This window comes from Microtus oregoni, unplaced genomic scaffold, assembly GCF_018167655.1.
Source record: "Microtus oregoni isolate MIOR12 unplaced genomic scaffold, Mior012 000032F_ref0000030, whole genome shotgun sequence".
Taxonomy (NCBI): Eukaryota; Metazoa; Chordata; class Mammalia; order Rodentia; family Cricetidae; genus Microtus; species Microtus oregoni.
Genome location: NW_024543091.1, coordinates 4,326,640 through 4,398,728, shown reverse-complemented (window position 1 = coordinate 4,398,728; position 72,089 = coordinate 4,326,640). Strand labels below are relative to the sequence as shown.

At 40.7% G+C, this 72,089-nt stretch overlaps 1 protein-coding gene across 2 annotated transcripts; it reads right to left on the bottom strand.

The window, feature by feature from the left end:
- Nucleotides 1–23,619: 23,619 nt before the first annotated feature.
- Lca5 (lebercilin LCA5) lies at nucleotides 23,620–71,361 on the bottom strand. 2 transcript variants are annotated; one of them, XM_041679639.1, is made up of 9 exons: nucleotides 71,163–71,361; nucleotides 55,590–55,673; nucleotides 50,864–51,219; nucleotides 47,211–47,740; nucleotides 31,380–31,517; nucleotides 30,316–30,412; nucleotides 29,255–29,397; nucleotides 28,015–28,138; nucleotides 23,620–26,210 (listed from the first exon to the last, which is right to left on the bottom strand). In XM_041679639.1, the coding sequence occupies exons 3-9, from the start codon at nucleotides 51,060–51,062 to the stop codon at nucleotides 25,330–25,332; spliced, it is 2,112 nt and encodes a 703-aa protein (XP_041535573.1). In that variant the 5' UTR covers nucleotides 51,063–51,219; nucleotides 55,590–55,673; nucleotides 71,163–71,361; the 3' UTR covers nucleotides 23,620–25,329. The 2 variants fall into 2 exon arrangements, with proteins under 2 accessions (XP_041535573.1, XP_041535574.1); XM_041679640.1 differs by lacking the exon at nucleotides 71,163–71,361 and adding an exon at nucleotides 67,274–67,336.
- Nucleotides 71,362–72,089: the final 728 nt, after the last annotated feature.

Sequence of the window (72,089 nt, the reverse complement as noted above, 5' to 3'; positions counted from 1 at the left end):
TTAAAAGTAATTTTGTTGGACATAGTATGCTTGTTTTTTATTTGTGGGGAAAAACTTATGCTAGGATGCACATACATGGAAGACAAAATGGGGTATCAGATCTCTTGGAGCTGAAATTACAAGCATTTTAGGGACATCCAGATTATTACATGGTACTGGGATCTAAATTGTGGTCCTTAAGGTGTATGTGTGAGCACCCTTAACCAATGAGCAATGTCTCCAACCTCCATATAGTAAGTTATTTTTTCCAGCAAGATATACTGTATTCCTAACTAGCCTTCTCTTAAGAGTGACTTGATACTTCTTGCTGTTTTTAGGGACTTCTGCTAAATCTTTAGACATTTTTGACTATAATATGCTTCACTGAAGATTTGTTTGGGTCTAACTGAAGACTTTTTAGATGCTTTCTCTGAAGATTTCTGAAGTTTATAAAACTTTTCAGATTTTTTTTCAGATTTTCATTACCTGTTATAATTTTCATAGTATAAACAATTTTTTTGCTGAATTATATTCTAAAGTTTTTATAAACTTTATTCTTGTTTTATTTTCTAGTCATTTTGTCTTAATAAGTCTGTTGAACTACTTGTATTTTTAAGTAGAAAAGTATAATAGAGAACTTCCATAACAACCAAGATTAAGAAATTCTTTCTTCTGCTTTTCCTAGTTTTTTTATGGAAATGCTCTATTTTTTCGTTTTAAAGGTTCTATTATTATTAGTTTATGTGTACTTGAGTTTTGCCTGCCTGTGCATGTGTGCTATGTGCATGCAGTGCCTACAGAGACCAAAAGAGGGCATCAGATTCCTCTTGACCTAGAGTTACAGATGGTTATGAGCCCCCATGTGGATGCTGGAAATTGAACTTGGACCATCTAGAAGAATACTCTTAAATATCTCTCCAGTTCACTATTATTCTTTTAATTTAATTGATTGAAGTATTTTAGTTCCAAGACATCACATTGGATCTTGTCTGTGTGTGTGTGTGTGTGTGTGTGTGTGTGTGTGTGTGTGTGGTTTCTATTTATTTGGTGAGTTTTTCCAATATTTTTATTCCATATTTTAATTTTTCTAAGTTCTCTTACACCTCATCGAATTCCCTTAGACCCACTAATTTTGAATTATTTTTCAGGTATTTCATAGGCTGCTTTCAACTTCATATCTATTTTTTGAAGAGTTACTGTACTCTTAAGGCATGCCTTTAAGCTTCACGGGGTTGATCCCTAATGCCACTGGTTCTTTTGGCAATATCTGATACATCTTGATGGTGTAGGGTGTGTAAAGGGTTGTCCTCAGGGCCCTTAGGGTATGCACAGTTGGTGCCCAGGGTTTTGGCATCAGCAACCACAGTTCTAGTAGCACAGGATAGGAAGAAGATCTTGTCCAGGACTCTCAGGATAAATGTGGAAGATTTTTGGATTTAGCATCATCAGACAGTTCTTATATCACATAAGGGCCTTTTCCAGATCCTGCCAGACAGGCACTTTTGCTTCTGCAGTCTATGGCACTAGAAATATTGGATTTAAGGTTTTTGGATACAAAGGATACCTCCTTCAGTTCCATGGGAAGACTGACATTAGTTCCAAGAATTGTAGAGCTCTTAGCATCTTCCATGGAGCTAGGGAATTCAGATGATTCCTTCTCCTGGTTTCAGGGAACAAATGAAAGAGGTTCTAGGGTATTGGGCACCAACAGTTGTGGTCTGATATCCATGAGTTTCTGAGATGTTCCCTAGATTATTCATAGCATATACAAGTAGGTAGCATTTTGAATAATAGAAGTAGCATCTATACTTCTTGTGACATAGGATGTGGTGAAGACCTCCACTAGATATATGGACTGAGTACCAAGAGTTCTGAAGCTTTTGGTTTTAGCATATGAGGTCTTGCACCTGCGGAGCATGGGTAGGAGTGTCCCATAAGTCAGCGTTGGGGAAGATCTGGCAATGATGAATCTTATGGCATTGGTAGTCACAATCCAGGGCATGAGTGATAATAATGGGCTCTTGCCCTGGGCTCCATGGAGAAGACTGAGTTCTGTCAGGACTTTTGTACCAGCAGACACAGTCCCAAGTCCATCAGTTAGGAAATAGACCTTCCCTGTGCCTCACCAGTTAAATGTAGGTGTTGATCGAAATGGAAGCCACTGAGAAATCTTGCAAAGGTGAATACAAGGTTCGATGACTTGGACTGAAAAGGAAAGATTTCCTAGATACTTCCAGGTGAATGCAGAAATTGGTGAGGCTTAAAGCCAAACTAAAGCTTTGATGTCTTAACAGTTAGCATTCTGAATTAGCTTCTGAACTAATTCGTGTTCCTGGAGCTGTGAAGCTAGCCAGAAGCAGAAAAGCTAAATGCACAGCTCAGTGTGATTAACATCTCACCACAAGTGGCTCCAGTTCCAAAGCAGTGAGCATTGTCTTAGAGGTCCAGAGAGGACTTCCTTGAGTTAGTAACATTCAAAATGCTGAAAAGATGTATTGAATGTCTATATTTATATTTCTGGGGATATGAGCCTAACAATACTTGGGGTATTACTTTCTGGAAGCTTAGATTACTAGTAGAGGAATCTGAGGCTAAGAAGGCAGGCATTGAGCATTCTATGAAAAGTTACAAGAGCTGATGTGGGGAATTCATATTGAACTCATTAGATAATGGAAATTTGTTGTTTTGTTAGACCTTTGGACATAATGGCATTTTCATATGTTTGTTTATAAAACATCTGTGAGATTATTGTCTTTTCTTGATATAGACCATTGCTAATTCAGTAAGAAGTTACTGTACAAGATGCATGTTGCATCAATCGTTTGTGATATAAAATTGAGGCAGATTTTTATGGATGATAATATGAAAGCATTTGTAGGCACAATATTGTGCTTTGAGCACTGGAATGTTGGGGATTTTCCTTTATTTTAGTTAGACTAAAAGCTGCAGCAAACAAACCTTTCAATATGTTTCTTTTTACTTAGAAGGAAAAAAGGAAAATACTCTTTTGTAATTTATCAAGGTTCAATGAATTAGCAGATTCTATAAGGCACAAAATATTAAAAACAAAATTTTATACAATGTCTGCATTGTCTTAATGAATTTCTGAATGATAATACTACAAACATGGTGTCTCCCAAAAACATGTTACCTATTTCTACAATGAAATGATGGATCCTAAGGGTGTGGCTGTTTATTTTTACTAAGTGAAAAGACTGGATTATTGAAGTTAATTTTATATCAAGTTACAACAGTAAATTCTCATTTGAAGGTTTTTTAAAGGCAAACCCATTGGTGTTACCAACTACAGAATTGTGTGTATTGCTTTGATGTCTTAACAGTTAGCATTCTGAATTAGCTTCTGAACTGCTGTTAATGGACAACATATTCCAAGTGCTGGACTGGAGATCTATGTTAACTTCCTTCTGAGTAGACGTGAAACCCAGCAAGATTGCAAGTTTGGCCAACCATACCAGTGGAAGTGAAGAAAGGTTCCCATGGTTTCAAAGAATCAATAGTGCCCTCTAAAGGAAATTCACGTGATGTGCACTAAATATCCAGGTTTAAGTCAGACCCAATGTTGTGTAGCTGCAATATATGACATGTATTTAAAATTACAGAAGGAAGTCAAGATAATTCTTATCGTGGATCTCAAGGAGCTGTCAATACCAACCTTGGGTCGCATGGTAGAGCCATTTTAGCTATACTCACTTCTGTTCAGTGTGAACTCCATCTTTGTGGAAAGTTCCCGGAGATGGGAGAAAATGGTTTCTGAGTAATTGATGGATCATGAGAAACAGCAAATCCTTATAGATAGCTTGGGAAAATATGCTTCTTTGAAGGGCAAATGTGTAGGAACAAGTGCTGAGAAGGCCTTGTCAGCTTTTGTCCCGGGCAAACTAAACAACCGTGCCCTGGGCAAACCGTCAAAAATGCTGAATTAGGAGGGGCCGGCACAGAACTGTGAACAAACATGAAAATTCAAAGATAAAAGTATTGTGAAGTATTTATGGACTTGTTCATTTGTCCAATGCTGTGGTTTATTCTTGTATTTTCTCCATTTATGATATACTGAGGACTATTTAAAACTTGCTTGATATTGTTGTAAGAAATATTTGGTAAAAGTTCCCAGGGTACCTTCCTGAGAGTAGTAATGGCTTAGAAACATACATTGATGAATGCAGATGTTAGTGCTAGAAATAAATGGTTGTAGCAGTTAGCGTCACAGTGAAACACTAACTTTCTTTTGTATCAAAGCCATATCTATAGAACACTATGAATATTTTTACTACTTTTCCTAGGAGTTCAGGTCCAGGGTCCTGTAAGATGGCTCAGAGGGTAAAGAATTTTCTGATTAAGCCTGCGAGCCTGAGTTAAGATCCCCAGAGTTCATGTAAAGCTGGGTGCCCTAACACACATCTCTAATCCAGACTCTCTTGCATGAGATGGGAGGTGGAGACACAGAAGAGTCTTTGGGAGCTCACAGCCCAGATAGCCTAGCATATGCAGCAATAAATAAGACACTCTGTCTCAAATAAGAGAGATGAGCATCAATATACAATGTACCTGCATTCACTCACACAAACATGCACACACATGCACACACACATACATGCACATAGACAAGATTTTTAAATTGAAATCCAGATTTATTGGCAATAGAATGAAGATTTTAGATTGATACTTAGTGCACACACTTCTATTGTGCTCAGCATCTTTCCCTGCACAGTCCCCTGTGAGGTCAACAGAGCAACTTCTAACTGCAGAGCAAGAAAATCTTCACCTGGAACCCAGGTAAGATTGTGTGGGAAGATGAGCTTTCCGGTCATCATCTTCTTACCAATTGTAGAAATGTTAAATCACCCAGCGCTACAACAGGTTAAATATTAATGGAAACAAAAATATTGTTCCCCAGATTGAGGACAATCAAGGGCCCACGTCAGCAGAAGCAGCTGCTGTTGGTAAAACAAGCTGGTCACTGCGTCACCTTAATTAGATGTGACATGTTGTTCTGAAGAAATCCAAAAGTTAACGTAATGGGAGTCATTTTTCAACTGCCTCCTCAAAATAGGACCAAAGCTAAAAGGCATGTGAACACAGCAGCAGGGAAGGGGAGCTGCTGAGTGGAGGGCTCTGATACCCCATGACCTCACACCAATTACAAGCCTACGAGGCTGCATTTTGAGACTCGCAAGCTAGGACTTTAAATGTTCATTTTGGTTTTCCTTCCATCTGTTCATACAAAAGGCAGATCCCCGACAGTATACAGTCCTAAATCTCCTGGGTGGCATGTGGCACTAACCCCTCCTCCTATTATCCATACTTTTTAAGTAAGAGGCTACTTGAAGTGGATGACAAAGATATGCTTCTGAGCCTGTCACCATTGTGAGCAATCACGTAGCTATTTGGACATGGGTTTTAATGAACCTTAGTTCCCCCCATGGGTGGTGGGACATATGTGGCCTCCCATTAGTAATAGAGTTATTAAGACTATATTAAATGAACACAAATTTCTTCCTGAACCAAGGTCCTGTTCAGAAAAAAAGATAATGGGTCTTGGGATCTTGCAGTATATAGGGAACTCTAGAATTCACAAGCAAATAGCCTGGCCAATATAGGACCTCAGTGTAACCATCAGAGAAGCCATCTGCCTGCCTTCAGTGTTTGTCACTTTACAATGTGTGCACCTTCACAGTGCACCAGAATCACTGGGCTCCAGTGGATTCTCAGAAGGGGCACTACTGTCACAATTTAGTTCTGTCTGTCCTATGAGGTATTCTTACATGGCACTGTCTGTCATCCGTGTGAGCGCACACACGCGGCCGTGCATCTCTATGGCACTGACTGGGAGGGCTTCCTCACCTCACTTGGCTGGTAGGGAAGTGGAGGGAAAGGTAAATGCTGGGCCAGAGGACACTCCACTAGCTGAAGTTCCTAGTCTTTCTTTGTGTCATTTATCCTTGTGGTCTTTTGGTCCTTATGGACCTTCACTATGTTTCAATAATAAAATAAATAAAATAATAAAATAACAATGTGCCAGGCTGTCAATTGAAAGGACTTCCCCTTGGCATCATTTTCAAAGTCTTCCTGGAGATAATAGCTTAAGATGGTCACTGTCTTGGTAAGAGTTTTAGGCTAGTAAGGAAAGAAACTTCTTGTGGCTTCTAGGGGTGTTGCAAAGTAGTAGACAAACATGCACCTTTGGAAGTGCCCCCAGTCTGTGACTCTGTCACCCTGAAAGTGCAGAGACTCATGTCATCATGTGAGAAAACTTTCCAACGTAACAGATCTCTGCTCCCTGGTGAGGACAGAGGTAGAGGAATTGGATCGTGGATGCTGTATCAACCAGCTAAAGAAAAGAACTTAATGGAAAACACCCCGGCAGATCTCCCAGTTACTCAGCTATGGAGCCATCGAGGCATCTCTTGTGAACCAAGGTGCAAGGAGTCTCACAGATTTTACTAGATTTTAGGGACATTTGGGGGATCAGAACAGGAGGAACCATGGAGAAGACTGGAAGTATTGTTGCGACAACACAAATAGAGAAAAGTCAACAGTCTGAGAGATGGCTTCACTAGCAAAGGGATTGCCACACAAGCCTAAGGAGCCGAGTTTGCGTCTCTGGTACCTGGATAAAACAGGATATGACAATGCTGAGAGATGGCTTCACTAGCAAAGGGATTGCCACACAAGCCTAAGGAGCTGAGTTTGGGTCTCTGGTACCCGGATAAAACAGGATATGACAATGATGGCCTAGAATTCCAGCAGTGCAGGGATAGGAGGATCTTCAGAGCTCCATGCTACCAATCTAGCTCTATAGTGAGCTTCGGATTCAGTGAGACATCCTGTGTCAAAAAATAAAGGGAGAAACAAACAGAAGCTGGATGGGTGGGGAGGTGGGAAGGGAGGGAGGATCTGGGAGGAGATGGAGGAACAGAAATTATGATCAGACTATATTGTATAAATTTTCAATTAAAAATAATAAACATAAAGGTGGAGTGTATTAAATAAGGAGAAGGGGAGTGGTGGTCGGTCTGGAAAGGAAGCAGACACGGATTCCTTTCATGTGTGGGGTGTATTATGATGTAGGAGTCTCAAGGCCTAATCATAGCCCTGATGTTAGGCATTAGACAGAAACAGCACAATATATGGAGATGTAAACATGATGGAATCTTAAAAGAAAGGAGAGGCTTCCTTTTAAAACCCAGAGAGAAGCTTAAGAGTAAGAAAGAGCGGCTGAGAGAGAGAAACTCAACGTGAGAGTGGAAGAGGAGCCTCTGCAGAGAGCAGGCTTCAGAGCAAATTCCCTGAGCAAAGAACTGGCTTCATACAACCTTTTAAGGGTGGCAGGAAGCTGCACCTCTGCTGATTTAGTTCAGAAAAGTGTACTTGATAAAGAGCATGGAGGAGCCAGGCATCGTAAGTTGAGAGCTGTCACCACAAAGACTGCTTCTTAGCTCTCTGCCTGGGGGAGAGGAGAAGGGGTGGGGCATGGCCTGAATCAGGCTGTGAGATCTGGCCTAAGGGTGCAGGTCAATGTTCTAACAGAGGATGATAAAGGATGACATCCAATATCTATCTCCGGTCTCCACATACACATGGTGACCAGTATGATGCTTACACACAGACACGCATGTACATTACACACAGAATCAATAGAGTCAATAAGAATCTACTGCACGGAGCATCCGTGGTTAAGAACAGTTTACCAGATCTTCTGATAACCAGAGAGAAACCGAATCTTGAAGATTATGACTAGTATCACCCATTTCAGGATCAATCTCAGGGGCAGAAGAGGGCAGAGAAACAACCCAAAAGCGGTGAACAAGAGTTCACTCTTTGTGGATGCAAAGCTCATGGGCACAACTAGAAAATACCAGGGCAAGGAAAGCTCATTGCTTTTAGCAAAGAAAGGGAGCACTGGATATAATCCCAAAGCAGGGTGCACCCCTGAATAGGGAAGACAAGGGGCTGTAACCAGGTACAGTCATAGACATTCATGCAGGAAGTCCCATCAGCACACACAAATGTGGGCTCACCATGCTGTGGGAGGTCACACATTACATGTTCAAAAAATTGGCAGATTCGAATGTCCACAGGGTACAGAATTTAATGTTTTAATGAACAAGGTGTATTCTGGTCACCCAATAGGAGGGATTTGCTCTGGCACGTTGTGTAACTCTCTGGAGATCCTTATTGAGAGAAAAAGAAAACTTGGAAACCTGCTGGTGGTCATTAGTGAAGGACAGCAGCAGTTGATCCTGAGGACTTGAGTGACAGGTGACGCAACCTTGTCTCTGATTGCTTCTGTGGCATATGAACTGTCACTACTGCCCGTGTGGAAGAAAAAGTTGGTGACCCCTGAGAGGAGGTTTGAACATCCAAGATTCTGATGGATGACAAACCCTAGACCTTGAAGTGATGCTCAACTTTGACTAGAGAAGTCATCCACACACCAAGTGTCCATCTAGGAGTTCATTTGCTATTATGGGCACAAAAGACTAGAAACCTGAGACTGATATTTGGACAGAGAATTTGTTTTGACCTAGGGATCTGGAAGACATCCTCCCTCCATTTAGGATATTTTTGTACTGAGGATCAAAACTGTAGAGAACCCCAAATACAATTTCTGGCTGCTAGGTGGACAACCTCTGTGTTCCATATTTGGAGTGGCAGTGACTTTCTAATTGTACCTCATGACCCCTGCTCTGTAGCTGTGGTGATGTGTTTCTGGAGTCAGGTGACCTCCTGAGTTGGCAGGGGGCATGCTTCAGCCCCCCAGTGTTCTGCTTGTTCGCCCCAGCCACCCCAGAACAGAAATAATCACACAGAAACTATTAATTAAATCACTACTTGGCCCATTAGCACTAGCTTCTTATTGACTAACTCTTCCATTAATCTGTGTATCGCCACATCGCAGTGGCTTACTGGGTAAAGTTCCCTCTGGCTCTGGTGGGGCTCCATGGCTTCTCTCTAACTCCTCCTTCTTTCTCCCAGCATTCAGTTTAGTTTTCCCCACCTGCCTTTATTCTACCTTATCAACAGGCCAAGAAAGTTACTTTATTAACCAATGAAATTCACAGCATACAGAGGAGAATCCCATATCATGGAACCATTTCCATAAGCTCACTCTACCAAGTCCTCCAGTTCTGTCTTCACAAGCTCTAGGGTTCCTTTGTCAAATTCTTTCTGTGGAATGTATGAAGAGTGGCTTTTGTTTCACATACCAAACTCCATCTGAAACAGTGTACCAAGTCAAACAAGAGGCTTGTTGTAAATGAATCCCAGAGATGCTTTTACTTCCCTTGCAAATGAGATCTAGATAAACAAACAAGTTACTAAAATAGGGAGCGTGATTACAACTGTTCTCCATAACACTCAATGACAAGAGAATTGGATCGGTTCAAGTTTGGGAAGCGATGCATCTCTCTAAGATTCATAATCTGTAATTACATAATACGGACTCACAGAAGCTTGCAATGGAGAAGTGTGTTGAGAGTTGTTTACCCTACTGTTTGCCAGATTGTTTCAGAATAGCAGTCAGTATTTGACAAATGTTAGTCTCTTTAGTTTTGAGGAGGAAAGTATACTATCTATATAACTTGCTAAGAAAATACATGAGGCATCGAAAACAAACTATCAAAATTTTAAAGGAGAAGACAATATAGAATAAAATTCTATAAGCAATAAAACCAATACAATTCAGCTTAAATCTAGTTGCTAATCTAGTTATTAGATTTATGGACATTAAGCAAAAGTCTTGAAAGGTAAAATCCTGACTGCAAAAATGTAAAATCTGTAATATTTTAGGTTGGGGAGATGGCTCAGTTGGTAAAGTGCTTCGATTACAAGCATGAGAGCCTGGCTCCTAGAACCTACATTGAAAACTTCAGGTAAGGTGGTGCCTACTTGACGTCCCAGTCCTGGGGAAGCAGTGACAGGAGGAACCCTGGAGTTTGCTGTCCAGCCTTGCTTCAATAGCGAACTCCATGCCAATGAGAGACAAAGGAGATGGACAGTACTTCTGACGATGGTAGCGTTGTTTGCCTTCCAGCTTCAAATGCTTGTACATACACATGGACATGCACCCTGCACACACATGTGCATGCACACACACACACAAAACGGAAAAAAGTATCAAATTAGTAGTTTCCACTCATGAACAAAAAGAAAACCCAAACAGCAGTAATAAATTGGTAATAAATTGGGAGGCAAAAGACTATTGTTCAGCAAAAGCCAGGAGTGAAAACTGTGTAAAGACAAGGACACAAGAACACATATATTGGATATTTATTTATTTATTTAGATACAAGATTTCTCTGTGGAGCCCTGGCTGTCCTGGAACACACTCTATAAAAGAGGCTGGCCTCAAACTCAGAGATCTGTCTCCCAAGTGCTAGGATTAAAGGCATGCACCACCATCACGTGGTCACTGGATTTTGAAAAAAATACAAGTGTATTTCTTTATAGGAGTCTATCCAAAATTTAAAAAAAAAGTTACATAAAGTATAAATTGAGGGATGCACAAAAATAGAAAAGAAATGCAAGCTGGCCAAGCAGGGGACCAGGCTGCCAGGACTAAAGCAAATGGGAAGTTTTTACGTTGGTAAAAAATCACGTAGTAATGGTAAGGAGAGAGACGCAGACCCCTCCACCCAGAAGCTCCCAGCACAGCTCCTAGAACTGCTGTGTTTGCTCTCATGGCCATACTTTTACTCCAGGTCATGATGAGCCAAGCATTGCTGCATCATCCTGAACTGCACCCTTTGCCACACTCTTAGAACAACCTACGGGAAAAGAACGTGGAGGCTCCTGCATGTCACCAAATGGTAGTATTAGTGTCTGGGTTTGGAGGAAGCCCTTGCTACCACACTACTTGAAAGGCCAGCAAAGTCATATGCTTCTGGCTCTGGCTTCAGTATATCTTCCTAGCACGCACTTCCCAGCTTGTTGCTCTACTCTCACTCCTTAGAAATCCTGGGCCAGGGCAACTGCCCAGTCAAATATTCCACCCCTGACTAGTTAACGTGGGTTAACAGGAGAAAGTCTGACTTATCTAGAAATCCAGATGGCGTCTCCTAATCCAGTTTTGCATGCAGTGAAGGTGATATTTCATGCCAGTCTGATGTCTGAGTATCTTTCTCAAATGGTTTATGAGCTGAAAAGGAAAGAACTATAAGTATCATTCTCCAGACTCTAAAACAGGAGCCACTAACTTCAGTGAAAATACATTAAAGCAATGTATATGAAGAAATTGATGAAAATCACATTCTGAAAGACGGACTTGCCAGATGTGATGGTGTGTGTCTTTGATCCCAGCACTCCAGAGGCAGAGGCAGGTGGATCCCTATGAGTTTGGGGCAGCCTGGCTTACATCAGCAGTTCTCAACCTGTGGGTCAGAACCCCTTTGAAGGTTGAATGACTCTTTCACAGGGAACACCTAAGTCCATCGGAAAACACAAATACTTATATTATGATTCATAACAGTAACAAAATTACAGCTATGTAAGTAGCAATGAAAGTGATTTTATGATTGGTGTCACCATGACATGAGGACCAGTAGAAAAGGGTCTCAGCATTAGGAAGGTTGAGAACCACTGGTTTATGTACTAAGTTTTGACCAGAGCTATGTACAAAGAGAACTGAATATGGAGCATTTGAACAAACAATAATTTAAATGACAATAACATTGAAATTTGTGCTCTACAAATAAAGCACATTGTATTTACGGAAAACCTACAGCTTTTGAGGCTATGTTAAGTCTTAAAATAGAATCCCTATAAATTCCTCAAAATGACAATTCTGTCATATATATGACAGTTAAGTAAAATAGAAAATTAGCAACGAACAATAGCAGTGAGCTAAAAGTTAAAATTAATCAGAATATCAAATAACTCTAACCCTCTAGACAAAGACAGACAAAGGTGGTTACACTGTATCCAATGCTTCTTGTATAAAATCTCACATCCCCTTTTCACCTGGTCCCAGCCACCTTCCCTGTGGCATGTCCTTCCATGTAGACTACAGTCTGTTTCTGCAGGCAGCAGCCCACCTGAGTGGTGAGTTGGGCTTGGTGCTCATACATCCTCCATCTAGAAGAGTAAGAAAGCTAACACCTTCAACCAATTAGCATGGTGACCAGTGGACAGAATTCTTCCCTCTGTCAATTCCAAGAAACATTTAATACAGTCTTTAGAATATCCCCATGACACCAAGAGCCATTTAATCCCATGAATATCAATTCACTAATGCACGGATGTTTTGGAGCTCTCTTTTCCCACTTCTCCTCCACGGTGTCTCATCTCCACTTTCTGGAAGCCCTTCCATGAGGTCTTGTGTGGAGCTCACTTTTTCTATATCCCAGAAACATAAATTGTCAAGATAGTCCTAGAAAGCTGACCCTCTGCATTCTATCTAGAGCCTAACTCTGGAGTCAAAAGGCGATGAGGGTTCTAGTGTGGGCAAGTGAACCTCCTCCAGCAACCGCAAGAGAACAGGGGACGCTGGCGCAGAAGGATGTCTTCTGAACGCCAAAGTATTTCACAGAAGAGCAGTGCCATTGCAGAGCACATGCCAAGACAGAACACAACTGTTTCTACACCCTGACAGCACAGACATCACAAAATGAAAAAGTTGGAAGGAGGAGAAATTCACAGCCTCATTAACAAAGTTTAAAGTTGAAAGACATCACTTAAAATTGATGAACTAAGTAGCAGAAATATAATAATATTCAATAAAACAAAGAATCAGAAAGATAATGCCAATCAAAACCTTTTGTTGGTGAAGAGCAAACAGGGAAAAGAATCATGCCAATTGTTACGCACCCTGGTTATGGAACTATATATGACTACCCAAAAGAAAGGGAATTAGATATTGAAAAAAAAAAACCTTTCTTAATACCAAAAGGTACATATACAGGCAAAGAAAATTCCACATAATGGAAAAATATTTTTTCAAACTGCTGACACAAGAGTACATAAAATAGCAGTATAGAACAAAGATCAAACTTATCTGAATAGCAATAAATGTCAAGTAATTTATACATTGAAAGTGATTTTGAGGCTGGATCACAAAACAAGGCTAAAAATAAATGGATGCAAATATACTTCATAATAAAAACAGGAGCAAGATCTTAATAGGAAAGGTGAAATTCAACCCTCAAAGCATAAATGATCCATAAAAATAAAGATGTTCTTAAAGCTAATGGCCCAATTCACAGTGAGGATGTAATTATAAATCTTTTCTGCATCAAATAACACTTCAGCATATTGAGTAAAGTAAATCTACAGTGGCTACAATAGAAATAGAAACATCTCTTATTAAAACAATCCACCACATTAGTCCTGAATGAACAAGTGCATAATTGCCTTGCTAACCACAAAAAAGCACTTGAAAAACAATTGGACAAGTGCTCTTGGTTAAAATTCTTAAGTAAAATGAGAAAATATATGTATTGTTTAATGTGAAGAAAACTGAATCTACCTCAGACCCAAAGTCAGAGCCACATTTAAAGAGAAAACAATGAATGCATCCCTAAACTATGCATGATTCAGTTCTATGTAGCATTGTGTTCAGTTGCTGGAGGAAGATGCTGATGCCATCACCAAGAGAAGCAAAGGTGATAATATACAGGAGTGAGGAGTCAGAAACCTCATTATCAAAATGTTTATATACTCCCAAACCTCAAAAAATAATTTTTACATATACAAACTGTAGTCATATAAAAGATCCTATGGAAGAAAATGATTTATTTCAATTTATTTCAAACGAAAACAAAAATGGGCCTGGAAATACAGCTTAGTGGTAGTGCACTCAGTATTCAAAAGACCCTGGGACTCAACCTCAGAAGCCCTTAGCACAAGCTTATCAAGAAATATGTAAGGACTACGCAAAAATAATCCAACAAAACCTTAAAACACTATTGAAGTTTATAGAACTAAACAGAACACAGACCACAGTCTCAGACACACAGGGTAACACTACAGAAGTATCATCATTGTTTTAATAAACATATCCCAGGAGCTGGAAAGATGGCTGAGCAGGTAAGAGCACCGGGTGCATCTTCCAGAAGGGTTCCATTTGCAGCACCCACATGGTGGCTCACAACCCGTTGTAACTCAAGTTCCACGGGATCTGATACCCTCTTCTGGCCTCTATGGGCATTGCACACACGTGGTGCACAGACATAATCTGAAGATAAAACACCCACACACGTGCACAAAAAATTTAATTATAATTTAAAAATATCTCTAAAGTCTTTTTTTTAAAGCTAAACATTTTTTTCTAAGCCTGGGATGTAACTGAGCTTGATGGTCTGACTAGCATGTACAAGGGCCTGGCTTTTGATTACCAGCTGCGGAAGGCAATGCATAAATGTTCACCTAGGTATACCACAATGTGCAAAACATGCTGTCTTTTATTTACTAAAGACAAAAATCCATATTGCCTCCATTTGCTTATGTTATGGAAGGATTCTTAGGAAATCAACAGGAAGACTTTGATTGTGGATAGGGGCGTTTCTGACTCAGAATGGGGACTGTGGAGAAGAGCAAGAACTGACTGTGTCTTTCCATGTCCTCTTGACTTACACACCATAGACTACACTACCTTGGCAAATAGGGTTTTTTAAGAAGGTGAAATAGTGATGTCTGTGATGTTGACATGGGGAAGGGGATCATCAGATAAGTTACAAAGCCAGGAAATAAACAGCCGTGGACCCTCAGAACGGTTCTTCAGATGGGCTGGCAGAACTAACGGTTGATATCATCTTATTTGTCTATTTGCCAATGGCGGGCTTTTGCAGTAGCTACAGGGAAACTATTTCAATTGTCTTCAATCCCACTTGTAAAATTTAACACAGGCAAGCAATTAGAAATCAAAGCCCTTTCAGAATAAAAAAAAAATGCCTTTTCTTCCTCGAAAATCTTCAAAAAAATCAAGCTCCTCTCCTATTAATAGATGGGAAATGGGAGGGGGATGACTTCATTAACTATAATTCAGATACCTTTGAAACTTCAAGTAAAAATGAGAAATTCTTTGTAAGGAAACCCTTTCAAAGGTAGAAACTAATGGGCAGAATGATCTCCGTGTTATTACAGCCCTGTTTCATTCAGCTCACATGTTTTACACACTAGGCAACCTTGTGCCGATCCCCGAGTATAAACGTCATCCGTGTGTAACAAAGCCCTAAATCAACATCTCTGCTGTAGACTTGCCTTCTGTTTGTTGCTCTCATATGTCTGTATGCATGTTCAGCAACTCAACACACTTAAGAAAGAGCTAGAAGAAGCCAGGCATAGTGGCACATGATGTCAGCACAGAGAGTCAGGGGAAGAGGGTCAAGAGTTCAAGACCAGCTTCAGCCACTTGAAAGATCTTGACTTAAACAAAACAAAATGGACAAAAAAAAAAAAACCCACCAAAAAACAGACAAACAAACAAACAAAAAAAAACCCGGTGAATTAAAATGAAGCTTCCTGTCTTTTCCTCTCAAATCTATTCTTATAGGCCTCATGGCAGCTCCTGCCACTGCCACCTCCTCAGTTCCTGCAGGCTTCTCTCTCCCTCTCCCTTACTCAATTGATTACCGAAAGCTGTCAATGCTGTCTCATAAATAACTCCACGATTCATTTGTGGAGTGGATTCCCACTGACTCTTTCATTACATCTTATCTGCAATTCCTGAGTTGTGCAATCCATCTTCTGCATTAGTATGGAACTGATGGCTCCAAAATGAAAATCGATGTCATAGTCACATTTAAAATTCCTCCTACGGCTTCCAGCAATCGCATTATATACAATAGAATCCCTGAAAGCACTTGTTAAACGAATAAACACATTAACAGATGCATCATAGGCAGGGACTAGACACAGGCACTGACATTTTCACATTAATTAGCCATAAAATAATTGTTAGAACACCACCCAAATTAAATTATTTGCCAGCCCTTAACCTCAAAATAAAATAAAATAAAAAATAAAAACTGGTCATATGAAATCAATTACAATAGAAGAATTTCTACTTTTCAAGCTTCTTGATTTTATTTTACTAAATCAGCCAGGGACCGTGACTGCAATTTGTTTGAAATTTTGGAATCAAATACAACAGTAAATAATAACAATCATAATAACCGCAGTGGGATTTCTGCAGCGCTACACACACAATGGAGATAGAGTCTCCCGGTGGTTATTTAAATTCAGAATTCTTTCAGCTTCAAATCCGCGGACACTGAGCTCTCCCTAAAATAGACGACTAATTCTCAGCCGCTAAATTATTATTCCAAACACAATCTTTGTGCGCATACCTAAATACATCTCCGTGATGCTGAAAGCACCCGGAGTTGGATGGCACTCATCTTGCTGGAAATTCAAATGCAACCTGACCTGTATTTCTATGAATGATAAAAATGCTGCTTGGGCAATCTAGCTTGTGCAGTTAATCAAGAGAATTGTGTCTTTAAGAGTATCCTAGCAACATGCCTGCAGCTAAGAAACACCCAACTGACTCTGCTCATGGATTTAATTATGCCACTGGACTCTATCAAACTTTCTAGTCAATCAAAAGGATACTTAAAAACAGAAACAGAAATTAAGCTACATCCGAAATGAGAATGGCTGGGGAAGAGGAGAAGGAGGAGAACAGCAAGTCAACAAGGTCACCAGAATGTGTTTCTGAGCAGACAGAACAGCGAGAGAGGGGAACAAAGTTCCGAGTCCGGTGACGGGACTAGAACTAATGTATTATTACTAAAGGGACTGCTAGTCCCCAGGCAAAAATTGTACTGGGGTAATCACAGTTTAGAAATACGTTCCAAACTTGGAACTGTATTACAGTTTCACTGGCCTGCCCAATATACATTTTCTGGAGCCTGTGACAGGAGAAAAACCTTGGGACACATCAGAAACCTCCAGGAGGAATCATTGCCACACCTCATCTTTTTTGTCAGTGGTTTGTTTAACACAGCTCCATATTTGGTACAGTAACAAATCCCATGTAAACATATTTTACAAAAACAGTTCTGCTGAAAATGAAATGGTTTGTTTGGTTGGTTTTGTAGTAAGCTAGGATGCCAATGAAAGACATGGATATTTGCATTGCAAACAAAATCTTAACTCATAAAAACCTAATGGACAGTGACCATAAATAACAAACGTATTATTCCCAGGTACTGAAGAATGCATAAGAATTCAAGTACTTAGCTGTGTTTAATTTTTACTTAAATCAACTCCTTTGATAACTTTAGTATGTAAGACTCATTCACAAGTTTTTAGTTGGATCATTAAACACACGTACATACACACCAGCTTTCTAAGCTTTCAAAAAACTTAAAATTTTAAGAGACCAGAAGTAACTGTATGTTCACACAGAATGTCAAACTTAAGTCACTGATTAGTCCTTTTTGAGAGAATACTATACATTTTCAAGTTTTTTTTTTCTGGAAATCTGGGGATCATAGGATATAAAAGAAATGTCATAAGAACTGCCCAGTTGTTCTGATATTGGATGTTTTAATAAAATCTTCTTTCCTTCCTTCCTTCCTTCTCTTCTCTTCTCTCTCTCTCTCTCTCTCTCTCTCTCTCTCTCTCTCTTTCTCTCCTTTCTTTAACTAGTTCAAATTTTCTGACCCATTAGCCAGAAGACTGACAGTAACAAACCACAACTAGCTGAAGCCATTACAAAGATAATAACTTCTGGGCTGGGGAGATAGCTCAGCAGGTAAAAACCTTGCTATACACACCTGGTGATCTGAGTTTGGATCCCTAGAACCCACATAAAGTCTGGATGCAGCAATGTGAGTGTCTGTGATCTTGGGGTACGGAGACAGAGAAAAGGGAATCTCCAGAAGCTACCAGGTCAGATAGCATGGCTAACCTCAGCAAAGAGACTATGTCTCAAAAGTCAGGACCATTACCCTAAGTATATTAGCATGGGTGTGTCCTTATCTACAACCATGAACGTCACCTTCACACACACACACACACACACACACACACACACACACACACACACACACACAATTTAAGATAGTTTATTTCTAGGGAACATGTAAGCAGAGATTGCTCTTTTGTTCCTGGCTACCCAGATCCGAATAATCACACAGAAACTATATTAATTTCAACACTACTTGGCCTACTAGCTCAGGCTTATTAAGTAACTCTTACATCTTAAGTTAACCCATTTCTACTAATCTATGTATCACTATGAGACTGTGGCCTAGTGGTAAGGTTCTGGTGGTATTCTTCTCCTTTGGCAGCTACATGTTGTCTCCCTGACTCTGCCTTCTCTCTATATATCTCTTCTATCTGGCTATATTCTGTCCTGTCATAGGCCAAGGCTTCTTTTTTTCATTAACCAATAAAAGCAACACATAAAGAGAAGGATATCCCACATCAGGAACATGTAGTATGAGGTACAGACTCCACATCTCCCTTTGTACACCGAGATTACCAGCTCCAAGCACTAGATTGGAGTCTGCAACACACTATGGTCATTCCTGTACACAAAACACCCCCTTTCCCTTTGTTTCCCCTAAAAAGGGGTTCTCAAACTCCAGCAGTATCAGGATGCCCTGGAGTACTCATATAATCCAGATGAACTCCGAGGCTATCTCTACACAGTGGGTTTGTAACTCATATAATCCAGATGAACTCCAAGGCTATCTCTACACAGTGGGTTTGTAACTCATATAATCCAGATGAACTCTGAGGCTATCTCTACACAGTGGGTTTGTAACTCATATAATCCAGATGAACTCCGAGGCCATCTCTACACAAGTGGGTTTGTAACAGATCTATCAACAAGTATCTTCACTAGTTTCCAAGCGCTGCAGCAGTTCTGGGGGAGTGGGACATACTTTGAAAATTACTGCCTTCAAGTACTTCAAGCATAAAGCAGATGAATTTAAATGTTGCTCAGTTTGTCCAAGAGGTAAACAATGGTCCTGTCGTGAGAAATAATGTCCTACCTAGGATGAGGGATGCACTGTGCCTACAGTAAACTAGACTTGAGGCTCATGGACCTCACTGTTCTACACAAATGCCCTGGTCACTGTTTTCCTGGCCAGTGCTTTTTGGATCTATTAATTCTACATATGAGGGTTTGAACTCATTATTTGAAGGATTCATGTGCCACTACCACCATCATGACCAGCAACAACTGCTTAGGAGAGTAAATATTACCCATATCATATAGATTAGAGGCTCATAATGTAGCTAAGATTTTTTAGAAGAAATTATAAAGAAGGAAAAAATGTTTCTAGACAAAGCCGCATCCATGCTTGTATATGAACTCTGATTCCCTATATCAGGGTAAAAATTGGACATTAACAACATCCTGTTACACGGATTATATGAAAAACGTGCCTAGCCAGAATCAACTGGTGAAGACACACAGTTCTCTTCAGCCCTGGAATTCAGGGTATCCCAAACACTGCTGGCTGGCTCGATTTCTCTAGAACCTTTGTCCTCTGAGAGCATACAGAGTCTTGGTTCCAGGTTTCTCCATGAGTTCAGCAGTAAAGCAAAGCTCTGTGCAAACTTGCTTTTGACTGGCTGCTGCTTCACAGAAACAGCAAATGTGCTCTGTGGAGAACTGCAGCCTCTGCATGCATCACGGAAGAGGAGAGTCATTGCAGCTGAAGATGGCCACGAACACATCTAGCTTCTTAAACGTCCATAATGACACATCTCTACTGTTTAAAAATATTTGGAGGGGGATAATTTTGTGTGTGTCTGAGTGTAGTGTGTGCATTCACTCATGTTACTGTGTACTTACATGTGCATGTGTGTATGTGTGTGCATATGTGTGTGTGTAAGCCAGAGGTTGACATAAAGTGGCTTCCTTTACCATTCTCAGACTTAACTCCTGAAGCAAGGTTTTTGTCTGAACCTGAGCTCATCCATTTGATTTGGCTCACCTAGCAAGCTTGCCCCAGTGGTCCCTTCTCCCCACCTCCTGAGCACAGAGGTGACAGACAGACAACCACTTTATCTGTTTAGACATCTCTCCAGCCCAAAGCAGACAACACTACCCTTCTTAGGATAATGCTTTATCCTATTATTTTCTTCTCTTAAAAATGTACTACTTCAGATTCCTGTAACATGTAAACCCATGATCAGTCCCATTTCACATATGAGGGGCTTAAAAGACAGATTATTTAATGAAAATTATAATTTGTAAGCACTCAAGTCTAACTTATTTCCTGACCTCAAAGGAAAATGTTTTTCTCTCCTGTTTTGACTTCTAATTTTTATTTTGTGTTAGAAACAGACTGAATATATTCGTGTATATAGAGGTACACATCAGAAATAAACCATTAAAAATTTTCAAATAAAAAGGTTTTTTATTCTTGAAGAATGTAATACAAGGTATTTTGATCACATTCGTCCTTCCACTCCCTCCCAACTCTTCTCAGATCCACCCCTCCCAACTTCATTTCTAGAAAATGTTAACTCCAGTCCATATACTCATGGGTGTTGGGTTAGGCCAACCACTGGATCAGACCCAACCTATCAGAGGCCACACTGTTAAAAACAAACAAGCAAGCAAGCAAACAAGTAACTCTCTCCCCAGCTGTCACCCACTGTCTAAACTTCCTTCATCAGTGGAAGCATGCCTTCCCATTCATGCAAACCTGACATTTTCTGACCAGAGAAAGTACAGGGAGTCCACCCCTCCCTGCACAGGGCAACCAGCACAGAGGGTGGGCATATTGTAGCATAACATGGGCCAGTGACACTTCTGCCTGTTCGTAGGAGATTTAGGGAGATAGTGCCAGCTTGGAGTGATCATGAAAGCTTGAAGCTCCCAACTCAATATTCTTACAGAAAGATTACCTGAGAACAAGAGACAGCAAAAGCAATCGGTTTTGTGTAAGCTATTTGTGTAGAGCACAGACACACTGGTGCACAACTGGATTTTTTTGTTTGGTTGGTTTGGTTTGGTTTCTTATGTTGTGAGTATTGAGTGCAATATTCCACCTTTGAAATTTGGGTATATGTTATAACATGTGTTATATTTTCCTTGATTCTAGAAAAGGGAGCAATGATCAATAAAGTACCAGCTTCTCAGGAAAAAGTTCTCGGGGGAAATAACAAGGCAAAGGCAACAAAAGCAGTAACCACCATCTCTGGCATTTAAAAAACATGCTCATCTTACCAAAAGCAATCTACAGATTCAATAAAATGCCCAGAAAAATTCTTCATAGACCTCAAAAGAATAATACTGAATTTCATATTGAAAAGCAAAAAACCCAGGATAGCCCAAACAATCCTGTACAATAAAAGAACTTCTGGACATCACAGTACCTGACTTCAAACTCTACTACAGAGCTACAGTACTGAAAACAGCCTGATATTGGCATAAAAACAAACAGAAGGACCAATTGAAATGAATCAAAGACCCAGATATCAATTCACACACCTACAAACATCTGATTTTCAACAAAGAAGTAAAAAATAGAAAATAGAAAAAAGAAAGCATATTCAGCAAATGGTGCTGGCATAACTGGATATCAACATCTAGAAGAATGAAAATAGATCCATTTCTATCATCATGCACAAAACTTAAGTCCAAACGGATCAAAGACCTCAACATGAAGTCAACCACACTGAGCCTCATAGAAGATAAAGTAGGAAGTACACTTGAACGCATTGGCACAGGATACCAATTCCTAAATATAACCCCAATAGCATAGACACTGAGAGAAATAACTAATAAACGGGACCACCTGAAACTGAGACGCTTCTGTAAAGCAAAGGACATGGTCAACAAGACAAAATGGCAGCCTACAGAATGGGAAAAGATCTTCTTCACCAACCCCACATAGGACAGAGGTCTGATCTCCAAAATATATGAAGAACTCAAGAAACTAGTCATCAAAAGAACAAATAATCCAATAAAAAAATGGAGCATAGACCTAAACAAAGAACTCTCAACAGAGGAATCGAAAATGGCTGAAAGACACTTAAGGAAATGTTCAACATCCTTAGTCATCAGAGAAATGCAAATCAAAACAACTCTAAGATTCCATCTTATACCTGTAAGAATGGCCAAGATCAAAAACACTGATGACAACTTATGCTGGAGAGGTTGTGAGGTAAAGAGAACACTTCTGCATTGCTGGTGGGAATGCAAGCTGGTACAGCCCCTTTGGATGTCAGTGTGGCGATTTCTCAGAAAATCAGGAAACAACCTTCCTCAGGACCCAGTTATACCACTTTTGGGTATACACCCAAAGGATGCTCAATCATGCCACAAAGACATGTGCTCGACTATGTTTATAGCAGCATTGTTTGTCATAGCCAGAAACTAGAAACAACCTAAATGCCCATCGACCAAAAAACAGATAAGGAAAATGTGGTACATTTACACAATGGAGTACTACACAGCAAAAAAAAAAAAAAAAAAAAAAAATGACATCTTGAAATTGACAGGCAAATGAATGGATCTAGAAAACATCATTTTGAGTGAGGTAACCCAGACCCAGAAAGACAATTATTGCATGTACTCACTCAGAAGTAGTTTATAAACATAAAGTAAAGAAAACCAGCCCACAAATTACAATCCCAAAGAACCTAGACAACAATGAGGGCCCTAAGAGACACATACATAGATCTAATCTACATGGGAAGTAGAAAAAGACAAGAACTCCAGAGTAAATTGGGAGCATGGGGACCATGGGAGAGGGTTGAAGGGGAGGGGAGAGGTAGGGAGGGGAGCAGAGAAAAATGTAGAGCTCAATAAAAATTAAAAAAAAAAAGAATGGCTAAGATCAAAAACACTGATGACAACTTAGGCTGGAGAGGATGTGGGGTAAAGGGAACATTCCTGCATTGCTGGTGGGAATGCAAACTTCAATTATTCCATGAAACTCATAATTAGCTATGATAACAACAGCTGTCTATCAAGCGCTGATAATGTGCTGGGCACTTGGCAGAGCATCAGCTCCAGGATTTTACTCACCTGTACCCACAAGGACCACAGCAGACTACTAGGAGCTGAGAAAGTCACAGTACACCACACAAGGAGCCAGATAAGGGCAGTGTCTATGGGTGAGTCTCTACTCACCTAATACAGGCAGGACACCCTCAGTGAGCACTATTGATTCTTTTTTAGACGGACTTTAATGCGAGAAGGTATGCACTGTGAAGCTGAGACAAAGGTTCCACAGGTATTCTCTGTTGCCAAGTTAGGGTGATTCCTTTACTTCTAAAGCATTTGCATCATCACTAGAAGGCACATTTCCCTTCCCTGTGTACTGGCCAGCCAGGGACACCAGTTTAAACTACTAAATGAAGATGATCAGGAAGCACCGGGTCAGCCAGGAAAGAGGCCTGTGTTTACGATTCAGTTTAACCCTCCCTGCCTGCATGCCTCTGTATTACCATGTGAAATGTGTGTCATTGCAACAGCTATTAAGGTGGAAAAAATTAATTGGAACTACAATTATCTGATGAGACTGGAACACTGTCTATCCTGAATTAGTTCAAATTCTGGGCTTCAACCAAAACCGCTAAACAACGTAACAGGCGGATGAGGGGTCCCAATCCTGCTTCCACTGAATACCTCCTAACTATAAAATGTCGTTCAAATAAAGAGTCATGGTGTGTTTTAAATGTTTATTAGTAAGAGTTCTGAGTACAAAGAAATTTAACCTGACATTTAGAAAAAACTGATTGGCTGTCCATGTTTCGCACATTTTAATATCCAGTTCTAAAACTAAACATCAGCATGCTTTTAAACTTTTAACTTAATTTGTCTTAATTTTAATAATCCTTTGCTCATTGGGTTAAATAGACTTTCAGGACATAAATCTAATTAAAGTAATGAATGAAATTTTTCTGAAAAAGTTTTTTTAAAAACTATAAAATTAGAATTCTTCAGTAGAAAACTTACAGCCACAAACAAAATTAACATTACATAATGTTTGATCAAGAACTGTATCACAAATAACACGTTTACATATATTACAGTGATTTGCAATATAGTAAATGCTTACTCACAGAAGATCTAAAATCCTCCTTGAGAGAAGCTTTAACATATTATGTAGTACTTTAAGGAGAGTCTGTTCCCAATAAATGACGAGAAGCTGGTCCAGGAGGTGACAGGCAGTGCAGCCAGGAATGAGAGGCCTAACCAGGCAAAGACTTACCAAGTATCAAGCAGCATTCCCAAGTCAGCATTCAGAAGAACCCCAGATACCATGGGAACTCCCGCCCCTAGTCAGCATGAATGCCTGGACAACCATACGACCCACGCCATGAACAAATGGTCACACTGCTCCGTCACTCCATTTACACACAGTGTTTCTCCTTGGCTGATCTAGCGCTGCTGCAGCAGAGCAGGCCTGTTCAGCATCCGCCTCTGCATATGTCTTGAACTGAGGGTAAGGAAACAGCGCCTTTCTACAAAAGACTATCGCGTCCACTCTGCGTGGCAGGTGCCCCGATGCTAAACACTTCTACCCATGGTGGCATCAACATCAGTCCTGTAAACCCAAGACTATCACACTTCTGTCTGCTGAGTTTGAGGACAAGTTCAAATCTTATAATTATTTATTAAAATTTCCCAAACCAGGACTCTGGAAACATAATTAAACTGAAAATCATTCTGTGTTGTACTGACATTTCTTCTCCTTCCTGTGTTTGCTAGGGAATCTGCCAGCAGCCACCAGAGTTCAGAGTGTACAAAAGGAGAGGAGTGACACTGTGCCTAAGCCTCCTGGAGCCACACAGGGCACACGTAGGGGAAAAATGCCTTCCGTGACCCACCTAAGTGGCCAGCCGAGCAGCACTGAGTGTTTTAGGCTCCCCACTGCATACCTCGGTAAATACCCCAAATTCCAGAGGAAGTCCCACTCAGGAGTAGCTTGGCTTTGTCACCTCAAACTAGGATATAGCTCCCAAGTCCCATTGCTCTTTGCTAACTGGGGTCTTCAGTGGAGACCCTTAATTTCCATTTAACCATCGGTGGGAAGACAATACTTAGGCTCAGCGAGATTCGGTCAAAAATCAACAGAGGTAAAAGTAGGAAATAAGAAAGATTCTAGTGAAGTAAAACTTCCCACAGGGCCAGCTCAGTAAGTGAGACCAGTTGTAAAAACAGAAAAAAAGGAAGCAGCAACTCTCCTTTCAGTTCATTTCAAAACAAAAACAGCATTCTTAGCAACATGGTCACGTGGTATGGCGCTATTTGTTCAAGTGTGCCGTATTTAGTTGCTAAGACCTACTCCCTAATAAGTCTATTTTACCATTAGAAATTTAAGCTTTTATAATAAATACTGTATTAAAATACTTTAATATTTACAATTTAAAAAATATATACACATATACTGTGTGGACTCCAGTCAGTCATCTGAGTGTGACCTCTTCAATGTCCTCGTCAACAGAGTCAACAGCTGTGACCGTTGGCTTATTGCTTGTGTGCTTCAGCCGCTGTCTGTTGGGATTAAAACTTCTTCCTTCACTGAGGAAAAAGTCTTCATCTTCATCATCAGGCTCCTGAACTCTGCTGCTTTTGTCCCCAGAGGGGAAATTAAGAGGGTCCAAGTCTCCTCTGCTGGCAGCCAGAAAATGTGTCTCACTGCTCTTGGAAGAAACGGTGGTGCTGCTGGTGCTGGGGCCAAACAGCTCCTCCATTAGGTTCGCTTTTTTCTCCCTTCTCAAAATTAAATCTACACTGTTTTTACCTAGGCTTTCTAAACTGTTATTTTGAAAATCTAAAAGGTTACTTTTTTGGCTAGGTGGATTTGACTTCCCTGACATTTTTGCAAATGAAGGCACATAGCCACCAAATGCAAACTCATCTGGAGAGGCTGGACTTCGAATTAGTCCTGGACTCCGAATCGGTCCTGGACTCCGGCCTTCTCCTCTGGGAGTTAAAAAACTCATGTCTGACAAGTGATGTCCATTGAATGATCTGTCTGAAGACTCGGAGAATGTGTATGATTTGGGGCTTCTGTCTGGAGAATGCAATTTTGATTCAAAGTTAGGTAGCAATGGCAAAGGGGGCCGGTTCAGGTTCTGAGGTTCTTGGAGTTCTCTGTTGATCTCGTTCAGTTTGGCAAGAAGCATTTCTGTCTTTAGTCTTTCTGCCTCGTCTTCGAGTTTATCAGCATTCTGAATTTGATACATTTCTCCTTGAAACTTTCCAGTCTCCAGTGCTGGCTTCTCTGTTTTTCCTAGTAAAGATGTCTTACCTTTCATTTTATCAAATTCTTCTCTTTCCCATTCTGTATAAAATGAAATTTAAAGACAAGAATTTTATAGCAGTTAGTATTTCTAAATAGGAGAACTTGGCTACAATCTTTTGCAAACGTCTTTTAATCTACATTTGGCATGCTAAGATAGGAGAATGGAGATCATAATATTTTGTTTCTACACTTGGCATTCTGGATTCGGAAGTAGTGCACATGGATTGGACCCTGACCTTCAGTGTGGCAGTAGGAAGGTTCTCCATGCAGGACTGTACAATTCATGGTGTGCGGGAGACAGGAAGAACAAGGAGCTCAAACATAAATTCTTGGCTGTCCTGAGAAAGCAGCCCTTACACAGAACTCAGACAGCAACTGCACTAGCTCAAATCAAGAGAAAATTTCAGTTACATCTCAAAAGAACATTCTATTTTTTAAAAAAGGTGTGTAACTATCAAAAGTATTAGTTGCGTAGACTAAAAAATCATAAGCAAAAATACTTCACAGTAAACATGACCCTAGGGGTGAGAATTAAGCACAATTTATGATCAAGTTCTGAGGGAAGAAAATGCCTCAAGGAACAATCTCATGTATACCAATGAAATTGCAATATGACCACAGACTAGCTAAAGGTGTCAGAGTTAAAGCTCCCGAAGCGTGGGGAGGATGCCAGAGAGCTTTAAGGTGAGATCTGTGCCTGCAGGACATACATGCCATGTTCTTAAGGTACAGACATGAGGTGCGGAATTCATTTGAAAAACTTTGTTTTCTTCGGGCCATTCTTGGCAGTTTCCTATAATTTTGAAATCATTTTCAAGTGAAAGAATTAAAAGTATAAAAATATCACAATTTCAGTAAAGGGCGTACATTCTGATATCAGATCACCCATATGGAACAGGAGGTGAGGAGATAGTCAAAGCAACCAAGCCACGGTCTTCTGTTCCTTTTCCTGTTCCCTAAAATGAACTGACCATAACAACTTTCCTTTCTGTGGCTTAACACATGAAAGCATCTTGCTTGGCCACTGGTCAAAAGTGATAAAACTACCATTTCCCATCCAGTACACATGCGAACATTCCCATCCAGTACACATAACATTCCCATCCAGTACACATGCGAACATTCCCATCCAGTACACATAACATTCCCATCCAGTACACATGCTGTTCCATGAATTTAAGCTTAAAACAAATAAGATTTCTCTGTAAACAACTACCATGGAACTAAGGGGGCATGGAAGTCAATCTGGACTCTTGGTACCCAAACCTCTAACACATTCTATACAGAAGGAAATGAACTTGATTTAAATAAATAAAACTAACAACCTATATAAAATTGTGATGAGGTAAACTGTAAAAGTAGCTTTGGTCTGTGTATTTTTATAACAATGAACTTCATTTCCATCATCTAAACTATGCGAACTGTTTCTCTGAACTTATAGGAAATGTTATAAATATTTACAAAGTAAAGTAAAAAAATTATAGGAATGCTCAGGGCCTTGTAGATCACTGATTTTTGTGTTGTACTTACTCCATGACCTAGAGATCAAGGCCAGCACAGCAGAGGGCTCGCTCAGTTAACTCCTCATGGGGTTACAGGAATAGTTCCCCTCTTTGATTAAACATTGTTTCATCTAAATTCTCTGAAGTTAATTTATTCATAATTCCCAAGCCCCTTCCAGCCTTCCTTTTCTTCCTTTTGTGATTCCATCCCATTGTTCTGACTCCTGTGTGCTGCCGCTGCTGCTGCCTCCACCTCTTCTCTGTCCCTGCAGCCATGCAAAGCTGGGTATTCGCTTCCTGCAGCCATGCAAAGCTGGGTATTCGCTTACCCAATCTCTTACCTCTCTCAGGCTTCCCCGCCTCCTGTTTGCCAGAGGATCCTTCCTGATCTTCACCGCATCTTTCTTCTTTTTCCGAGTTTAGAATCTCTGCCCCACGCTCATTTCGCTCTTGGTATTCCAGGTACTATCATGCATTTCAAAAATACAAATTCATATAAAAAAGGGGAAATAGTCTTTAAACATGACAAATCATCCATTAAGCATGATTACCAAGTTAGAAATTAAAATCAAATCTTCACTTAATAAGTCAAGTTACTATGTTTTGAAAGATGCTTCAAAAACAATTCTTAATTGAGCTAAATTTTTAAAGAAAAAAATTACAAGATATATCAGAACCAATCCAAATAATGAAAACAAAATCAACAACCATGTGATGAGGTAAGCTGTAAGAGTAGCTTTGGTCTGTGTATTTTACAGTAAAATCTGATTAATCTACCTAACCAGAAATGGCCATTAACCAGCTGAGGTGGCCAACTAAGATGGTGTTTAATTGCAGAACACAGGCATTGACAGCCACACTGAATCTTGCAAATCTACGTTATGTCTAAATTTCTAATTAAAAATTATGAAGCATTGAAATTGAATAATGTCATGAACTTTTTTGCTGGTCCCCAAGATGGTCCACTTTCATTGTCAGCTTAGAATCAGTTGTCTAGGAGATAAAGATCTCAGTGTTACCCTAAGAACTGAGTTCAGGGCTGTAGAGATAACTCAGTGGAAAGGCAGTAGCTGCTCTTCCAGAGGTCCTGAGTTCAATTCCAAGCAACCACATGGTGGCTCACAACCATCTGTAATGGGATCTGATGGCCTCTTCTAGCATAAAGGTGTACATGCAGGTAGAGTACTTTAAATAAATAAATCTTAAAAGCAAAAGAACCTGAGGAGTAAGGCCCTCGGTAAATGTGTGTGGTCCTGCCTTCATGGCTGGCGACTGAAGAGGAAAGCAGAGAGCCACCTGAGCAGCCACACTCACCTCTGCTTCCTGACTAGCTGTGATATGATTGGCTGTCTCACATTCCTTACCATGAGAGCCGGCATCCCCTAAGTCAAGAGTCAGAATGAGCCCTTCCTTTCTTGGGATGCATCTTATGAGGTATTTGGTCAAGAAACAAGAAAGGTAACTAGCACTCTTCCCCAGGGGATACAGAACGGGGGTTGGGGGGCAGCTTGTGAGAACTTCGGCCACAGTTGTGAAAACAGATTTCCTGTGGTTGGGCTCTAGCCATCGTGCTAAACTCACCGAAGAAAGAGATTCTGGTCCGTCCCATTTGTTCTCATAACACAGGACAGTCTGTGGTATGACAGGGAATTCCTCCAGCTCAGAGTTTTCAGAGGTCTGCACCCCCTTTGTGCACAGGTCGGTAAAGTCACTCTGGCATGATACTACCAAGAAAACCATAAACAAGTTTTCTAACCCCACTGAATAACGTTAACATATATTCAACCGGCAATATTCATCTGAGAGGACACACTCCGTTCACGAAGGGCTAACTAACAATTTTGTGATCTGAGGACAATTATACTACAAATGATAATCATCTTTTGCAAACTGAATGCTTTAAAATTTCTCTAATTCATAGGAGAATTATGCTTTTGTTTAGGAAAAGGAAAATTGCACAATAATACAAAGTATAAGTGAAGTGACATAGTATCTGGATTTGCTTTAAAATACACTAGAAAGTGGAAGGAATGGATGAAATAGCAGCAAGAAAGATACAACTGTTAAAGCTAGGTACTTAATACTTGGAAATAATTATATATTTTATGCTATCAAAATTATAATAAGGTTTTTAACATTTTATTAAAATTAAGTTTAATGAGAACATAAAAGCTGTACATTAACATATTTTGGGATGCTTCAACACAGGAACACTTAGACATTTTTTAAAAGGCTGCATGAAACGTATTTTTTTTTAATTTTGTAAATTTTTTTTTTTTTTTAATGTATGTGCATGGGCTGTCTCTGTGTCTGTGTGCCATGAATGTGTGTGTGCTCAAGAAGCCCAGAAGAGGGCATCATATGTCCTGGAGCTGGAGTTGCAGGTCAATGTGAGCCACCTTTACATAAGTGTTCTGGAAGATCAGCAAACGCTCTTAACCCCCACCCCAGTCATCTCTCCATCCCCCTAAGACAGGATTTTAATAACTTCTTAGAAAGACAAAAGTTGAAAAACTATGATTACTAGCAACGTTGATCTGTAAAAATCAGATCAAATATACCCCAAGGCTCTGTCCCTTCACTCTCATGACTCAAGAGCCCACACATCACAGGGCTCCAGTTTTAGCAGTAATCTACCATACCACTTTTCCTTGCAACAACTTCTTTTTCTTTCTTTGGAGACGACTTCGGCAGACGATTAGAGTATATATTTTTTATATCCAATTCCCTCTCCTTTTCCTGAAAATAAACCCAATACAAGAAAGGAAGATAATCAGTTTGAAACTAAACAAACACCTGCAGTGTGATAACTAACACCTTCTCTATAAAACTGAAACATCTCTAGGTCAGCTCTCCAGTGTAACTGTCAAACTAGAGAAAGAAGTATCTCTGAGGAGGGGAAAGAAAAGGACGGGGGCGGGGGAGAAATGAAGGGGAAGAAGGGGAAGGGAAGGGGAGAAGGGGGAGGAAATAGGGAGAAGGGGAGGGAAAGGGAAAAGGGGGATGGGAAGAGGGGGGAATGGGGAGAAGGGAGAGGGAAGCAAGCTCCACTTCCTCCCCCATAGAGAGAGTAATGCCCATCTGTGATCCAGGCTTAGCCACGAGACAAAAGTGGAATCTTTCTTAAGAATGTGTTTTGGGTTATTACTGACTTAAAAATTAAATCATGTTTTCAACCCAAGGGATCTTGACAATATGAGAGTAATGCCTTTTTTCTGAGAAGTTGCGCATCAAAGAGAAAACTCTATAAGGTTAGGCATAATTTTGTAGAATTCTGAACAAACTTTCAACCCATCAATGACCTCCATAAAATAAAAATATGCTTAATACAATTAACTAATGTAAATTGGTTTCCTCTAAACAAAATGAAGGCGGCATCAACTTGAAAAGCAAGCAGTCCTGGGTCATGTGAAGAATACTGGGTCTTTTAAGAATGTGACGCACATGCTCTTTCCCATGGTTCTCTTCCAGAATTTTGTAAAATTTATTTCATTTACATTGTTGCTACTGGCATATACAGTACTTAACTTTGTTATAGCAATTATATTAACAATGCTTTTATTTCTAAGTGACAGACATAATACTAGAATTTTGTAAATTATATAGTAACAAATATGAATAGTGACCATTTTTTTAAAAAAAATACTAGGTTTTCATGTAATTTATAGGACAGGAGAAATAATGGGATCTAAAAAGACATGCCTACCTTCAGCTTGTGATAGAGCCGCTGCAGCTCCTTTTGAAGAAGTTTATTTTCATCATAAGCCTCAAACGCCCTTTTCCTTTCTGCAAGCAACTGCCGCTGGAAACTGTTGGTGCTTAGTTCGAGGTTTTTTGATAATTCCTTTGTGTAACAAAAACACAACCAATAGTCAAACGCAGGACTCAGGAGTGCCAGGCGACATCTCGGAAGCACTGATGAGACTTAAAAACCAGGCATACCACAAGCCAGGAACAGGCTCCCTACCCATTAGTGCGATGCCTCACTTGGCGATCCCTCCTTGCTTTTCCTGAGATGGGTAATTCATCCTTACACATTTGCCTACAGCACAAGTCACTTGTGGAACCAAAAGACAGAAGTGATAACAGAGGAGCTTCCAGAAGTCAGTGCTGGGAAGTAAATACCAAGGTAGCTAAAGGCAAACAGCACAGGAGCTAGTGTGCGCACCCAACACCCTCTCAGGAAACTGCGGGCTGTTCCAATGGTCTCTGAACATGCAACACCGAGGTTATGAAGAACTTAAAAGTATTAAAATAGTTCTTTTCCAAATAATTAGTTATTTGCCTACCTTCTAGACAGAAAGAAGTTTTCTAAACATAACATAAAACCACATAGAAGAAAGGAAAATATAAGGTAGTTATGATTTCACTATTCAGTAATCACCATTGTCAACATCTCAGTGCACAACCTGGAACTCTGATGTGCTCCTCCTCACTAGCATAAAAACCTAAAGCAATGGACTTTAGTCCCTCTGTCCTTTAAGATGGGGCCATTCCATTTCTAGACCAGCATAATTTATTTAAGTAGATTCTGCTGTCCCAGTTTTTCTGTGCTTCCAGTTTTTCCCTAGTGGATATCCTAAAATAAATAACTTCAAACATAAATTGATTATCCCCAGGGCTATGTTAAGAAATGAAGTTTCTTGGATTTTACTGAAATTAATAACTCCTGTCTTTGATATAAGAAGCCATTATATCACTATAACAGTGTGTGTATAGACATATATATGTGTATATACAACATATATGTATATAGACATATATGTAGTCACATATATATAATATATATATATAATCACAAAATTAAAAGAAACTAAACAGCTCAATAAAAGTAGAGGGCATATTTGAACAGGTGATTTACCAAAGAAGACAGAGACAAATAAGCACCAAGCATGAGGCTCCTGTATCGCTAGCTGTGGAGAAAATGCAAACAAGCCACAATGAAGTAATGTCACCTATTATTTGAATGTCTAAAACCAGTAAATCTAACCACTGTTCACGGGGATGAACAGCTGTCAATATTCATGCACTCTGAGAGGGAAGATAAAAACCACGGTTTTTAGGGCTTAGCTTGGTGACTTTCCTCAATATGTCATTTAAGGAGTTAATAGTAAGAATCCATAAGGGGGATGAAACACAAACTGCAGGCACAGAAAACATAATCACTGAAATTACAGCAAAAAAAAAAAAGGTCTCTAAATCAAGGGAGAATAACAGACATCTTAGGTCAAGAGGCATTTAGAACTCTAAACAGATGTGACCAGAAAAGCATGTCTCCAGGGCACATTACAGATAAAATGTCAGCAAAGAAGACTCAGAAAGCCACAAAAAATAAGTAACTTGGGAGACAGACTCATCCACGTCACATTAGACGTTTCTGCAGAAAGCCCAATGCTAGGAAAACATGGAGAAACGCAAACAACCGCATGATAACGTTACCATACAGACCAAAGAATTCTTGAGTATAACGGAGATGCTTTCCAAGATAAGCACAAACTAAAGCAATTCTCGACTACCAAACTAGCATCACAGAAGGTATCTTACAACAAAAATAGAAGAAGGAATGAAACAAGCATATTTAACTCAGCATTTGGCAAATTCCTAAAATAAATAAGGAAGACAGAAAAGAACAAATGGTGCACAGATAGATAAACCAAGAAAAATCACAGAAGATATTTTACAACAGGAATAGAAGAATAAGGAATTAAACAAGAACATTTAACTCAGCATTTGGCAAATTCCTAAAGTAAATAAGGAAGACAGAAAAGAACAAACCGTATACAAATAAACCAAGAAAAAAATCCAATAAAATTACAGAAACAAGTAACTCTCAATATTGACCCAGAACCTAAGTAAGTGGTTATTAGCTCTCCAACTAAAAACTGCAGCCTAGCGTATGAGAGGACAAAATCCAGTCTCACTGGCAGAGATACACACACTGAGATGGAAAGGCTGGAAAGGGATTTACCCAGCATGCAGAAGCTGCAAACAAGCAGGAACAGGTGGACTGATGGGTAATAGACATCAAGCTAGAATTAGAGGGGACGAAGAAGAGCATCATCCATTAACAAAAGAAACAATCCATCAGGAGGATTCGATGGGTGAAAATATATACTGCACATTGTTACACACTCAGTTTCACAAAACAAGTGCTACAGGTCCAGATAAAACAACGGTGAACCCAACACACCAACTCTCACCAATGAACATGCTATCAAGACAGAAAAGCTTCAAAGTCAAGCTGGACCACACGGAACAGACTTAACAGATGTCTGTAGAATGTGCATGACAGCTGTGAAGACACTGTCCTCCAAATCAGATCATTGAAGCCATAAAAGAAACCTTATCAAACATTTAAAAACTGAAATATTTTCTTATTTCTTCCATCATAATGGACTAAAACTAAAACTCAATCGAAAAGCAAAGAAAGAATATATTGAAATATAAGCTGAAGGAATTTGGAGGGAGGGGATGGGGGTCAATATGGTCAAGATGTATTTCACACGTGCATGAAATTTTCAAATAAACATGGTAAAAGGAAAACATGAAAACACCTGGAGATTGAGCAATACACTGTTGAGTGATCATTGAATCATTGAAGAAAACAGGGAAAATGCTTAGAATCAAATGAAAGTAAAAACACTACTTACTGGGTAGTTCTAAGGGAGGCATTTACTGCAATATGTGTCTACATTAAGAAGTCATAAATAAGTAGCCTGCTGATACAAGGTCTCAGAAAAACAAAGCAATCCAAACCTCAAATGAGCAGATGGAGAGAAATAATGAAGACCAGAGGAAAAAAATGAACAATACTAAAGAAATCAGTGAGATGAAGTTAGCTATCTGGAAAGATAAACATTATCAAGAATACAGAGAAATTCTTAGCCATGGTGCATAGGAGAGAGCAGAGAGAAGGAGAAAGGGGTGGAGGAGGAAGAGAAGAGTGAGAGAAAACATGATAACCCAAATTAATAAAATTAGACATGAAGAAAGAATATGACAACAGATAGCAATGAAATCCAATGATGTTTTAAAAACTTTTGTTCTTGGAGGTTGGAAGCTAAAAGAAACAGTTTATACTTGTAAGATCTACAGTAATTAATACAGGTGATACTCACAACTTAAACAGATCCAGAATAAACACAGAGCAGTAATAAGGAAGGCCAGTGGTGATGCCATCACTGAAGTCCCAGTGACTTCCCTTGTTCCTGTGACAGCACACCTGACAGAAGCAACTTCACAAAGGGAGGAGGGTGTAGTCCATCCTGACGGGGAAGGCAGGGCAGAGACACTGCGACCCAGCTGGTCACGTGCACCCACAAGAGAGACAAATGCTGGCGTGCCCTTATTTCTCCTTTCTAGTCAGTCTGAGCCTCCAGACCAGAGAGTTAACCTCAGTTAACTCAATCTAGAAACTAGACATTCCCAGAGGTTCATCTCATAAGTGACAGAAGATCCTGTCAAGTTGAAAATCAATATTGATATGGCAAAATGTAAATTAGTCCAGCCACTGTGGAAATGGAGGCTCCTAAAGAAACTAAAAATAGAACTACCATATGATCCAACTGTTGTGACTTTTGAGTGAATAGCCTAAAGAAATTAAGTCAGCACACCAAAGAGATACCATGGCACTATTCTGAACAGTAAGAATTTGCCTATTGCTCAAGTGATAAAAATATAAAGGAAACAACATACATACACACATATGCATATACCATATACACACATCATATATACACATACATGCATTCCATATACACACATACCATAGACACACATACACATATACCATATACACACACACCCACATACCATATAAACACATACCATATACACACATACCATAAAATATTACTTAGCTGAACAGAATAAGGTCCTATCATTTTCAGAAAATTCAATAGAATTGAAAGTCATCATGTTCAACAAAATAAGCCAGACAGGGAATGATACAGGTGCAGGAGAGAGTGGAAGAAGCATAGATAGCCATAGCGATACATGTTGTATGCCTATATGGAAATACCACAGTGAATCCTATTGATGTGTACACTTATATGTACTATAAAAATAGATATTTACTTAATGATGAAAATATAAAACCTAAGATGAAATGAACAAATAAAAATTACTCTAAGGAACTAAAACTGGAATAGAGGTCTATATATCTATAGGTAGTAAGAAAAATATATAATCAGGAAAAACAGAAAGACAAATACAGACTGAGAACTAAGTATGCAATCCAAAGGCTGAGAGGTGAAATATAGAGAGTATAGGGAGGAAATCCCTTACACATCACTCTAGAAGAGAAGTTTATAGACTTGAGTTTTATGAACTGCACAAGGGCAGCCTAGAATCAAATAAAATTGTATGTGAACACTAATGTAAATTCCTTGGTATTAGCATAAAGAATCAAGCAATACATAAAACTCATCAAGCAAAATAGCATTAACCCCTAATATATCTTAATGCATCGCACTAATGAGGCAAGACTGCATTAATCATCCTGTTGATACAGCAAAAGCATCTGATGAGATCCAGCTCATTATTTACAACAGAAGCCCAGGACCATGTTTCCTATTATATATTATTTTTCCCTCCCAGAAAAAGATCCAGAAGGGTGCTAAAAGCTGTGATCTCTGGTTGGTAAGAATATTTAGTTTTCATAGATTTTTATTCCTCTTTTTGAAAGTGAATAAGAAAAAATGCATTAAAAATTAAAAGACCAACTCTAAAGATATGTTTGAAAATGAAATGTCTAAGTAGGAGACACTCCTAATAGCTTCAGCACGGTAAGTCCTGAGGAAGGTGGCCACAGGGAACTTGAATAACATTGTCTCCTTTTTCAAAGTCAGACCAAAGGCGAAAGTAGGACTCCAGTAAGGACATGAATGTTTTAGATATTCTCTTATGTTATACATTATTATACAAGGAAAAATTGCCTTCAAAATTGAAGAAATTAAATGGAAAAACACCTTAGGAATAGTAACTTGACCTTAGTAGGACAATGGAGACTTTCCCCACAACTTTAAAATAAATTTTGTAATGTCTTTAAAGAAACATTTTAATGAAACAAAAACTTAAACCCTTAACTTTTCCCAAAATGAAGTATGTCAGAATGCTAACTCTTTTAAGAGACAGACAGGGGGTGGCCATGGATTAACAGCTGTGCAAACACACTCACAGCAGCGGATTTTACTTCCACTTATTCCTTCTTCCTAGTTAAGATGAATATCACTGAACACAGAGCTTGTTTCGATGGCTCTGCTCGTGTTCTCTTAACCACTATTCAGTGAAGCTCAGTTCTCAGGACTTCAGCCTTGTCGCTCACCTCGCCAGCCCACCTTACAGGAGTCACTTAGGGGTTTCTGGCAGATGAACTCAGTCTCTACTAAAGTTCTTCCAGGGACAGAAAGCTCAGCAATCACATGATATTGAGTCCACGACAGGCAATTCAGTGATTGGGAAGTTCTTTACAAATGAGTAGAAACCAGTTTCTATGTAATGTTCATCAGGACTATATTACTCCAAGAACACCAAAAAAAAAAAAAAAAATATTTCCTCTTTTCCAAGCCTCAGCCCTTTAACAAATGAAAGGACATTTTTCCTTAGTCTGGTCCATGTGCTACGGGACTGTATTCTGTCAATTATGTTTTAAACAAACACTGATTGGCCAGTAGCCAGGCAGGAAATACAGGTGAGATAACTAAACAGGAAGTAGAGGCGGGGCAATGAAAACAGAAGACTTCTGGGAAGAAGGAAGCCCATTCCTCCCCAGTCTTGCCCAGACACAGTAGAAGGAAGATGTGACCTACCCCACTGAAAAAGGTACTAAGCCATGTGGCTAATATATACTAGAATAATGGGTTAGTATAAGTTATGAGTTAGTAAGAAGCCTGAGCTAATGGGCCAATGGGTTTTATAATTTATGTTTTAAAAATGTGGGATTCTTTGGGACCTAATAACTGTGGGAACCAGACAGGACAGAAAGCCCAACAAGCAGGCCCTCATGTAACATCCATGCCTCCATATTTATTCTACTTATTTTAAGAACATTTTATTACACTTAGTGTGTGTATGTTTGTGTGCATATGTATGTGTGCATGCATGCTTGTGTGTACACATGCACCTGTGCCACAGAGCACATGTGGCAGTCAGAGGATAACTTGAGGGAGTCAGTGCTCTCCTTCCACCAAGTGGGTCCCTGGACTGGAACTCAGGTCACCAGACTGGGCTGTAAGCATCTTTACCTGCTCAGCCATCTGAAGACCAGTTCTGTTTTGTTTTTGCTTCCTAGCTATCCCATTTGCTCTCTACACGTCAGCTTGTTAATATTTCGCAGTGTGAGCAGTAAAATTAGAGTTAGAAATACCTTCTACACATGCTGTTACTGTCTCTGAATAACTCTTTCACTGTGTTAGCACTTTAAGCAGCAATTCAGCCTTAACAACTAAAAATATGTTCTTTTTTAGAACGTCAACCGTTCAGCCAGAGGTCCACAATAGATACCTACAAAGCCAACTTTTTGCTTTTATTTTGTTTTTCAAAACAGAGTTTCTTGGTGTATAGCCTTGGCTGTCCTGGAACTCTGTAGACCAGTCTAGCCTCAAATTCACAGAGATCTGCCTGCCTCTGATGGGATCAAAGGCATGTGCCATCACCATCTGGCTCAAAGTCAACATTTTTAAAACATGAAGTTAATCAAGTTTTATGAGCTTGTCTGGAGGAAAATTTTGAGCCTAGGACGATAGATTCCATTTTGATCTTGCCATCATCAGAATAGCTGCCCTCCATTTTTGTGAACCTGTCACAAATGCCTCATCAATCCATTTATTCATTCATTCTTTTTAGAAACATTAATTCTATTCCAGACAGCACATTAGTATTGTGAGTGCAAAATCAAATTAGGTTGGTTCCTGACCTTTAGGAATCCAGTCAGTTGAAAGCTAACAGGGTCGAGGCCTAACATGACATTCAAAGCACCACCTAGAAACGTCTCCATGGCCACACCAGCTTATCTGCACCAAGTTTGGGTACAGTAAAGCTTCCTAACTTTATTTTCAATTAGTTCATGTCTCTTCAATGAAACCACAAACGTTATGGGATGGGGAAATGGCTCAATCTGTACAGTGCTTGCTGCACAAGCATGAGGACCCGGGTTTGAATCCCCAGCACTCAAAACACACGTTTGAGTTACCATACACTCCTGTCTGTGGTAAGGGGTATCAAATGACACTGACACACTGCCAGGGCCTGCAAGGCAAAGACTACTTCCTAAGAAGGACTGGTTCTTAGGAGCTGCCTAAACACAGTCTGAGGGAATCCTACCTCACTGCAAACCTCTTCAAAGCGCTAAAGCCCCTCCCCATGCTTCTGTTAGTTCTTCAGTACAAAATTCTTATGAAAACATTAATACAAAGCTAAAATAATTGTACTATAAAATGAGAGGTTTCCATGGACCCTCCAAACATAACTACTGAAGTCATGAAGTATTAAAATACACTAATATTTAATTGTATTAACATGTATGTGGTCTAGCCACTTTTAGGATTGGTTTACAATAAAAACTAGCAGGGACTTCATGATTTCAGCATTAGGAATATTTTATCTCTGTAACAATTGATAATATATATAAGAACTTAATTCAGAGTTGGTGGTCCTGGAGAGATGGCTAAACGGTTAAGGGCACCTACTGCTCTCACAAAAATCTAGAGTTCAATTTGCAGTACCTACACTGGAAGGTTCACCACTGCCTGACACTCCAGCTCTGTGGGATCCCATGCCCTTCCCTCTTCTGGATTCTGCAGACACTTGCATTTACACATATATGCACACAAGTAAAAGTAAAATCTTTTTGAGAAAATCAAAAAACAAAACAAAGAAACCTTAACTTTGGCCAGAAGAAACTAATGGTTTCCCAAAGCTAAAAATACTTTAGGCACATGAAAGGTTTAAACAAGTTGATTTTGGAGCCAGTGAGATAGCTAAGAATTCAACTTCCAGGGTCCATGTGGAAGAGGAGAGCTCAAACCCACAGGCTGTCCTCTCATTTCCACTAGCATGCCATGACCTTGCAAGCCACTACACAGATAAAGACATAGACAGAGACGCATAGGTATGCAAGCACACACACACACACTCACACTTGAGTGTACACACATACATAATAGACGGACGGATGAATGATAGACAGGTAGATAATGTGACAATAAAAACTTTAAGTCTGACTTAGGCCCACCAGAGTTCAGAGTTTAAGGGCACCTGAGGAGCCCTAGCATTTAATCCCTCAGATGTGTCAGCTGAAGCCGGGGGATTTAGAGAGAGCACCAAACACGAGGACAAGAACAGAAATAACCTGTTGCTCTGACATCCATTATGATCTTAATTCACTTCTTGTGTTAGAAATAGCACCGAAGGGACCAAGGCAATGGCAGAGCTTCTGGATTTGGGGTTCAGAAGACAGAAAAGCTCTAAGAACAGAGGCGCTAGAGGACTGTGGCAGGGAGAGAGAAACAGTTTCCCTCAATTAACCCCTGTTTCTAAAGACTGTTTACTTGAGATGCATCATGATTTTAACAAGAAGAAGCACACCCCTGCTTGAGGGCAGTCCTGGACTCTTATAGGAAAATCTACCAAGAGAAGCATCCACCCAAGCATCCACTCATCTACAGCAATATACCCTGAGCTCCGCAACAACAAACTGTTTCCTGAAGCTTCACCACCTGCTGAGAGATAGAGGAAGTCTGGAGAGTTTCATCAGGTGTTCCCGACAAAGTAACTTATTCTTTGCCAATATGACGCCACGAGTAGTTGGACTTTCATACACGAAAGGCACACCTACAGCCTGCTGCAGGTCTTTAAAGAGAAAACAACTTATGTACGTGTACAGTAATTGGTTTTATCTTTTCATAAAGGCTGGAAGACAATTTTCTGTTTGCTGACTGTGGACTCCTATGTTGGCTACAATCCCTGACATCTGCTTTGGGGCACAATACTATGATTAACCTGCTCCTGTAGCCTTGGTTACGAAGGCCCCAAAGTCTGGAGAACACAATGTAAGTTTTAGAATAACATTAAAGGATACCTACTGGCTTAACATGCTATTTAAATATGCCTCTGTTCTCCAATTACTGTTAACATCTGCATGAGGTTGACTGTCTACATGTTTATCAATCACAACAACATGTTGAGTGTGAAGCAGATATAGAACCCAGCTGTCCTTTCTGAGTCCGACATAAAGATATTTACAAATATATAAAACAAACCACTTTCATCCTGATTTACTTCAATTTCTGAAAAAATACTATTAAAAGACATTTTTTTAAAAAAAGATGTAATAATTTTTATTTTATGTGTCTAAGTGCTTGTCTGCATATCTGCATGTGTGGCTCATATATGTACCTGGTACCTGTGGAGGCCAGAATAAGAGCTACAGATGATTGTGAGCTGCCACGTGGGTCAGTTCTCTGCAACAGCAGCCAGTGCTCTTAACCACTCAGTGATCATTTACACTGAATTGTTTTATATAATGCAATGTTACCGGTTATTTAAATGTTCTCAACATTTAATTTCTAACGTGGCAAACATCAGCAAGCAAAACCACTATCAAAAGCTTTGTTAGGGAAGAGTTGTTGATAATTTTTAGAAGTTTGAAAACCTCTGCATCCTATAACTAAAGCATGCTTCTCTCTACTTTAAAAATCAGCTTTTAAGTACTAAAATCAGGTTTTCAGTACTAAAGCTTGTATTAATCTATTAAAGAACATACATTAAAATAGAACTGCTATTTTGAGATGACTACTCAATAAATTGCTACTGTGTGCTGTGACACAATACAGTGACTAAAAAAGGTAAGAAAGAGCTGTCACACAGAGGGATGGCTAGAGCCAACAAAGAGCTGTCATGTAGAAAAATGATCACAGACAACAGTGTGCTATTCCTCTGAATGGTAACTTTAGACAACTATGTGCTATATATTTGAAAAATTTTTTAAGTTTCCTGTAGGAAAGAATTTTGGAAGTCACCATGCAATACATATATAGAACCCAAAATAAAGGTGTACAGTAATTTTAAGTAAGGGTTAAACATGTGGTCTGATTCAGGTGCTGGAACTTTTACAGTGTTAGCTAGACTAACTCCATCAAGCAGTCCACCCTGGTATGCTCTGGGCCAAGAGCAAGCACTGCTATAGGTGAGCTGATTCCTAAAGGGAGAGGACAACTATCAGGGTAGTTGACTCCACTGAAATCTTTCACTATTTATCTCTTTAACCATATGCCCATTTCAAAACTCTTGATTGCACTCCAAAACTACTGAGCTCCCATGCACCTTGTCACTCACATCAAATAACAAAACAAGCCAGCAGCCCAATTCAAGGCTGATTAACGCAGGGAGAGGCCACTGACATTAGACTAGTTAAACTAGTGATGAGAGGAGTAAAAGCTGTGCCCGACATCTTTATGAATATAAATATACCATCCCTAGTTCCAGTCTATAATCTACATTGAAATAAAACTAAAATCAATCCCACACAAATGAAAATAATACCCTTAAGTTCACACAGAACCACAAAAGACCCAGAAAACCAAAGCAATCCTGAGAAAAGAAATGATGCTGGAGGTTCAAACTATGTTACAGAGCTATAGTGACACAAATGGCATGGCACTGGCCCAAAAACAGACATGGAGATCAAAGGAGCAAAGCAGGAGATCCAAAGATGAGTACATGTAACTACAACCACCTCACATTTGATGCCAAAAACACACACTAGAGAAAAGATACCATCTTCAACAAATGATGCTGAGGAACCTGATGTCCTTATATAGAAGAATGAAACCAGACCCTTATCACCCTGCATAAAAATTAACTCCAAACGGATCAAGGACCTCAATGTGAAACCAGAAATGGTGAACTGCTTGAAGAAAAGACAGGCTAACTTACAACATACAGATCTAAGGAAAACTTTCTGGACAGGACTCCATTTGCTCAGGAATAAGGCCAACTACTGACAAGTGGGACCTATAAAATTAAAAAGCTTCTGTATAGGAGAGGAAGTTCGTCGAGTGGGAGAAAAATCTTTATCATCTACATATCTGACAAAAAACTAATATTTAGAATATCAAAGAAACCAAAAACAGAGTTAAGAAAACAAAAGACCCAATTGAAAAATGGTCTAAGGAATCTGAACAGAGAGTTCTCAAAAGAAGAAATAAAACTAACATAATTATCCCTAGAAATTAGAGAAATGCAAATTAAAACATTTTTTTAAGATTTTTGAGGTTCCAACTTACCCCAGTCAGAACGTCTAAAATCAACAACAACAACAAAATGATAGCCAATGCTGGAGAGAATGTGGGGAAAGAGAACCCTCATTCCTTGCTGTTGACTTTTCAAACTGGTACAATCATTATTGAAATCAGTGTTGAAATCCCTCAAAAAGCTAAATCCACCATGTGACCCAGCTATACCACAGCTCAGCATATGCCCATTCACTGCTGCTCTATTCTCAATAGCTAGGAAATGGAAACAACCTAAATGTCCTAAAAGTGACAAATGAATAATAAAAATGTGGCATATATACACTATGGACCAGGTCATCTGCTCCAATATTCCATATTCTATATGACAAAGAGTTGCACCCATGAAATATGAAACAATATGGTCTCCTAAACAAGACCCAAAGAATGACAGTACCAGCTGACATACTAACACGGGTGTGGGAAATCCCTTGATGAAGAGCTGCAAGCAATTAGTGCCTCTGAGAGAGGGATGAGCCCCCGATGGATTATCCAATTCCAAATGGTCATCCCTAAACATACAAATGTATGAGCAAGATAAATCGACTCTGCAGGTTGTAGTTACATAACAGTAATAGTTAAAGAAGCCGTGCAGTTGAGAGGGCGTGGAAGGGGGCACACGGGAAGAGTCGGAGGGAAGAGAACATGTGGAATAAATGATATAAATACAGCACTCATGTGTGCAAATCTCAAAAATTAGAAAATGAATATAAAAATAATCTCAAAAGTGTCAAAGGTGTGATATACAACATGAAAACCAGGTTAATCAGTGTAATATGTGCAAGATTTTAATTAAAGGAATACATGTTAACTACTCAGATCACAGAGAAGAAATATGCAACTGCTTGAGATGATGGATATTTTGTTTTATTATGATAACCATTTTAGTATATGTATCATGTTTTGTAGGTTAAATATACATAATAAAACTCATTTAAAGTAAAATTTAAGAAAGTCAAGTAATACAAGCTGAAAGATATAAAATCTTTGTTTTGAAGGTACAAATTTGGTTCAAGCACAGATAACACATTAAAAAAACCCACTAAAACAAACAAGCGAAATGTCCTCTGCACCACAGAGCCAGTCAGCCTTAGGGAACAGTGCTCAACTGCTGGAACACTGAAGGGAGGAGACAACAATTGCCAGGCACAGCCAGGCCTCCGCCCTTAGTGAGTTTGCAAAACGCAACATCACAATCAAGCTCTTCACCGACTCCTGAGCAATTACAGACCTTTAACCATCACCAACTGATCTGGGGTGGGGGTGGGGGGATGAAGTTAGAGTGGATCAGGCAAACCTTAAGAAGCTGAATGAGACATAAAAACAAAAGCTTCACTCATAACCAAATTAAAAACCCACCAACAAATAGTTTAAGTTCTGTGATTAGTGAGATTATGAAGGAAATAATTATATATGCTAAATTGGATGTCAAAAGTGTTGGGAAGGATAAAGAATAAACTAAAAGGTGAGAATGATTCTCCTGAGGGGCTTCACCACTCAGAAGAGAGCTAGCAAGGTGTAGCAGCAGATGTGACATTACCAAAGCAGCACTAGAAGGTCCCTTGACTGCATGTCAAACACTGACCCAACACAATTTCAATTACACAGAAGCAGCTTGGTTCAGCTCTCAGACTTGGAGACTCAGAGCTTGTAACTCAACTCTCCTGAACCTGGGTCATTTCTAACACTGCGTCGCTCCTTTCTGTGCATAAAACATTTAATTGAAACTCTATTTTTTTACAACAGCAACAAGCTTCAAAATTCAAGAAAATAAATTTAGAAGTGATCTGAGAAGAAACCGGAGACTACTGAGAAGTCAAAGATGAGTCAAATGACTGGAGACACCTTGCACTTGGTCAGGAAGCAACAGGTAAGGTGGCAGTCACTGCAAACTGACCTGTGCATAAAGCAGTTCTTATCAATGCCCTAGGATGTGTTTACACACACACACACACACACACACACACACACACACACACACACGCCTTTTAATAACACATGGAGGGCCTGGAGTGATGCTTTAGCAGTTAAAAGGGCTTGCTGCTCTTCCAAAAAAACCCGAGTTGGGTTCCTAGCATCCAAATCAGATAATGCACACGTAAAAATAAACTAAATATTTTAAAACAGGCAGAAGATCTAATGCAGATTAAAAAGAATTTCAGAGCTTGTAAGAAACCACTGTCACGCTGTGTTAAGGATCAAGAGTATTTGGGAACAGGAGAGACTTAAGCCAGCAAGACAGATTAGACAGCTAGAAAGAAGCCCTCAAAAAATATGTCCAACTGATTTTTTTAAAAAGATGTCCAAGCAACTTGATGTGACGGAGGAAGAGTCACCTTTTCTCATGGCACCTGAGTAACTGAGACCCAATACTTGGCGGGGGGGGGGGGACCTCAAAATGAACCACGGGTTTAACTGTAAAATAGAAAACATAAGTATTTATAAAACTTTGAGCTATACACCTTAAATATACACATTTTTGTCAATGATTCCTCAAAAGAAACATCCCAGAAAAACAAAAGTCACGTCCATACAGAAATTCTATACACGAATGGTCTCAGCAGCTTTACCTGCTAGGACAAAAACTAAAGGGTACTATCCTCCAAGTGGCTATACTATGATCCTCTGTGACCACACTGCCAAGTACTACTCTGAAATCAAAAGCTGTTGATTCATTCAACAACTGCCATTAGCTTGTAAGTGATGTATGTAAACATTAAGCCTATACAGTAAGCAACTCTAGTTACACAGCATCTTTGAAATTACAGAATTAGAGAGATGCCCATCAGAGAATGTCTCAGGTTAGAGAGGGAAGGATCATGGTCACAAAAGCCATGCATGTAATTAAACAGTATATCACAATACACATGAGCACAGATAAAAGCCTGAGAAAGCTGAGGAGTTTGCTGGATCGTTTCACTGTATTAGAACCAACTCCCTGACACTAATATTATGTGACGATTATAAAATATGGGGGAAAACCAGGTAAAGAGAATATAGGATCTTTCTGTGTCATTTTCTTATTGATGCATCTGCATCTACAATGATCTCAAAATAGAAAGAAGCCAGTACCCTTATTTTCCAGAGAGAGAGAGTCTTGTTATATAGTCAAGGCTGGCTTTGAACTCACAGTTCTTCCTCAGCTTCCCCAATGCCCAGATTACAAGCACATGCCACCACATCAGGCCTATCTCTGCTTCACCCCACCCTCACACAGACTGTTGTTCATGCATGTTTCTTATACAAAGGGCCCCAAACAGGTTCCCTAAAACCATTTCATTTATGGGCCACCCTACTTCCTTCTCATTTGCTCCCCTACTCCACTGTCTCCCATGTCTCTTAAGCCATGTGATTCTTTGCCCCCTGACAGTCCCCTTCCTGCTTTGCTTCTTTATCATGATATCCCAAGACCTTCTTTTTACCTCTTTATGATTGTTCTCCTCTCTTGTGAATTTCTAGTTTCATGGGAAGGGGAGTTTTGTACAGGGTAGGTAACTACACATCAAAGACAAACAGCCAGACACAATGTTTCCAGAAATTACTAAGATTCAAATTTCTCCATCAGCATATGGCTTACTAATAATGTATACAAGCCTTGATATCTAGCTCTTCAATACGTCATCTTTTGTGTAAATGAAGGTATGCATACATGTATGTGTATGTTTGGAGGCCAGAGAACAACCTTGGGTTTGCTCCTAGCAGCTGTCCACCATGGTCTTTCACTGGTACTCGGATCTCACCAAGTAGACCAGGCTAGCTGCTCGGTGAGCCCCATGGACTTGCCTATCTGCACCTCCCCTCCCTGCACTGAAATTACAAGTGCACAGGTCACCTCCTACACCCAGCCATTTTTATATAAGTCTTGGGGTGGAACTCGGGTCCTCATGTTTGCGGAACAAGTCCTTTACAGACTAAGCCTGGAATATATGCATTCTTAATTGCCCTTAATTTCTTTTGTGGTTTTGTTGTTGTTTGAGACAAGAGTATCACTATGAAGCACTGGCTTGTCTAGAAAGTAGGCCAGGCTGGTCTCACACTCACCAAGATGCCCTGGCACTTTGAACGTTAGGGCTAAAAGCCTGCACCACAAGCCTGGCTCTGTCTTTGATTTCTAGCTCAGAAAAAAAAGTATTAAAATTCACTTTCAAGTCTAAGAGAAGGCCAAAGTGCAACGGGCTGCTAATCAGAGCCCCCAAAATGTCCCGTGAGCACCAACCACAGAACAGCATGGAGGCGGACAATTTTACCTTAATTTTTCTCTCGGTGTCATCCAATTTTAACTCGGCCGTAACCAGTTTCTTGGCCAGATCATCTCGTTCTGGGAGGTGTCTAGCCTCGGAGATCTTTTTCAGTTTCTGTAAGGAAAATTTGGTCCTAAATAGTTCGCCTTCTGTGTCTTTCACCCTTTTCTCTGTCGCCCGTTCTTTCTCCTGAGATTTTCTCAGGCGTTCCTTGAGCGCAGTGATCTCATTGTTATGACGCTGTATAAGCTGAGAGATTTCACTCTCTGCATCTTCAAACTTATTCAATGCCTTCTCCTGACGAAACTGGAGACTTTTCAAAGCCTTGTTTTCTTTGAGCAGCTGGGATAGCTTGACCTGCAGTTCAGACACTTCGTTCTGCAGCTCGTTGATTTTCAGAAGCCTCGCAGAAAGGACCCGCTTTGTCACGATATCCTGATCTCTCCGAAGCGTCTCTCTGTTGAGGCTTTGGGACCGAAATCCCACTCGGGTTCCCTTTTTGCTGGGTACAGCCTTAGGGCTAATTTTCCTAAGGGCTAAAAACGAAACGGTGATAATGTGAGTGAAGGCCACACCCACGTTACTATTCATCCATCCAGAACAAGTGCAGCAACAACAGCCTTTAACCCTAGCACTCGGGAGGCAAAGATCTCTCTGAGTTTGAGGCCAGCCTGGTCTACAGAGTGAGTTCCAGGACAGGCTTCCAAAGCTACAGAGAAACCCTGTCTCAAAAAAAGATTTTACAGGCTAGGTGTGGTGGCACGTGCCTTTAACAACAGCATTTGAGAGGCATTTGGGATCTCTGAGTTCAAGACCAGCCTGGTATACACAGCAAGTTCCAGGACTATACAAAAATTAAATACCAGGGTTTCTTTAAGGTCTTGATACGTTTCTCTTAGGAATCTACAAAGTGTTTGTCATACAAGCACAAGGACCCAAGTTTGCTCTCCATAATCCACATAAAAAAAGCTAGCCACTGTAAAGTCCGGTGTGGTGATGTGAGCTTGAAATCCCAGTACCGTGAGTGTGAGAACAGAAAGATCCCTGTGGCTCCCACAGGCCAGCCAGTCTAGTCTAATTGGGCAAGCTACAAATCCAGAAGTTACTGTCTCAAAATCCACAGTAGATAGGTCTAGAGAGATGACAGCCAAGGTTGTCCTCCACCCTCCACATACACATACACACAAGACACACACAGAGAAGCATATACAAAGACATACAGACATATAAATAAAATAATTGTAATTTTAAAGCACATAAAATTCTTAAAGTATACACATTAAATTACAACATTTCTCAAAATTCTTAAAGTGTTTTCATTAAAATTTATTGAGTTTAAGCCTCAGGATATATATATATATACACCTACTCTTTAAAAGAGGGATCTAAAAGCTTATCAAAAGGTTAAAATACAAAAACAAACTAACTACCTCCAAGTCAAAAGCCCAGGTCATCTCATTCTCTGCCTGCTGCCCATGGATCAGAAGGTAAAGTTCTCTGTTAACTTCTCCAGCACCATGCCTGCCTAAGTTCCACCACAGTCCTACCATGATAAGAGGCTAACCCTCTGAAACTGTAAGCAAGCCCCCCCCCCCAGTCAAATGCTTTCTCCCATGACAGTTGCTTTGGTCATGCTATCTCATCACAGTAAAAGGACAGGAACCATGACAGCAGCTGGTATCCGGAGCAGGAGTGTGGTGGTCTTACCAAAACGGTCCCCACGGCCTCACATCTTTGAAAGCTTGGTCCCCAGTTAGCAGAACTGTTTGGGAAGTATAGGGAGGGGTGGCCTTGTTGGAGGAGGTGTGTCACCAGACCCAGTCTCTAGTGCTTTACCTCTCCCTGCCTGCCTGCCTGCCACCATACTCCCTGCCATGATAATCATTGTCTGATCCTCTAAAACTGGAAGCAAGTCCCCATTATATGTTTTCTTTTATAAGATTGTGTGGTCATAGTGTCTCCTTAGCAATAGAACAGTAACTAAGACAGGAAATTAATTCATTGGGTCCTGTTGCTTGGACTAGGGTAGACAAGTGACCTCAGACTTCAATTGAAAGCATCACAGAGCAGAAAGCCAGGCAAGCCAGAGGGGAGATTTTCTGACTGCTGCTGGGACTGTTTTTCACTGATCTGATTCTCAGCAATCTTCTCAAATAAGGTAAGGCTCACACAGTTCCAACTCCTTAATGGGGAGTTTCCGGGAGAGGAACAGAAAATTAACACACTTCTTGCCAACAATACCCTACATATGTAAATTATCCTTAAGAATACCAGGCATTGTCTAAGGTTCAACTTAACAAGAGATGTGTGTTATATAGAAGCTTGAGACCATGCTCCCAACTAATTGTAAGACCCAGATTCAGAGGAAAGTTAAAAATCAAGATGATATGTAGAAAGAGAAAAAAAAGAAAGAAACAAAAAGAAGTCAAAAAGGAATGGCAATCAAACAAGAGAAGCACTCAGAGGCCAACAGATGGACATCCTGAGACGCTGGTCTGGGTGCATAAAAAAGTCGCTCTCATGCGGATACTCATTCTTTGCCATTTTCTTCATTATTATTATTATATTGCAGGGGACGTGTGCACATTTGTAGATCAAAGGGCAGAGTTGGAGTTCATGGAGTTGGGTTTCTCCTTCCTCCATGGTTTCTGAGTCAAACTCACATCATCAGGCGTGAGGAACAAATCCCTTTTATCCGTTGCTAAGACACCTCTTTGTAGTTTTTAATGTGTAAACATTACTTTTGAAAGCAATTATTAATGCAAATTTAATTACACCCTTTCTTAAATGGTCCAACAGCTGTCACCTACAAAAATAATGAATATGGTCTATTTCCATCAGATGTGGGTATTTCATTATATGGTTTCTGTTTTCTTCTCAGCCCCTAACTTCCTGCTCCCTAGCTGGCAGCAGCAAGTCTCAATAAGCTGCAGTGTTGTCAGAACTTGGTACATGGATCAATGTGTCATGATTACCTCGCCTGACGTAACGTATTGTTCTACACCACTTTTATAGACTAGAGACTTTGTGCATTCTGTTGCTCCATGAAGTCGGATTTTCCTGTCCCAGAAATTTATTAAAATGAAGAGATTTCTATAACAGTGCGTAGCTCTGCATGCTCCAGAGTAGTAACATTCTAATAATAAAATTGTGTTTGATAATAATCTGGTCTCCTTTGAGTCGGTGAAAGGCAAACAAACTGAACGGTGATCCAGGGTCCTAAGGCATCCCTAGCCTAAGTTGCTTGTTTCCAGAGAGCACTGTGCTAACCACATAAGGGCAACAGTGCGGTCAACGAAAATGCCTCATGACCAGTTTATGTCCCTGCTTTCAGTGACTGTAAAAAACGACACAGAAGGCACAATTGTTTTGCAGGTTTTGCCTTTACAATAAGTGCCTCTGAGATCACAAGAAAGAGGGAAAATGAGCAGTCTTCTGGAACATTCCTTTGTGTGATTCAGACATAACAATGTTACTATATAACAATGTATACAAGTAAGCAATGCAACAGTTATGGAAACAAAGCCCACATGAAAGGGAAATCAGCTCACTCGTGCACACAGCAACATACACGCCAGGAGAAAAGCTTCATTCACACGGGGTTTACCGTGCTGCCCCGGAGGTCCCAGTGCCTGGGAGCATTCACAGCAGACACTTACCTTGGTGATATACCGGGTTGTCTGAAAACTGTCTTTTGGGATTCTTCCCCTTAGTAGCTGGACAAGGCGGCGGGTTGACAGGTGATGAATGGCCAGAAGACTGTGGTGAGGACCCAAAGTCAGACGAATAGCGAGAGTAACTGTGCTTGCCAGCTTTTCTCTCTTGATCACTATCTGGACTTCTGGCTCTCTCCCCCATTGTTGGGAAAAGTGACCTCCAGTCACATAATTTTACAGATTCATGAAAATATGGAAGAGTATTTCCGTAGCCTTGGTATTCTGGTACTATTTACGAGCTTGTTTTCTTCACCATATGTCTGCAGTCCGCATCAGTAGACACAGCTATACTTTATTCCCTATGTTGAGAAAAGAGAAAGAAACGGACTCATCGAAGGGTCATGAAACCATTTCTCTAATCAAAACAAGAGTGACTAAAGGCAAAACAATCTACAGCAACCCAGGATAAGGAAGAAGCTGTCATTTATGCTTTTATAAATTAATATACATATTTGAAATAAGATACTTTGTCATGACCTAGAAAATAACATTCCTTCTGAATAAGGTCAACTAATTTTTATTTGTCTTTAATCCTGAGAATTAGAAACACAATCCTGAAAATTTACAAGACAATAATGATCAAACTGCCAGTATTTTCCTATGTGGGGTGTGGCAAAAACCAACCAACCAAACAAACAAACCCTAATAAGAAAAATAACTAGCCAGGTGGTGCTGGCACATACTTTCAATCCTAGGATTTAGAAAGCAGAGGCAGGTGGATCTCTGGAGTTCGAGACCAGCCTGGTATACAGAGAAACTTCCAGAACAATCAGGGCTACACAGAGAAACTCTGTCTCAAAAAACAAGGAACAAAAACAAAAAGAAAGAAAAGAAAAATTCCCAAGATTGACTACAAAACTGTTAAACAAAAGAATGTTTTAAAAGTTTAAAACATATTTGATGGAAAAAAATCGACCTTGGCACATAAGTACCTCATAGAACCCCTTAAAAACAAGGTAAAAAAATTAAATGATAAAAATAGATAATATTCCCAAAAAGGTAACACACATTTTAAAGCTATTATATAACCAAAGATGCTTCATTATAGTAACAATGTGGCCAGAGATACCAAAATCAAGGAGATTTTGAGAGGAGAAATTTTATATTTAATTTATTTATGGCTTCTAGAAATTGGATTTTTGAGAAAGGTTTGTAACCAAAGATAGCCTTGAACTCATGGCAAGCCTCCTGCTTCCACCTTTAACTGCTGGATTACAGGCAAAAAACATCATGCCCATTTTATCTATGCTTGTGATAGTTAATTTAATAACTGCATTTCTGGGTCCCCCCCCAAAAAAAACTAAGTATGAGGAAAAGTAAAAATGCTTCATGTAGTAGTATTCATGCAGCTTTTGGGTTGAGGGTGCTTGTTTTGGCTTCTGAGACGGGGCCTCACTGTAACCTTGGCTAGCCAGGATGTTCTCAAACTAAGAGATGCACTGGCATTGGCCTCTGCCTCCCAGTGCTCCCAAGTCTGGATTAAAGTATGTGCTACCATGCCCAGTTTACAACGCAACTTTTTAATCTAGAAGTAACCTAAATAAACAAATGCCTAATTTATCACAGATTAAGAAAAGGACTGGAAAATCAATACCACACACATCCTTGGGAACATATAAAACTGTTGTGTTCAAGGAAACCTCTAACTAGTGAACACCACATATCTCAAATGCACACATCCATACTGAGTACTCGTCCCATCCAAACTCAAGAACTCAAAACAATCTGAAAAGCAAGGAATGAATCAGCACCCAAACAGAGCCTGCTGAGCAAATGAATTGTAGATTCATTCTCTCCCCCCCTCCCCCGTCTCTCGTTTTGCTAATGCAATGGAAAAGGGCTACTTCTATAATGAGAATAATTCCTCTCTTCATATATGAAGATGGGGCCTTATTGATATTCCTAATACATGACAAGATATGTGCACAAGGCAGTCACTGATACTCAAGAACATGATAGATAGATGACATGACCAGAATGCCACCAGGAAGGCACTGGCCTTCTAACAGACTGTAGGCTACTGGGGTAGTGAGGATGATCGCGACTCTCTCTATATCCTAGGAAAATATCTAGGAGATACTAAGAAATGAACAGAGTGAGGGCGTCACACAGAAACGCACCACTGGCCTAGCATGAACAGCATGTGTAAAGTCATGGCGTGCAGAGGAAAGTGCCAACAGGTAACGGCACGCAAACCACAGGAAGTCTGCAGTACGGGATAAATACAGTTTGGAAGCTTTGTCCCAAAGCTCAGGTTGATGGTGGCTTTAAGAGACCAGATTTATACAAAGTAATTAGGTCAGGAGAGTATTACCCTTGGGAGGAATTAACCCTGGTCTCCCACGATGAGTTCTTGAGATGGTGTGTCGTTTATACAAAACCAAGCCTAGACCAAGCAGGATTCCACACCTGTCATCTGAGCTACCAGAAAGAAGATCATGAATTCCAGAGCAGCCTGAGCAAGTGGGCAAGGCTCATTCTCAAAGTAGAATAAAGGGGTGGGATCCAACTCAATAAAGGGGTGGTCAAGAGCTTCTCCACCACAGAAAACAGAGACCTTATATTCTTGTGGGGGCCATGGATCAGGTCCAGCCCCTGAATTCCACGGCTTCTTGTCTCACCGTGTGATCTCCACCACCAAGGGCTTCCATCATCTGCCATGAGGTCCTCACAGGGAACCAAAGAAGAGCAGCTGCCCAATCTTGGGCTCCCAATCTCTAAACTGTGAGCAAATAAACCTTTCTTCTTTGTAAGTACTCAGCTTCGGGTATTTTGTGACATGACAGGAAAAATATATAACCTTTTACTTTAAAAAAAAAAAAGTACGAGGCTAAAGCAAATGTTTAAAGAAGCGCGTTCTCTAGGGGTAATCTCTAGGGGTAGGCCGGGCAGTGGAACTCTCAGCCACGCCAGCAGAGTTCTACAGTCTGCTCTATGAGGTCAACGGCTCCCTGTAACAGCACGTAAAATGTCACCGGCGTGACGAGAGAAAAGGTGTATTTAGTCTTAATGCGTTTAAATTTTAAATCAACATGTGCAGGTGGTTTTCTTACTGAAAAAGAGCTACTGGGAAAGGGGGGCAGAATTCAGGGTCAGTAGTGGACACTGCCTCTGTTTACCTGTTTACAAACTGGACTTCAGAAAGGATGATTTGGGGGAACTTAGATATTTAAAACAAATCCTATAAAGCAGGAGAAATTAAATAAATGAGGTAAACTGAGGTAAAATGACAAAGACATAAAGTAACTAGTTGAAATTACTTTAAAACACAACTTGAAGGGTAGAGCGCAAGGACTGACATGTGAGGTTGTCCTCTGATCACTCACACTCCCACCCCCCCACACATACACACACACATACATATACATACACACACACTCACATACACTCATACACACACCTACTCACACACACACACACACTCATACAGACATATATACACACACATACACACACACACATACACACACATACACTCATACACACACATACACACATACACACACTCACATACACTCATACACACACCTACTCACACACACACACACTCATACAGACATATATACACACACATACACACCCACACTCACATAGACATACACACACACATACACACACAGTAAAATGTTTTAAATATGTAACAAAATCAAATAACAACAATGTGGAAGGCTGGTCAGGCAATCTTTGTTGGTTCTCTTACCCCCAGACTAACAAGTGTAGCAGGGACAAAGCAAGTGGGAAGCTGTTGTACTACTTGGGCACTGGAATTTCCAATATGGAAAAAACAAAATAAAAACAAAAATCTGCTTATATGAGCTCTAACATTCTTTTTTGTTTCGTTTTGTTTTTTAGACAGGGTTTCTCTGTGTGGCCCTGGCTGCCCCGAGACTAGCTCTATAAACCAGGCTGGTCTTGACCTCTGAGATCCGCCTGACTCTGCCTCCTGAGTGCTGGGATTAAATGTGTGTGCCACCACTGCTCAGCTGAGCTCTAACATTTTTAAGTACAAAATCTGAGACAGAAGCATCAACATGAATGTATTGTAACTTTCATCTTTTAAGTTTTTTTAAAAAAAACTATTTAATATCTATATCCACTGATAAATCCTAGAAACAAGAAAAAAACTAGGCCAACACACCCACACATTGTATCTAAATATCCGTGCCTTGTCAGCTGTCTCATACCGTGTCTGAAGGAGGCACATAAGCTGAACTGAAGAATCCAGAGGTTTGGGTACTTTAGAAAGCAAAGACGTCATGAGATGATGCTGAGAGATTCTGAAAGGCCTTATGCGCCCTTGAAGAAGTTCTTAGTGGTCAAAGACTGAACACTTTCATCATTTATAAAGATTATATAAGCAAGCAATTTTTAACACAAGAAATATATTGGCCCACAAATTCATGAGACACTAAATAAATCTCCAAACAACCTTTGCAAGTCCCTCCGGTGGAACCAGGCTTTTACCTTGCCTATGCTGCCAAAGCTGTCCCTCAAACTAACAAGAAATAAAACATTTCTTTATAGAATCATTTTTAGCAAATAATGGAAAAGGAAATATTAAAATCAAGATTAGAAGTCTGACATTTTACAACCACTAATAAAACAAGGAAACAAAGCGATGACCATTAATGGTGAGAACATCACAGGAAAGAAACACGCAGATACGCACCCACTGAGAGGACACTCTGAAGTCGTCTGTCCTCCTGCCCGGTGTTCAGTCTGAATCCGGCCAAGCCTCCAAATACAGTGCAATCTATGGGAAATGCAGGCTATGTCAATTGTACAATAAAATGCCGTCACGAACAAACTGCAAGGAGAACAAACTGTGAAGAGGCTGCCTGTGTAGTGAGTCTACAGCAACAACAACAGATTGCAACCTGTGCACGCCATTTCAGCTTCTCTAAGCGAACGTAAGACAGCTGAGCAAACTTAAACACGGATTGTGTACTAATGTTAAGGAATTACTGTGGGCTTTGGGGGAAATGCATTCGTGCCATTTGTATTTGTTATGAACTTTATGAATCTTCACCTTTTAAAGACATTTGTTCAAATACTTCAAAATAAAATTAAGTGATGTCTGAGGTATGCTTCAGAATAGCCCAGAGAAGCACAGAGATGGAAGGTCACCAAGAGTTGGCAACTGTGTGAACAAGGTGGTGAAGGAAACATCTTCATTTTCTTGCGACCACTGCTCCTCTGAATGTATAGGGAGCAGGAGAGTGAGGAATGGAGACAATGCTGGCCCTTGGCACATGTTAAGTACACACTCTACCGCTGATACTTTGATCTGAGTCTGATGTATTAGTGCCTGCCAATCTCAGGCTGTTAAAAATTCATTAATGGATCTGAAATCAACAATTCTAATGGCAAAATAGAAAAACAAAACACAAATCAAGTCTGGAAAGAGGACTGAGTCAGAAAAGGGTTTTCCATGCAAAGTCTTATGGCCTGAGTTTGGGTCCTAGCTCCCATTTTAAGAGCTGGTTTCAGTGGCACATACCAGTATTCCCAGTGTCCACCTCTCCAGCTGGCTAAAATGAGGCAAACTAAAGCTTCATCCAATAGCCAGCTTTATTCAGAGCATCAGACAATTTATACTCCGAGGGTGAAAAGACTCACGTAAGTATACAATCACAAGGACAAGCTGCACGTGGTAAAAACGTTTTTCCATAAGCCACAGACACAATAGCAAATTGCAATAAATAATCCGAAGTAAACTCACTATCTGCTACACCTGGGGGGAGCACAAAAGCACATTCCAAAAACAATTCTGTGTTTTGAAGAAACTGAGGTCACAATACTCGTGTCTTTTTTTCTTGGAGTTTTATCACAAGTACTTAGAATTCTCCTCTCACAGAACCATTCTTGGACCATTTCAACATCCCAACACTGGAGCCGCAGAGGCAGGAGGATCCCTGAGGCCTACTAGGCAGTCAGTATAGCCAAAACGGTGAGCTCCAGGTTCTCAAACAGTAAGGTAAAGAGCAACTGAGGAACACACAATGGCAATCTCTGGTCCCTCATATGCACACATACACACAGCAAAAATAATTACCAGCCTCATTTGTCCCTCTGCCATCCACACAGTGAGTCTGTTAATAGCAAGTGCTAAAGAACTGTTTTAAGTTACTATCACATCAATAATTACCTTCCATTTAAATGTCAATAGTGTTAAAGTTGATTATGTAAGATGAAGATGCATTCTATTTTTTATCTGCATACCAGAAGCAGCTCCCTGGCCTCACCCATCTAGACCATCAGGGTGCCAGTCAGCCATTCTTGGCAAAGGGGAAGAATACACAAAAGCGCATTCTTCCCTCCTCCCAAGTACTTTCAGTTAAACCACACGGACTTCCTACACCCCATTATCCAACTCCTACTCCCCATAACAAGTATTTTAAAGGGTTATACTTTTATGCTTAGTCTCCCTTCATCCATAGTCAACTGGGTCCAAAATTATTAAATGGGAGACTGCAGATAGAACACACAACTTCTAAACTGCACACTGTTCATAGCACCACAGTAAGGTCTGTATCATTCCACTCTGTGCAGCTTGGGGCATAAATCACCTGCCTACCCAGAGTATCCACACTGCACATGCTACCTGATCACTACTCATGTAATGTCTGGCTTGGTAATCAGGACAGCCCCACTGAACCACAATGCTTATGTTTAGGCAACCTGTACTGTATTTAGCAATGGCCCACTAACAGTGACGTTGCACTCTGGATATATAAAAAGATGCCAATCTGCTGTTAAGTGGAAAAGTTGAAAAGTTCTTTAGTTTTAATTATTTAATTTTATTTGATGTGCATTGGTGTAAGGGTGTGAGACTCCCTGGAAATGGAGTTACAGACAATTGTGAGCTGCCATGTGAGTGCTGGGAATTGAACCCGAGTCCTCTGGAAAAGCAACCAGTGCTCTCTTAACTGCTGAGCCATCTCTCAAGCCCAAAAAAGAAAAAAAAAAAAAGAAAAAAAGAGACTAAAACCCATCATACAAGATACTTCAAGAAAAAGACATCTACATAATTTTATTATAGTATTTTGTAATTGTTCTAGTTAATACTGTTATTCATAATGACTAGCTCATTAGGTATATTTTAGCCTAGGCATATAAACTAGGCAAAAACATAGTACAGAGTTTTTCACTATCCTCAATTTCAGGTATCTGATGAGGGTTGAAGAACATATTCCCAAAGGACAAAAGGAGCTACTGTATACTATTCCCTGAATTACTATCTTTGAACCATGAGGATTTAACTCACTCTTCATTTTAGAAAACGGCCTCAACATTCAGCTATGTGCTAATTTTACAGCCTTTTATTTTAGAGCATTTAATTGGCTTTTTCTTGCTGAGAGTTTTAAAAATGCATGATTGTTACTACATGTGTAACAAATACCAGCTTTTATGCTAACAATAGCCTGAATTCACACCATTCTTCTTCTGGCATTTTCCTCGTGTTTCCTACCCTGATGTAACCCGGTTACGTTCCAACCTGAGAACACTTCTGTTCTAATGGCACCATCAGTCCTGACCACACTAGATCTTCCAGTTCATGGGGTCATCTTTATTAGTTCCAGTAATCATATACTGGTCATATCCTTAAAAGGGCTGTACAGTTTAGCGAGGAGAAGCTCTATGTCTGAAGTTCTATGTAAAGCTTGGGGAGAGGATGCTCTATTTATGTTAGAGAGGAAATGCTCTATGTGCCGCTTAGGGAAGGGGAGCCCAAAGTCCTTTTCTGTCCTCATACTTGACACTTTCAGAGGTTCTGAATTCCAGGTCAAGTCACTTTCTCTAGAACTCTTGGAACACTGCTCCTCTGGTTTTTACTTTCAGTGTGGCCTGGGAGTCACTTGTGATGGTCATTCTCTTATTAAAAACATCTCAGCTTCTATGGAAAATAAAACTCCCCCCTGTGTAGAATTAGCCTTCTAGCACAGCTATCTAGGTTCCATTCCTGTTACCTGCAAGAGGCTGTATTTCTCCAGCACCACATCTGCCTGCACACCACCATGCTCCCACCAAGATGATAATGGACGGAACCTCTGAATGGTAAGAGAGCCACCACAGTTAAATATTTTCTTTATAAGAGTTGCCATGGTCATGGTGTCTCTTCGCAGCAATAGTAACCCTAACTAAGATAAGCAGTCATCATCCTAATCCAACAGCTAATTTCTATGCCATTCCACTGAACCTATGGCATTACTGCCTCCCTTCAAAAGCATTCTCTTTTCTACCTGATGCCCAAATGCTTGAACACTCAGTGTTCCAGCCACATTGGCTTTCTTCCCTTTATCTTGACTCCCCACTTAGATCATTTCTAAGTCTGACTTTCAGACTCAAATATCCCCTCTTCCTATTCGATAGGTCCTTTCAAATTCGCATTGCTAATCTAAATTAGACAAAAGTTGTTTAAGCTTAACTTAAGCTAAAACTGAACATATCAAAAATGTTGATCCTTTATGAGGCAATTGACAGTTAACTTGCTAGTAGTTTAGCAAATTAACTACAACTTACCAATTTTAGTAAAAGCAAGAAGGTTAGACATATTTTTTAACTGGGCTTTGTGAGCCTGAATAGACCTTAAGTAAGGAGAGAGCTTTTGTTAGACTATTTAGGCATCATAAAATAGGAATATCTTGGTTTCTGATGTTCTGTTGTGGCCCTAGACAGAGCATAATCATAATCTGATGATCGGACTTTCCAGCTCGAGGCCCCAATCAAAACCCTGCCCTCAGTATACCAAGCAGCAGTTCCCTGGAGCTGCCCTCTCCAGACCCTGCCCAAATAAAGCCTGCTAAGCAGTGGTCCCACCCCCAGAGGTATTTAAAGTCTGGCCCATAGATGTCCCCTCATGGTTTCCCCTAGTGGCTTCTTTTTTCTTGGGCTCACCCACTAATGTTTTGCTTAGATTAAACCTGAATTTATTAATTTGTTCTGATCTAACTATTGCATTGGTGGAGTTATGTAGACAGAAGTTTCTGTCCTGCCTGGTCCTGCAGTTGTTCAGTCCCAAAGAAACACACAGAGGCTTATATTAATTATAAACTGTTTGGCCTCTTCGCTTAGGCTTATTATTAACTAGCTCTTACAACTTAAATTAACCCATAATTCTTGTCTATGTTTAGCCACGTGGGTTGGTATCTTTACTCAGTAAGGCATTCTCATCTTGCTTCCTCTGTGTGGCTTTCTGCCTTTCTTCTTTCCAGAACTCTCCTAGTCTGGTAGCCCTACTTATACTTCCTGCCTGACTACTGGCAAATCAACATTTTATTAAACCAATGCGAGTGACTCATCTTTACAGCATTCTCCCACAGCAGCGTTACTCACTACCCTGGGAGTTCTACCTATCACACATGTTCAAAATTAAAGTGGCTTCCTCACACCCCTGACTCTTTCCTATTTTGCTGATCTCATTATGGTGACTCCTTTCTACTAAATGTCTCAAGTTACAAATCTAAGATCATCCTAGATCCTTCTCTCTGTACATCCCTAAGTCATTTTCAAAACCGGACAGTTTAACCTCCAAACTCTGTGGGGTAGATCTGCCTGCTCCTTCCTGGGGTAGATCTGCCTGCTCCTTCCTGGGGTAGATCTGCCTGCTCCTTCCGTCTGTAGGCCTGCTGTCCCATCTGCATCACCATCTTCTCTCAGCTGGACTGCTGCACTCACTGCTGACAGCCTACTTTCATTCCCACAGCTAATTCTTCATGCAGCAGCCAGAAATAGCAGCCGAGAGCAGAGATTACACAGTGGGGCCTCCCTGCTCAATCCACTTCAAAGACTTCCTAAGGCCATCAGATTCCTTAAAGTCAAACCTGCCCAAAATTTGGTGCTCTGCTTTCTGCCCCAGCCTGGTCAAGGCACAGCTCTCATCTCTTCCCCAGGCTAAACAGCCTTCTATGTTCCCCACCTGCCAAACCTCGCACTGCCTTCATTCTCCACCTAGAACTTTCCAACAGAAGCTCCCTCACCCTGGCTTCAGTACAAAGACCACCTTCTCAAAAACACTTCAAATGAAGTCTATTACAGTGGGCCCAGTCACTCTATTCTACTGGTCTGTTTTATCATCTATATAGGCCTATTAGCACTGGAAATACTATTCTATTTCAGCAATTTTTATGGCTTTATTTGAAATAACTGAGAAATCTAATAAAGCTTTACACAAAGAAAAGTTCACCTGCATTTACATCTATAATTTGTACATGACTAATATTGTTGGCTTGGCGACAGGGTCTTGGGTAGCCCAGGCTAATGAGAAACTCACTGTGCAGCTAACGATGCCTTCATCCCTACTACTGCCTCCCAAGCAATGGGGTTACAAGTGTGACCCACACGGCTGGCTTAGACATATTGTTAAATGAATGGATTGCCGCTTCTCTTAAAAGAGAAAAAAAAAAGATATATAACTTAAAGAATCATAGCAACAAAATGACTCCTAATGACATTCTACTACCCACAGAGCAATGTCTCACTCAGCCATCATCAGAGAAGCTTATTCCTGCAGGAGATGGGAACAAACACAGAGACCCAGAGACAATGTGTAGAGAGTGAGAGACCTTGAAACACTCAGTTTGAGATGGGATGTCTCCATCAGATACCCTTACCCCAGCCCACCCTACCCCATGGCTCAGGGAACACTGTGGAAGAGGAGGCAGATGGGGGTGGAGGACAATGAAGCAAGGCCATCTAAACCCAGCAGGACCAAAGCATAGATGAACTCATAGAGACTGTGGCAGCATGTACAGGCCTGAACAGGTCTGAGCCTGACCGGGTCCCAGCACCGACAGGGTAAGGGAACACAGCCCCATCCCTAGCCCAGAAGCTATCTCCAATTGAAAACTGCTCGCAAAGGAAACCTCAATTCTCCAACAGAGTTTCACTGTGTCTATAAACCACTCTGGAGGGCAGGCCCCATGCCCAGCAGCAGATGACAATTCTGGAGTCCTCTGTCTCATTGCGCTTTGTCAGCACTTTTGGTTAGTTTGTTTGTCTTACGGGTCTTTGTGTATACCTTATTCTTTTCCTGTTCTGTGTTTTTATGCGCTTTCTCTGTGTGTGAATGTGGGTGTCTCTGCAGCTATGCGCTGCTTGTGATTTTAATGGCTCTTTATCTTCTATTCATTTTGTCCTATTCTTGTTTTATATGATTTTGATTATATGACTTTGTTTTATTTTACTTCGTATTATTATTAGATACCTGTTCATTTTCTTATAAGAGAGAGAAAGAATGGGAGGGGAGGAAAGAATGGGAAAGGGGAAAACATAATCAGAATATATTGTATGAAATATATTCTTTTTCTTTTACATTAAAGAAAAAAAGATGTATAACTTAACAGAACCCTGAAGATTTATGTTCTATGTGTATGTTTCATCCTCATTTAAACTAGTCATTGTGGTCAGGAATAAATCAGTTTTCAGATGTTTTATCTGTTTCTGCTGTCAATGAGGGGTGGGATAGAGTGGTTTATGTAGTTTATTATATAAAAAGCCAGCTAAAAGCAATGTGTGTGTGTGTGTGTGTGTGTCTTGCTAATTCAATCTCTAATAGTTACCTTCCTAACAATGGCCAAAAACACTACTATAGCAATGCCAAGAAACTATCAATTTCAAAACATTTCATTTAGTATCTGAAAGTAAATTTCTTTAACAAGAATCCCCAACAGTACAGGTTATATATTCCTAACTGGTCAGGAGATAACATGCCAAGGACTCCTTTAGTGCTAGAATGCCTTCCTTATGACCAGGTCTCATGGATAGTAAAGCAGCTGAGATCTGCAGAGACACTGTGTACAGGCATTAGTATCACAGTGATCACCGGGCTCATGCGAGCCTATGAACAAAGTGTATAAAACCAAAGTGTTGCTAATCCCCCAACAAAAGCCTGCACTGAGTTTCTGTGTATAAAACATCGCTCCCTGGTTACTCCTGCTGCTGGTAGGCAACAGAACAAAAGAAAAACCTGAAAGAAACTAAGAGTGACAACGGGAATTAAGGAGCTCTATCTCTCAAGAATGACGAGATGACGGGAAAGAGCCACAGTGCTGCCTTCACGCTACAACTGCAAATTCTATAGAGAACTTCAAAAGATTAAAAAGAAAATGAAAACCCATACTTTCCTCGTTCTATTTACATGATTCTGCTATAAAAAAAACTTATTTTAGTTTCACAGAATCCTCTCTTCCTTAAATATCAAACTATGTTTTTTTAAATAAAACTTTAAAATACTAAGAACTTTTTTTTTAAATTTATTTATTTATTAAAGATTTCTGTCTCTTCCCCGCCACCGCCTCCCATTTCCCTCCCCTCCCCCAATTAAGCCCCCCCCCATCAGCCCGAAAAGCAATCAGGGTTCCCTGTCCTGTGGGAAGTCCAAGGAACCCCCCACCTCCATCCAGGTCTAGTAAGTTGAGCATCCAAACTGCCTAGGCTCCCACAAAGCCAGTGCGTGCAGTAGGATCAGAAACCCATTGCCATTGTTCTTGAGTTCTCAGTAGTCCTCAAAAGAGGAACATGGGATGTACTCACTCATATTTGGTTTCTAGCCATAAACCAAGGACATTGAGCCTTTAATTAGTGATCCTAGAGAAGCTAAATAAGGAGAACCCAAAGAAAAACATATAGGCATCCTCCTGAATATTAACCTTCAGCAAGCGATGAAAGGAGACAGAGACAGAGACCCACATTGGAGCACAGGACTGAAATCTCAAGGTCTAAATCAGAGCAGAAGGAAAGAGAGCACGAGCAAGAAACTCAGGACCGCGAGGGATGCACCCACACACTGAGACAATGGGGATGTTCTACTGGGAACTCACCAAGACCAGCTGGCCTGGGTCTGGAAAAGCCTGGGATAAAACCGGACTCTCTGAATACTAAGAACTTTTAAACTACATTGGATTTTTAAGTATGATTTTATTATGATCAGTCAGACCATAGCAAGTGCTAGCGTTCTCACCTCTGGCAAAATCAGCTTCTTTTTATAAATAAATAAATAATCAAACAAGCATTTTAAAATAGCCAAATGAAAGCATAACTGTAGTACATATTCCCAAAGTTTAGTCAGTCAGATGAAAATACCACGAATGTTTCATCCATTCATCAGACACTTGTTCAACACCCACCAAATGTCAGGCATTGTACACTGAGTAAGTTACAAATAAAAAATGAGGAAGAGACCACATTCTCTCACATTAATGAACTCTGAGCCAACAGGAGGAAAAATAATGCAAAAGAATTCAGCTGCTGAGAGAAAAAGGAAGTCGAGGCGATGAAATGAGATCCAAGATTAGTGCCAGCAGAGCACTGGGAGTTTCCACAGGAGACATGCTCGGTTTCTGTTTTCAGGTATTGCTGAGGTTAAGCACAGTATAATTGGGGGGAGGGGAGAGACTGGATGGGCAGCAGCAAATTCTGTTACTAAAAGCAGGCACCTGGTGAAGAAGGGCTTCTTCCAAGAGAAATAGCAGCACCTGTAAAAATAAAAAGGTTAGCAAGGGCTGGGCACGGTGGCCATGCTTTCAACCCCAGAACCCAGCAGCCTGGACCCTATACCAAGTCATCAAGGGCCAAATAACAAAAACATGGCATACCCTCAAATTTTAAATAGTACAAAGCATGTGAAATGCAGATCATCAGAACTGAGATATATGACAGCTGGAATATGTTGGTGGGACTTCGGTGTTTACCACTACCCCACTCTTAGCCATGATAGGAATCAGCCTAGAGGTCCACCAGCAGAAAAAGCCATAAAGAAAACAAGGCAGATTACACAGCGGAAATGCATTCACCTGCAAGTATGATATTGCAGGAAAGTGGATGAAACTGGACTGTTCGGTGTTATTTCAATAAGCTGTACACAGAAAGACAGATACTTCGTGTTATCACATATGTAGAATCTAGGTATAAATTTATACATGATGAGAATGTAGGAACAGGTCTAAAGGAAGTGAGGCAGAAAAAAGAGAGGGCAATGAAAGTCATTCTCATTGTATAGTAACCAAAACTCTTACACATACCACATGAGCTTTCGAAAATTTATTACACACGCACAAAAAAACAAAAAAAAACCTTTAATAATCTTTTCTATATTGGTTATGTGTTGAAACAATATTTTTGGATTATTAGGTTACCATATCTTAAAATTAGCTTTACTTGCTTATATTTTTATATGCTTACTGAAAATAAATGTGCTTCACATTATATTAATATTGGGCAATCTGGTTGGAAGAGAATGCACTGGCTGTGAGCACCAGTAAGTGATGGCGAGACTGCAAGCACAGGAAGACTTCTTATGGAAACAAAGAGTCCCCAGGGAGATTAAAGCCCTCAGACATGACCTTTACAAAGGGCCATCCTAACCCAAGAAATGGAGATTTGTACAACAGTAACATAACTAGAGATACAGGGCTTCAAACTGATGCCAGAGCTATTTAGCAAATCAAATAAACTAGAGTTGATGAAGGATTGAATGTGGACTATAAGAAGAACCTGAATGAATTTCAAGTTTTTGACTTGTAAAACTGGATGCAAATGATACCACCCAGTTGCAAGGGGTTTGTCAGGAAAAGGTAACCGTTCAGTTACCAGACATATTGAGTTTAGGGTGCCTGTGGCCAGATTAATCTGAGTGGAAATACCTAAATCTGCCTACATAGGAGTTGGAGAGATGCAAAACTGGGGTGTGCTAATAAGTTATAGATGGTAGAAGCCGAAATGCAGGAGCTAGCCAAGAAAAGGATGGAATGGGGGAAAAGGGTAGATTAAGTTGTGGTGGGCAGAAGAGGGTGTCCTCCAAAGTTGGCAACAGAAAGGAGACCCAGGAAGGGACCGTTTGAGTCTTCTGGCAAGTCTTATGGAATTAGTTCTGTCGTGTTAAAGAGACAGCATCAGCAGATTTTTGACATCTGAATGACAGTTTATCAGCTTAAAGACTCCAAGAACACTAGCCTTTCCTGTCACACATCCGAATGGACTCCGTAATCAATATGCAACCAAACCCAGGATGAAATACTGTAAATGATAATATAAAACAGAAGTGCATTAAGAGACTAGAAAGAATAATACAGGCCGGGCGATGGTGGCGCACGCCTTTAATCCCAGCACTCGGGAGGCAGAGGCAGGTGGATCTCTGTGAGTTCGAGACCAGACTGATCTACAGAGCTAGTTCCAGGACAGGCTCCAAAGCCACAAAGAAACCCTGTCTCGAAAAACAAAAACAAAAACAAAAAAAAAAAAAAAAGAAGAAGAAGAATACACGGGCAAAATGAAATCTCCATTTCCCTTTTTCCTCGATGCCTGTTACTGATTTATTCATTACTATGTGTATGGGTGTTTTGCCTGAGCGTACGTCTGTGCACCATGTGCATCCCGATGCCCAAGGAGACCAGAAGAAAGCGTTGGATTTCTTGGAACTGGAGTTACAGACAGTTGCAACCTGTCATGTGGCTGCTGGACATCAAACCTGAGTCCTCTGGAATACAGTCAGTGCTCTTAAACTGCTGAACTCAATGACGACTTTTGACCCCAAAGACATCTAATCCTAAATGCACGATTGGGCATAAATAAACATTAAAGTGGTCAAGCGTACTCTACTTGGGTGATGGATGAGCTTGGACCCTCAAACTCCGGGGTGGAGATGAGGGGCTGGTCCGTGACAGAAAAGACACAAAATCAATCCGAAAAGAAAATCTACTCTCATAAAACCTTCCTCCACACCCCTCACCCATTTACCCAAACATTGGTACAATACCTCAATAAAATTAATCCTCGCCACGAATCTGCTATCCACCGCACCCCTCCCCTTCGGGGGTGGAGAGGGCACACTGCCGCTTGTAACTTGTTACCAAGAGATGCCATTACTTTTCAAGTGAGGTGAACTGGCTCAGTCCTCCGCACTGAGAAACACTGTCCCCCTTGTTCACGCCACGCGGAGCAAAGCATCTACCCCAACCCAGCGCAGCTATGTCAACAGGTAGGTTTTGCTAACTACCTTTATTCGTCTCATTCCATCCCTCAAGGATGAATAAAAGTAATTCACAGCCTGGGAAAAAGTGCCTTGCCCACTTAAAGACAGTGTAATAATAATAATACCCTGTTCCAGAGCCTCTGAAAGGCTCCACGCCCACCGTCCGGATCTCCACCAGCCTCCAGAGAGTTCGTTCTGGTAACTCTGGATCCGCCAGCACCGCACTTTCCTCCTGCTTTTCGGGGCTAACAAACCCCCACGCTCCTAACTTTCTTCTGCTCCGTCCCAGTGCCGCATCAGCCGCCCCGCCCCACCTCACCCGATCCCCATCGTGTCCATCCCCCAGCCGCAGACCTCTTATTTGGCCTCGGCCAGCCCCTTACCCTCCAAGCCGGCGCTGCCTGCTCCTGCCTGGATCACCCACCAGATCCCCGAGCCAGACCGACAGCTGCGGCCCGAGGCGAGGAACACACGGACGCTGCCGACTTGCGGCTGCGACTGGGGAGTTTGAACTCAATCACTATTTGGGACTTCGGCTGTGGGCGGCGGCTCGGCGGCCTCGGCTCCCGGGCAACGGAGCGGAGGCCCAGCTTGCACCGCGGGAGGCTAAGGCCGCCGCCTCTCCCAGTTCCCATTGGCTGCTGACTCCATGAGCCCATTCTTATTGGCTAGTATGCCGCCAAAAGGCGGGATGACCGGGTGAAAGGCATCAGCCATTGGTCGGCCGCAGAGCCCAAGGCTGCGAGCCGCGAGGACAGTTGCTGCCCTGAGCCCGGCGCCCACGGCGGACGGAAAGGATGCCAACCTTCCCGAGGAGGGCCACCGGCTCTGGAAGGGATCGGTGTAAACTGGCTGCTGGACAAAATCCTTGGAAACTGCCTGATTTCTTTCTGAATATTTTGGGTTTCACTATAAAGAAATTATAATGTACTTTTCAGGCTCCGTTGAAATTGATCTGTAGGAGGGTGTGAACTTAATACATTGATGATGCTCCTGCCGCGGGATCTGGGCCTTCGTGGACGCGTCGTGAATATGATTTGAGCATGATTTTTAGGTTCTGGAGCGAATTTGAAGATAAAGGATAATCAGAACACATTTGCACAGATTTTTTTTTTTAAGGAATATTCCAAAGTGCATGCCAATGAGCTAAGAGCGACTGGATGGCAAATTTTCGTTTTAACGTTGACGGTGCACACTAAACAGCATTAATTGCGGTAGGCAAAGAAGCTAAAAGGAAAATAATCTTTTCACGGGAGCTTGGGAGCTCTCTGAGCCTTTTCATCCAGATGGTTTTAGGCTACGCAGTTCCTGACTGAAGACTGTTAGTGTCTCTCTGGATTTCAGCCTCCATGTGCAGAGAATCGAATTCTTGGACACAAATATGTGCCCATGAAAGATCATCGTTCCCAAAAGTTAGGTTTTTCATCAAATACCATTCTTTTAAAAAGTTATGTGTGACAGATACCTAAAATTCCAACATTTGTGGGACTCAGGGGTATCTCAACTTCCATCGTTGGGTGTATACGTAGCAAGATCATGTCTTAAAACACACACACAAACCATAGAACCATCACAATTTTTATGTTTTTTATCTAGATATATGATAAATAACAAAGTTCGATAATTAAAATCTGGAACTTCCTGTTGGTATTGCTTTAAATCTATTTATCAATTTCTTTGTGTCCTGGATAGATAGGTTGTTAACATATAATGTTAAGTTTTAACGAACATCTATATTTTAAAGAAACCAAATAGCTTAAGAAAAAAAAAAACAGAATTCAGAGTAAGGGTCAAAGCAACTGAAGACCCTGAAGGTGGGCTGCTCTTACAGAGCAAACACTCCAATCTGGTTGTCATTTTCCATCTTCGTGGTACTTGGTGCTGCTGATTATTACACTGTACAAAGGATAAATTTTTAAATACTGGGTGACATGAGTGATTTGCTGTGTTAGTGGGAAAGGAAACTGAGCCACGTAGATATTCACTAGTATCTTTCTTTCAAATCAGAGGGTGAATCACTGATAGCATCTGAATATGGTAGAACTTATTTCAGTTGCGGGGTGGACTTTGCATCTGTGTTAAATTTTAAAAAAAAAACACGCCCACATCAAAAACCGAATATCACATGTTTTTATAGAGCAATCTGGTGGAGTTCCTTTTAAATTTAAGACGATCACATAATTAGAAGTTTTCCAGTCTGAAAAACCAGAAAATTCAACTAATTTTTTTAATCCTTTGATACATCTTAATTGGGAACAACCACATATCTTAAGTATTCACAGTTTGCGCCCGCCATAGTACCTCATCCTGGACCTTCACACAGAGCTGACAGAGGAAGGAATGATGGGTAGCCGGCTTCTGAAATGGAAAATGATGCGGGGAGTGGACATCCTTATTCCAAATCTGACCTTGCCTCTTACCCGCTGTTTGGGCAGTGACAAAGTTTTCTTTACAGTTTACTATCTTTTTGTTTGATAGTTTTTTTCATTTTTCCCCCTGTTTTTGGAAAGCCAGAGACAGCGTCAGTTACCACCACTCTCCTGAAATGAAAGCTGCAGATTGAAAACACAGGAAGCAGATTCCCATCAAGGAACTGCTTTCTGTGCAAGGGCAGGGGTGGCGCGTGGCAGGGAGGGCTGGGTACCTGTGGATTGAACTTCTGTGCACTTCTGCACTTGTTCTCTCTCCTCCCTCTCTCCCTTTCCCCTCCCCCTCCTCACATACACACCTTCCAAGGGGGTTCCAATGAATTTGCATAGCATAGCTGAAAATGGAAGAAACCATGTCTAAGGTCCTTCTCATTTTAAACAGGGCGGTGGTTACATGCACACACCTCCATTCAGACAGACACACTTGTCTGTTTTTAGCCAGGATTGGTATCTAATCAAGACCAAGAAAGAACTCTGAGTTCAGTGCTGTCCATAGACTCATACGCTGGTGTTTGGTCCACATTTATAGTTTTCACAGCATTGTCAGGTTTTCATAAATGAAAATGAACAGATCAGTTCAGCCATTCAGATGATCTCTAATGTTATCTTTTCCTCGATACTAGACCTTTGTCTTCAAACAATATCTTGTACAGGATTCTGAAGCTGAAATCAGGGCTGCCCTGCTTGGTTGGTTTGGGACTCTCTCCCCCTCCCTCCCTTCTCACCCCCCACCCTCTGTGTGTGTGTGTGTGTGTGTGTGTGTGTGTGTGTGTGTGTGTGTGTGTGTTTACTTTTGCTAGTTTGGTTTGTATTTTGAGACAGAATTTCACTCTAAAGTCCAGGCTGGCCTCTGACCCGCCGCAATCTCCCTTCTCAGCCTCCTGAGTACTGAAATTCCAGTCCTGTATAAATAACCAGGCCTTCCTTGCCCTACAAAACTGCGGTGGGAAAAGTGAAGCCCCTAGCCATGCAGCATCTCCCCAATATGGTGGCTCTCAATTCTCTCAATCACTTAGCAAATCCACGTGCAAAGGGCAGGTCCGACCCAACCATCACCTCAGAGAGATGCTCAAATCCACCTGCAGTCGGCATAGGAACCGGCATGGGTGCGGCACCCAGTACCACTGCGCGTGGTACTGGTTCCCCAAGGCGCATTGCTGACCTGGCAGCAATGTGATCAAGCAATTGACCTCACACTGCTCTGCTCCCAGAGAGACACGGTGAAGATGTTCATGCCACAGAAACGAGAAAATTGTCACAAATCAGAGTTTTTCCCAGAGCCAATTGTTAGCCCTTATTAGCACACAGCTTAATCCGGGGATCCCAGAGTTCTCTCGTCCTACTCCCGCAGCAACCTGAGGAAGGACGCGCTGCATTTTGATACGAAACAAAAAATTAAGTTAATAAATTAAAAAGTAAAGCTCAATAGAACTGTGCTGTTCATGAATTAGAACTTCCTAGTCCCCCAAAAGCATTTTCCCCCCAGAGGTATATGCCATTTCCTATTGTCCAGTGGGTGACCGATTCCTCTGATTCAAAGCCATCACTTAAAGTGGAGGATTGTTTTGAGGATTAATTTTTAATAATAGGCAATCTAGTTAAGTAAAAGCTCTAAGGGTTAATTTTTAAATGTTTAAGATCTTACACGTTTCGAGTGACTTCAAACTAAAGCCCGAGCATTAAACTAAGGAGTGACTGTCGAAAGTGCCGCCTGCGGAGCAAGCGGTTTGGTCTACCTTCTCCCCGTCTCCCCGGGTTTCTATTTGTGGTTCAGAAGGTGATGGAAAGGACGCTGACCACAATGCCGAGGTCGCCGAGGTCGCCGCGGCCGCGGGTCTCCCACCTGCACCTCTGATTCATCTGAGCCGCCACGGTGACGCCGCCTTTCCTCCTCCTCCCTCCATCGCTGCGGCTCTTTGTGGCGCAGCGCCGCGCTGGGCTCAGGGCCTGGCCATGCCTGTGGTGCCGGATGCAGCAGCCGCCCTGCCCTGCGGGTCCGCGGCCACGGAGGAAAAGCGAGCGGTCTTGCAGCGTTTGGACTTCAATCCATTAAAACGATGCATGATTTAGTTCTCAGGTGGCTCCCAACCAGAACGTTCAGATGAGTGAAATCTGGAAATAAATCAACTTCAATTTCCCCCTTTTCTTCGGTTTTTAACTGTTGGCCTGCCTTACTAAATATAACTGATTTTTCCCCCCAGCACCTGAAATTTTTTCTTGCTAATTAAAACAATAGGAAAACAGTTTTGGAAATAAGATTCCATAGGAACACAAACTATAAAAGACATTTTCAGTTCTCATACATGTACTCAAGTAACTATTGACCAGTGATCCACATCATAGAATGAAAAAAAAAAAATGTGCCCAGACTGTAAAGATGCTTTGCGGACGTGTTTTTCTGAAGTTCTTTTTTGGTCGGCAAATACAGTGTTAAATAACTGGCTGCAGATCTTTCTCTATCCAAAGGGCAAACCAGCCTACATCCTCAGCCCACATTTACCACTTGCTGGTATTGTCTCCTGTTAGGCTTTTTGTTTTTTGTTATAATGTGTGTGTGTGTGTGTGTGTGTGTGTGTGTGTGTGTGTGTGTACACGCTCGCGCGTACACACGCATACACATGAGCTCTAGTGTATACATACATGTATGTTTGAGACATTCTCTACTTCAAGCTAACCTTGTATTCTCTAGTAGCTGACATTGACCTTGAACTTCTGGTCCTTCTGCCTTTACTAATCAAGTGCTAAGATCAGAGGCCTGTGCCACCCTGGT

Bases quoted from the DNA above. Each gene is read 5' to 3' on its own strand.
- Lca5 (XM_041679639.1), bottom strand. From the start codon at position 51,062: ATGGGGGAGAGAGCCAGAAGTCCAGATAGTGATCAAGAGAGAAAAGCT. The intron at 31,518-47,210 runs GTAAAATTGTCC...TGTTACACAAAG, and splicing joins ACACCGAGAGAAAAATTAAG to GAATTATCAAAAAACCTCGA. The intron at 29,398-30,315 runs GTATGGTAGATT...TTTTCTTGGTAG, and splicing joins AGTTGTTGCAAGGAAAAGTG to TATCATGCCAGAGTGACTTT.